Source organism: Notolepis coatsorum, assembly GCF_963971535.1.
Source record: "Notolepis coatsorum genome assembly, chromosome: 6".
NCBI classification, from domain to species: domain Eukaryota; kingdom Metazoa; phylum Chordata; class Actinopteri; order Aulopiformes; family Paralepididae; genus Notolepis; species Notolepis coatsorum.
In genome coordinates this window covers 21,824,883-21,896,971 of record NC_140170.1, presented here as the reverse complement: position 1 = coordinate 21,896,971, position 72,089 = coordinate 21,824,883, and positions in this window count along the sequence as shown.

The window sequence follows — 72,089 nt, the reverse complement described above, 5'->3', positions numbered from 1 at the left end:
GTCTAAAGAAACATATATATTACTATTGCTATTGATAAATCTAGGTAACGTTAATGCCACAAAACGAATGCCTTTGTTAATCAGAACGTTATTTGCGTTATCAATTGTTTTTAAGCTCAATAAACTCTTGACCGGAATTTCTCCCATTTGTCCGGGAGATTGAAATCTTCAAGGACACGGAGACCGGCACACATTTTTTTCTAACGGAAACCTAGGCTACTGGGGGCTGTCTGTAGTGGTGAGTTGTTAACTTGTTCCGCGTGCCGCAACTATTTAAAAAAGAAAAACAGAAACAACACATTTGTCATTGTCGTGTTACTTCACAGTACCCCCTCCTAATGTACAGTATCTTCCCCATCATATGTATAATCTCTGTTAGGATCTCTGGGTAACAGTACTGTATATTTACATATCGTATATGTCACAAATGAAACAGTACTATATACCTGTAGTATGTCATGTATGTCACTATGAATTGAAAATGGGGGACCCTGATCATGTAAACAAGACAAACGTGTTTCTCTGGTCTGCATCCCCTTAACAATTGTGTGTATTGAGCTGTACTGTATTGTACCCATTCTGCAATCTGTTAAATATTGATTGATTGATTGTTATTAACAGATTGCAGAATGGGTACAATGTAGGGCTGGGCGATAAAACATAACGATAACTATCGCGATAAATTATTTCCTCGAAATAAACATGAAACGTGGTCGCAAAGTTTCGATATATCGATTTTCCAAGCTTGGATATGAGCACACGCACTAACAACCAATCAGTGAAGGAGATGGCCGACAGCGGAAGGAGACCCGGAATCTAGGACTCCAGTAGTCAACAGGCTGGCTAGGATAATTAGCTTGCACGGCGCTATTTTACAGTTTACCTGCCGAGTTGGTGTGTGTTTTGAATTCTGAGGGTAACTGTTATAGTAGTGTGGGGTATACGGTGGACGTCGTTGCAATGTATTGGGGCGGAACAGAGTATTTTATGATCATATTTAGTACATTGTCATGGAATACACCGCTTGGGGAAACGAGGCTGGCTAGGATATTTAGCTTGCAAGGCGCTATTTTACAGTTTACCTGCCGAGTTGGTGTGTGTTTTGAATTCTGAGGGTAACTGTTATAGTAGTGTGGGGTATACGGTGGACGTCGTTGCAATGTATTGGGGCGGAACAGAGTATTTTATGGTCATATTTAGTACATTGTCATGAGATACTCCGCTTGCTATGGCTAACTGCTAACGTGCACGGACTGATGACGACATCAACTAGACTCTCGAGACATTCGCAGCAGCAAAACAAGTCTATTAATAGCCCGTCCATCGGCGCCGGGCATAAAAAGTTTATTAAACTTGACAGACATTATATCGATGATAATTATCAGGGTCCCCCATTTTCAATTCATCATAACATATATGACACACATGACATACAGATAGACAATACTGCTACATCTATACATTTATGACATACCAGATTTACAAATACAGTATTGTTTGTGATAAAAAAATAGTCTAAAAAAGAGAGTATATACATTTGACGTAGAAATTGTACATTGGTGGAGGTTGGGTAGGTGGGGTGGGGGGACTGTACATTGGAGGTGGTTGGGTGGGTGTGATGGGGGGGGGTTGTAAGTAACTGTACATTGGATTATTGACGAAACCTTACTTGGTCCCAAGAAGAGGGTCTCGTGTATTAAATAAAGTTTTCATTCATTCATTCACTCTGGATCTGGTAAATCCAGTAGCAATACACACAATTGTTAATCCTTTCTCCACCGATGACGTGTTAACACGTCATTCTCTGCCATGCGTAATCTGCCAATGGCGCCGTAAGGCGTCTTTGAGATCAATATTTCATATTTTCGTCATGGTATTCATATGTCACTCACGGAGTCTTGGGTGATGCTGTCTGGGCCATCACAACTCTGCAACGCTTCAATACCGCCACCTCATGGCCGATCGACGAGTTGCCAAACCGGAAGTGGCCGGAAGTGCTTGGTCCGTCCCCTATTTTCGTCCGGCCACTCGCTTAGCATCCCAGGACTCAATACAGACACCGTCGATATGAATCTTTGCCATAACTCAATCAACATATTTTGGACGTGTATTAGTAATATACAAACTGGAAATGGATCGCATCGATCAACATCCCATAATAGCGATCTTTTTGCTCCAGTGTGATCGCCCAACGGTAAGAGGAGACTGACGTGAGTTTCAGCGTTTTTCTTTACCATTTTCGATACAAACTGTTCTGATCAATATATCACCCATACTACATGAATCATTTAAAGTCGGTCATTGAATTATAAATGACCCCCCCCCCCTCCGGTCACCCGCAGATGACCAGTCATGACGTTTAGGACCATGTACAGTTGACATTTTTAATATAACGTTGATCGGTATCAAACTGCATTTGATCATCTGATATATGCTGTCATGTACAAAGGTCTAAGGACCCCACAGAATAATAACTGGAGCCGGCTGCACATGAGCAAAAACAGCCTCTCTCAGTAAATGCTTTCAAAATAGTCCCGGGCAGGTAGGTAATAACAAAGACGTTTTCAAATGGTAAATAATATTTATTGTGGTGGGGCTTGAAACCCACGGCTTTCCCCAAAGGGAGAATGATGTTTATTTTAGAGGATTTAAAAACCCAGAACACACACAAAGGGAAAAGGTAAGGGGAGAACAAACAAGGTGAGAATAATAATAAACAAGTCAAACACTAACCACACAACCACATGCCACGTGGTTGGCAATCTGGGAACAAAGAAACACCACTCTAACCATGTAGCTCACAGTGTAGGATTAATCTAAAATGGCCAACAATATACATACCCCACACAGGGTTTGGTCCACGCAGGCAGCACATAATCAATAGTCCAGACACAGTGGCAATTGGCATAAACAAGCACAATAATAATCCCACACAATAGTGGCAAACAGAGGCAACCTCACTCCACTTGGTCACTGGCAAATGACACAGTGAGGCGCCCCGATGTGTGTGTGCTGTCAGCTACTTGTCCACCCGTCCCTCTCGAGGTGATTGCCATCAACTGTCACTCATTAGGCAATCAGCACTCTTCAGTGTAGGGACGGGCAGCACCTGACAGGAAGAGAAGAAGAGACAGCATTAGCTCTCATGTTCACACCCACACACACATACAAAACATAACATAACACATACTAATTATACTAACCTGATGTTCACATGGTCTTCCAAATACAGTAATAATGATAATGACCAACCCACGTACGTCACATATGCATTTATGGCTATATCTCACGTTCTATGAAATACAGCAGAAAACGATAAAAACATATTATACTCTAGACGGTATTTTAGTATGAATGTGTGAATGAAAAAGTAAAACGTTCCTACATCATGAACGATAGATAATTGATGTTGAATGGGCCATAGTAATGTCAATTTAGCAATACAATTTAAAAGGTTATAGGCCTGCAAAGAAGGTGAACATCTCCATAGACAAATAGCACTGGCAGAGAGGCTACAAGGATGGATATAAGCTCCGGCAGAGAATGGGTTAAGGGTATGCAGACCAGAGAAAGGCGTTTGTCTTGTTTACATCATCAGGGTCCCCCATTTTCAATTCATAGTGACATTTATGACATACACAACATACATGACATCATGACATTTATGACATAGGGACATACATGACTTACAGGTATATAGTACTGTTACATTTGTCACATATACGATATGCAAATATACAGTACTGTTACCCAGAGATCCTAACAGTAAATATTAGTGCTGTCAGGCGATTCAAAAAATGTATCTAATTAATTACAGGATTTGTAATTAATTAATCTAATTAATCGCATTTTACTCGCATAACCATTTTATGCCTGATATTCTATAATCATATTTCAAATTGCATGTGTCCGGATAGCAGAATTCAGTACTGTATCTACAAAACCTTCTGTTTAATCATCTTCCATCTATTAATTTGCTTAGATTTTTCAGGTCTGGTCAATTTGAGCATGGTGTTATTCACAGTCAAAGATAAAAAAAAAAATTATTGATATTCTCATGTGGTTCATTACAATTGACTCAAAATACAATTTTCAATCAATCACCGCTAGGGCTGACCTTCGAAGCTTTTTTTGGCAATCGAAGCTTCGGGGCCGAGCTTCGATTTTAATTCGAAGCTTCAAAAAATTAAAAGATTTTTTATTTTATTTTTTATCTTATGTTGTGGGACTTGTACAGCACTTTCATAAACTTTGTTGTTTTTAAATGTGCTCTATAAATAAAGTGGGTTGGATTAATTAATTAAGTAGCCCCTTTCGTGACTGAGCCAACAAGGTTTCACTCGGCTGTGTGATTTAATTCAAGGTGGATCGCTGTTGTCGTTTGAACAACTTCAGATTTCATGGGAACTACCAATCCCCCAAATCAAGAATGTTTAAGATGAATAAAGTAAGATTTTGATTATTTGAAATATGGCCTGTGTAGACTAAACTATGCACAGAATTATGTCAGTCTACAAGGTCCGGATTCTACATGGTCCGGCAATGTAGACCTTGTAGACTCCACTACAGACCAATTATCAGTGAATGTTCATGCATTTTTAAGAAGGGCAACTTCCACAAATAAACAAAGAACTCACCAAAACATCTCAGTAGCACCTTATCTAAATTTTATTTCCTATTTTGTTTATTCATCCCAGTATCTTTCTTTCTTATGTGTGGAATTCTACAAGGCATGTAGGTGTATATGTATTTGAGGATGATATCCTTCAAACAGGCAATAGTGATGATATAATTTGGGCAGTGCTGAGCTGGGTTACTTTCCTCCAGTGTATTTGTCCCCCGGCCCCACCCAATGGCCCCATGCGTGCACACACACACACACACACACACACACACACACACACACACACACACACACACACACACACACACACACACACACACACACACACACACACACACACACACACACACACACACACACACACACACACACACACACACATTTACATTTAGTCATTTAGCTGACGCTTTTATCCAAAGCGACTTACAAGTTCTGTACGACAAGACAGCAAGAAGGGTACAACAGTGTAGGTTAGTTTATTAGGAAAAGTGCATGACAGTAAGGTTAGTCACGGTTAGATTTAAAATTTTAAATTTTAAATTTTTTTAATCATTTCAGATAATGGTTGAAGAAGTGAGTCTTTAGTCGACGGCGAAAGATTGGACGGGATTCGGCTGTCCTAACTGGGATGGGTAGTTCTCACACACACACACACACACACACACACACACACACACACACACACACACACACACACACACACACACACACACACACACACACACACACACACACACACACACACACACACACACACACAAATCGAAGTAAAAAAAAAATTTGAAAAAAAAAATGTTTTTTTTAATGTTCGAAGCTTGTGCCATCGAACGAAGCTTCGAAGCTTCGAAGTATTTAAGACAGCCCTAATCACCGCGCAGATTGATTAATTGAATGAAAATGTTATTAACAGATTGCCGAATGGGTACAATACAGTACGGCTCAATACACACAATTGTTAAGGGGATGCAGACCAGAGAAAGACTTTCGTCTTGTTTACATCAGGGTCCCCCATTTTCAATTCATAATGAATTGTAAGTAAGGGTGCAACTTGCACCGTGCAATCCATTCTTTGTGGATCTAGCTCACAGTATTTCTGACACTGGGATTACATTCCCTGAGATTCATAGATGTCCCTAGAATCAGATACCAAGAACATGCAAATGGACCATATTAAAAAAAAAATCTGTAAATGTGTATTCTACATTCTTATTCAATTCTTAAATATTTAAAAAAAAATTAATTAATTTTGAGTTAATTTTTATAATTCGATAATTTGCTGTGTAATTAATTAATAAACTGACAGCCCTAGTAAATATATACATATGATGAGGAGGAGACTGTACATTAGGAGGGGGTGGGTGGTAAAAAATATATACAAATGGTGGGGAGGAGACTGTCCATTGTTGTTGTGGCATAATTGCGAAACGTGTTTAGTCCCTTGTTTGTATGATAACAAGCCGTTTAATTCATGGTTCAAAGTAATGGGAAAACGGTGCTAGCTCGCCATCAATCAGAAGCTAGCCACAAGACTTGCATTCACGCTCTCCAGCACACATCCTCCCTGCCTGGCACAACAACCACAACAGTAGGGTCTATAGTCACAGTCAGGACAGTAGGCTCTACAAGTAGGCTCCCTTAAAACGCTAACGCTATTAAAAAAGAAAAATACAGTGGAGGTTAAAATAAGAATATGACTTGGCCAGAAAAAAAGTTCAGTCAGGAGAATTTCTTTTGCTTTAATCCCTGTTTATATTATTATTAGCTGCCTCAGATATTGGCCCTTCATTAGCAAAATCCAGAACCAATGTTAGCTTAGCAGTGTTTCTCATTTGTTTATCTGACATACATTATCCTAGTTTAGCTTGGCTTAGGAGTCCATGGTAAAGTTGTATTATTTGCAGTTTACCAAACAATTATTGTCCAATCTTCATGATATTGCATTTAGTTGTATTCTCATTTAATGTAGTGTACTTTCTGACATGGACGTGGTCATAGTTCTCGATAAGCCTCTAGGCTTCTAACTTCTCCTTCACAATATGGTTATAACTTATTGTGTATTTTGTTAACCCTTTATCTGCCAAGGATTATTCTGATTTTATACAGTCCTCTGCCAGCTCTATTTGTCTATGGAGATGTTCCCTTTCTTTGCAGGGCTATAACTTTTTTAATTGTATTGCTAAATTGACATTACTATGGCCCATTCAACATCAAGTATCAATAGTTTAGGATCTAGGAACGTTATACTTTTTCATTCACATATTCATACTAAAATACGGTCTAAAGTATAAATATGTTTTTATCGTTTTCTGCAGCATTCTGCAGAACGTGATTTATAGCCACAAATACATAAATTATGTCATCAGATGTAGTTTTATACCGATTGACGTCATATAAAAATGTTCAATTCTAGATGGTCCTACACGTCATGCCTCATCATCTGCTGGTGACCGGAGGGGGGGGGGGGTTATAAGTCCGTGGCCGACGTTAAATCATATATGTAGTATGGTTGATATGTTGATCGGAGCAGTTTATAGGTTTAATAATAATCAAATACGCTGAATATTACCGTAGCTTCCTCGGACCGTTGGGTGGTCATCCTGGAGCAGAAAGATCGCGATTATGGGATGTTGATATATGCAATCCATTTCCAGGTTGTATAAGAATCTATACATCCAAATCATGTTGTTTATCGAGTTATTGGCAACGGATCGCTTTCCAGTCTGTCGCGCCCGAGTCCCGGGACCGATAGCGAGTGCCCGGACCGACTATGGATGAGCACCACTTCCGCAGCGTCATTTCCTGTTAGGCGATCCTCCGATCGGCCACCAGATGGCGCTCTTGAACCGTTGGAGAGTTGAGAGGGGATCAACAGGAGATCTCATGTCTCCGTGGGTGAAATATGATTGACACGCCAGATTTTTGAAATATTGATCTCAAAGACGCCGTACAGCGTCATTGGCAGATTGCACATGGGCGAGAATGACGTGGTAAGGCGTCCTTGGCAGATAAAGGGTTAATAAATAATAAAAAAAAATACAAAATACTCTGTATTACTGCTGAATGATGTTTTTGAGTATGCAGTATCTATACAGCTAAAGAGATTGGTTTTATCTGGTATCACAGTGGCTAAAAAGCTGATAGCATCACGATGGTTTCAACCGGAAAAAATTTGCCGGAAGGTCTGGATCCTTACATATCTCGATGTGATTTATCTAGAAATATCTACAGCAAGAATTTTGGGTCTCAATGAATCCAAAATGACAATGTGGTTAGAAGTGGTGGAGAGAAGGCGGTTAGGTGGTCGAGCGGAGATTGCGTTCGTCACCAGCCCCGGAGCTGTGAGCTTGGTTCGCCTGTTCGAATCCAGCTCACAGCTCCGGGGTTGTCACCAGCTTGGCTGGCCGTCTGCACTGATACAATTGGCTGTATCAGAGGGTGGGAGAAGCTGGCGGGGTGGGTCCGGGTCGTTGTAAACAGCGACTCCTACAGTTCGGTCGGGGCGCCTGCTAAGCGCGGATTGGACGTGAGGGGGATAGTGTGGTCCTCCCACACGCTACGCCCTCTCAATGAGAATCCGCGCTGCCAGGTGAAAAGAAGCGGTGATTGGCTGGACGTGTGTCGGAGGAAGCACGTGGTAGCCTCCACTCTCCCAAATGATCTGACTGTGGGGGGTAAAGCGCAGCGACCAGGAAGGGACTGGGAATTGGCATACGACTAACATTGGGATGGGAGAAAATCGGAGGAAAAATGGAGGGGGAAAAAGACCAATAAAAAAAAAAAAAGTGGTGGAGAGAATAAAAGCTAGCATATAATGGTAGTATCTGGTTATGAGCAAATGATAATGGATGGATTATCCAATGGGGGGTCCAGGGGGGAGGGGGGGGGGGTGCGAGCAAGAGCATATGCGTGTAGGGTATTAGATAGCAGGTATTAGGGGTATATCTTGAATAAGACATTTATCTAAATGGTGATTTCATTGGATGTGCACTGTTAATTAATGCTTGTATATCTAATCTTGTGTTGTCATGTTTGTTTATGTGTTTGTTTAAAAGAAAATACAAAAAAAATACAAAAAAAAATACTTAGTTAGTTGGCCATCAAATGAAATGCAATATCATAGGCTTATATTCATAGATCAGAACTATAGCAGTGCATCTGTCTATATATACACCCATGTGTTTTCAGTTCTTATCTACATCTTCCTGTCAGAATTTTCCTTCCTAATTTGTTAGCCTAGGAAAAGAGCGCTGCCTGTATAGCTGGTTAAGGACTGGTGGTTATTGCTTGGTTTTCTGTGTTCCTGATGAATTTCAACTGAAAAGTTAGACCTTTGTTTGTTAGGATGAATGTAAAATGTACTAATATTTCTTTCTTTATTTCCCCCCCAAGATTGGTCTGAATATGACTACCCCTCATAGCCGCTCACACCTTGGTTTGAGAGAACTGTCTGTCTGTTTGGTGGACTGCATGAAACCGTCGCAGCTGGACCAGGGTAAGAGACTGCATGGAAACAAGTATGGAAATGTTGACTTTAACCTATTAAGCCACCCTCTCTAAATTCGCCTAAAAGTACATACCCAAGTAAAAGGAACATTGCTCCACTTCTTCCAGGGCCCTATTCCCCGTACCTGGTTCAACTAAGTCGATCAAGAGTCCCATTATAAGTGTTGACTTTAACCTATTAAGCCACCCTCTCTAAATTCGCCTAAAAGTACATACCCAAGTAAAAGGAACATTGCTCCACTTCTTCCAGGGCCCTATTCCCCGTACCTGGTTCAACTAAGTCGATCAAGAGTCCCATTATCCAGATTCAATTAACCCGATGTTTGAATCCGGGATTTTCCTGTTCTTCAAACGCTGATTCAGTCTCGTTCATTCGAACCAGACTTGAGACTCAGGATAATTGCGTGCGGCCGCCTCAGCTGAAAAGACAGCAGGTGTCGATCGCAGAAATCCTGATTTTCTAACGGCATTGATTGATTGATTGATTTAAAACTTTATTAACAGATTGCAGAATGGGTACAATGCAGTACGGCTCAATAGCCTCGCCGACAAGTTAAATGCATAATCTATAGGCTAATTTTAAGTCCCTCATTACCCCAATCAATCAGATTATATTTCTTTAAACGTGCCTGCTGGCAGTAGGCTTATGGAATGAATAATCAAATGAGATCTTGCTAGCGAAAATAATTAGTTCAACTCTTTCAGAATAAGGATACGGCTCTCTTGTCCATTAATAGATATATAATGGATGTTTTATTTATCTGGCACCGTGGTGTAATGGTTAGTCCTTATACCTCTCATGCGGACGACCCGCGTTCGAATCCCCCCTTTTTCTAAATTTCTTTTTTTCTTTTTGCGATGTAAATGCTTCAATTTGGTGCACTTTGAGAGCTATATAAAGAATGACATCCTCAATGCATGTAGATTTATAATATTTTAACTTAAAACTAGGCTACTTTTGCGTATAGTCATTAATATTATATTCGTGCATTATTTTATTTAGGACAAAGTAAATCTATAGGCTGAATATGATTTATTATCAGCATTTAGTTCTATTATTATACATTTCAAAAGCCCCCTCTAGGAAAACGAAGCACAAAAACATAATTCAGAATGGTATAATGGGATCTAGACTGTGAGAAATATTTCAGGAAGCGAGCTGTCATTTCTTTGCGAGGGCGTGGCCATGGTTCATCCAGCTAACTGAACTTAACCCTGCTCCGGACCAGGTTCAAACTTTCTGATCTGTTACCATGGTGATTTAGAAAATCCGACTTCGGGGAACGGAAAGGTCTGGCTTACGTCAAGCTATGCTGACAATTATCCGGCTAACTCAGTTAGCCAGGTACGGGGAACGGGGCCCAGGTCCACTTGCATGTTCTTGGTATCTAGGGACATCTATGCACCTCAGGGAATGTAGTCCCAGTGTCAGAAATATTGTGTCCATTACTATTCTTGAGTAAATTGTAATGAACCAAAGGAGAATATAATTTATTATTATTCGTTTTTTTTTTCATCTTGAATAACGCCATGCTAACATTGACCAGATGTGAAATAGTCTACCCATATACAGGGCTGTACACTGCAACGAGATGGTCGCAAATTGCCCCCTAATTTGGCCGGTGCGAGTGAAAAATTATATCTACTCGCAAGCTTGCGAGTAGTGATTTCACCCCTTCATTCGCATTTTACTACACTAACATTAGCCTACAACCAGGGCTGTACAGGCGACATAATGTTGCAGTTGTAATTTCATTAGACAGACCAGCGCGGACCTTTAATAACATGCAATTTAATTGACACGAGCTATAGGCTAACGTTAGCTGGTGGTCCCGAGTGAAGCTATAGGCTAACTAACGTTAGCTGGTGGTCCCGAGTGGAGCTATAGGCTAATGTTAGCTGGTGGTCCCGAGTGAAGCTATAGGCTAACTAACGTTAGCTGGTGGTCCCGAGTGGAGCTATAGGCTAACGTTAGCTGGTGGTCCCGAGTGAAGCTATAGGCTAACTAACGTTAGCTGGTGGTCCCGAGTGAAGCTATAGGCTAACTAACGTTAGCTGGTGGTCCCGAGTGAAGCTATAGGCTAACTAACGTTAGCTGGTGGTCCCGAGTGGAGCTATAGGCTAACTAACGTTAGCTGGTGGTCCCGAGTGGAGCTATAGGCTAACTAACGTTAGCTGGTGGTCCCGAGTGGAGCTATAGGCTAACGTTAGCTGGTGGTCCAGAGTGGAGCAGGGACGGTGGAAACGTGAGGAAAGGGGGTGGGTTATATTGACAACGCTTGACAACAGAAGTTTAAACATAACTTCATATTTATTGGTTATTCGTTTCTGTATATCATCCACTTTCCATCTCCGTGTTAGATTCTTCCTGTTTACATTAGAGTGTGACGTCATCACCTACGGCAGCTTAGACGATCAAAACGCGAACCTAGAACAAAACCCGGGGGGGGGGGGGCTGGCTCTCTTGTGCGTTCTCGCCCCCTCTCTCTCTCTCGCTCTCTCTCTACATTCAATGATTTAAAGTAGCCAAACGTTACAGACAGTATAAATACTAACTGGATAGTTGATGATATAAACAATTAATTTCATTATCTGAAATATTCTAAAATCATTAAATCTGCTATAAGCCATTATCCCTTTGTGTGTAATTATTATTTTCTCACAGTAGTGTGTGTGTGTGTGTATATATATGTGTGTGTGTGTGTTTGGCTAAAGTGGATAGAAAACACAGTACTGTGCAAAAAAAAGGCACCCAAGAGTTTTTATATAAATGGTCTTAGATGTAAATAAAAAATTGTATTAGTGTCAGTAGACTACTCTTAGTACATTTTCATTAAATTATTTTTTAAAGCATCTTCATGGTTTAATAATGCAAATGTATGTTGCAGGGACTTATTATAATCATCATATTGGCGTGACTGTATGCATCAAAGGGTTAAATCAAGCATTTTTAAGTGCTTTAGAGGAAATGTCAAAATATTGCGATATATATTGTGTATCGTGATATGGCCAAAAAATATCGCGATATCATTTAGAGGCCATATAATGGTAAAATAGTTATTAAAAAATTTGCCCCTAAAAAATATTCTTTGCCCCTAAACTTCTCATTTAGGGGCAAGTGTGCCCCTAGTGAAAAAGCTTAGCGTACAGCCCTGCCCATATAACTAGGGATGATTTTTTTCTTCTACTGACTTAACACATTGCCCACCGGGGGTTATGCCCATCTAATGCCCCTCTCTGCCAGCGTTGTAAGCCTATGGAGATGTTTACCTTCTTTGCCGGGCTATAACTTTTTTAATTGTATTGCTATATTGACATTACTATGGCCCATTCAACATCGATTATCTATCGTTCAGGATGTGGGAACGTTATACTTTTTCATTCATACAAAAATACAAAAATACCTTCTAGAATATAAGTATGTTTTTATCGTTTTCTGCAGTAATTCCTAGAACGTGAGTTATGGGCCTAAATGCATATATATATTATCGATTGGCGTTTCTTCCCTATACACGCTATATTAAAAAATTCAAATGTAGATGATCGGTATATGTTATGCTTCATCATGCGTGAAGGAAAGGGGGGGGGGTCGTTTATAATTCCCCGATCATCAGTAAATGCTTTATGTAGGTTTGCTCACAAGGAAACTCACAATCGGGTTGAAAATAACGTTATATTCCTCTTACCGTGGGTCAATGAGACTGGCGGTGAAATATCCCAAGTACACGACGCCGATCGCCTAGGTCCATTTCCGGTTTGTATGTTGCAATAAACGCCGAAATCATATCTATTATTAAGTTTAGAAAGCGATCCATTATGTACATAATGTCTGTCGAGAGTCCCGCAACTATATGTGATGGCCGGATGATTTTCATCTACGCACATCGGCCACATCCTGTAGGCAGGGCTGTACGTTAACTTTTTTTGCACATAGCACTGGTGCTACAGAGGTTGATCGTTTTGTAGCACAGGCCAAAATCTTGTAGCACAAGTATAAAATGTGTTATATTTGTAACAGTCACAAATGTGCCTATTGTATTTGTGTTATTTAGTTGCAGTGCCATGTTTGCCTGTCATTTTATGCTGACAAGTTGACGTCACACAGCCAGACACGTTACGTGTAAGGAATTATGGGATTTGGTGTTGGGTGTATGGACTCTACTAGGGGTGGGAATCACCAGTTTCATCACGATACGATACGATATAGATTATTTGGACAATACGGTATTTGCTGATATATGCCACGATATGATACGATGCAGGTGCCTGCAATCGATATGAGACGATATCATAACATAAGCCCATTTAACACAATCAGTAACATTTAGATCAACTCAAAAAAGGCAACGGAAATATCATTTGACATTTTTATTTTTGACCTCTTCCAGACTTTTAAAGGAAAAACAATCTATTGTTTTTAATACACATAGACCTCCTGTTCACTGTAAAGTGCCACGTTTTGATATATTGAGCTTTAAACTTTAAGTTAAATGTTTTGGAACTCACAACACGCAACCGTTTTATGTTGCATGATCATGAATACATTTATTTTGTATTGTATTTTTTATGTTTAAATATCAACATTATCTGTCCACCCTCAGTACATTTACTATCAATATAATATACTCGTCTGACTTCATGTGATCTTTCCAAACGCACACACACACACACACACACACACACACACACACAGAGAAGGGAGAATGTCTGCCCCCTCCTCCTCACTCTGCCCGTCTGCTGTTCTCTCTATATGGCTCTGAACAGCTTGTTGTAAGCTCATGCTAACGTAACGTTCATTTCGGACTTCATGACGCGAGGATTGCAAAGCATGTTATATGCATTTGACCCGTTGCCGAATAAAACAGCAGGGATTTGTTTTGGGTCGCGACAACACTATCCACTAGCTCTGTTTCAATGTCCGCGTTCCAAACGCTACTGTCTGCTGCGTGCTGAGACGAGTCCTGCTGTGTTGTGAGCTGAGCCGAGCGGATATGAGTCACTGCTCGCAACTCGTGGGGATATTGTTCGCTAGGGATTATGGGATTTGGTGTTTGATATATGGAGTTTTACGCAGAAGTGACATTGTATTTAATCACACAAGACTACAAGTACCAAGTGGATAGCGTGGCGCCGTGGCCCATTCAATTTACCGCATCACTTTTTTTTTCTTTTTTCCGCCAGGCACGGGCCATCGCACCAGTGCTATTGAAGTCAATCCATATATGTCGCACTGTACAGCCCTGCTGTAGGCGAGTGTAACTCGCCCGACCATCCACCAGGCGGCGGTATTGAACCGTCGTTGCCGTCACCTATAGGGTCCAGCTGCAGCGTCGCGGGTGTATATATGAATTATGAATGCCATGGCGAAAAAATTAAATATTGATCTCAATAACGCAGTACAGCGAGGTCTGGCGCTCAGCGCATGGCGGCCAATAACGCTGGAAAGCGTTTCCGGCACTGGATGTGTTAAGTATGATTTTTATGAACAATCTGCAGTGTAAGGTTCACATAATTAAAACAAAATTATCAACAATCCATCAGGATAAGTGGAAGGTGGAGATTTGGAAAAAACCTAAACTTAGAAAATATGTTGTAATAAAAAAATTTGTATTTTACTGAACCTTATGTAATGTTAAACTTAGAGAAAGAGAAGACGGAGGTCTCTGTGTGCCCAGTTGAGGTCTGGCACCCTGCCATTTCCTGTGGAAGTGGGTAGATTCCGAGGTAAACCTGAGGAGGAGCGGTTGTGTGTTCTATGTGATCTGGGAGTGGTGGAGGATGAATATTATTTTGTTTTTTATTGCCCTTTGTACACCACTTTGAGGAGGGCTTTATTTGAGAAAATTCAAATTGTAAATCCGGATTTGTTTTGGCAGTCTGAGAGTTGTATGGTGAGTTGTTTTTTGTGGAGGACATCTTCAGTCTTGCAGGATTTTTGGAGAAAGCATGGCACTTGAGACAAAACACACTATATCCTATATAATTGTATTTGAATTCCTCTTGTTTCTTTGTTTATATACATTGCGTACAGCTTGTATATAAGTTGTGTTATATTAAGTTTTATTGTATTTTCTTGTTCTTGTGGCCATCTTGGTCTATATGTAATTTGTCAAGTAATTATACTTATTGTTATGTGTCTTGTAAGTCCATACAGGCTGGGCATACACCTGTATGTAAAACACGAAAATAAAAAACATCAAATCAAATCAAAATATATATATATCCATATCTGTCTGAATATACCTGCATATAATGCTTCCATATACAAGAGCACCCTTAACAATTAACACTTTGATCGCCGGGGTTAAATTCATAATTTACCATCCCTCGCCAGCCCTATTTAACATGGAGAAGTTCCCCTTCTTTGCAGGGCTATAACTTTTAAAATTTTATTGCTAAATTGACATTACTATGGCCCATTCAACGTCCTATATCTATTGTTCAGGGTGTAGCAACGTTATACTTTTTCATTCACATATTCATACTAAAATAAGGTCTTATCGTTTTCTGCAGCTTTCTCCAGAACTTGATTTATAGCCCTAAATGCATTATATTGATGATCAAATACAGTTTGGTAGGAATCTGTGCGAGATAAAAAATTTCAAATGGACGTACTTCTAGAAGTTACTACGTATGATCTGATGATGACCGGATGGGGGGGGGGGGGGTCGTTTATAATTCCGTGGGCAACGTTATATCATTCATCTAGTGTGGGTGATATGATCATTAGAGCAGTTAGTATAGAAGACATTAAAAAATAACGCTAAAACTCACCGTAGCTTCCTCTCGCCGTTGGGAGATGAGCGTGGAACAGAATTTTTTCTATTATGGGATGTCGAAATATCCGATCCATTTCCAGGTTGTATAATAGTATATACGTCCAAATCATGTTGTTTATCGAGTTATTGGTAACGGATCACTATCCGTTGTGATCAGCTCGAATCCTGGGACTATTAGCGAGTGATCGGACCGAATTGAAATGAGCACCAGCTTCCACTTCCTGTTTCTTCCCTGGGCGATCCGCCGATCGGCCACCAGATGACGCTCTTGAACCGTTAGATAGTTGAGAGGGGCTCACCAGTACATCTCATGTCTCCGGGGGAGAAATATGATTTCGATCACAGATTTTTGAAATATTGATATCAAAGACGCTGTCCAGCGTCTTCGGCAGAATAAGCATGGCGGGGAAAGACGTGTTTCAGCGTCAACGGCGATTAAAGTGTTAAGCACAAATAACAGGGTTGCGGATATTTCATTTCAACCTTTATTTAAAAATCGTAAGCTTCTGAGGTTTCCCTCATTTACAGAAACGACGATTGTACAAATGTAAACGGTATATAGTGGAAAGCAATATTCACAGAAAATGAAACACAAAAGAGTAATACAAATAATAGTAAAAATAATGTTCTAAAATAATTTAAAAAAATCTGCTAAAACAGTTACAGGTAACACAATGGTCTGAAATCATATGTTTAAACACACTAAGAGAAGGGAGAACCACCAAATTCAGAGAGAGATGGAGGACATTCCAAGAGTTAAGAGTCATCAAAGGAAAAAGCTGATTTCCCTAGATCAGAACAAACTTGAGGGACCCTAAGAACCATCCTGTCATTAGATTGAATAGGTTCCAATATTCCATTCTAGCCGTGAATATATATAAACAGGGTGCTTACCAATAAGGGCTTTCAAAATAAATAAATACCAGTGTTTTGTAGGGATGCACCGAAAATTCGGCTACCGAAAATTATCGGCCGAAAAAAATGGTTAAAAAGGCTCTTTCGGTTTTTGGCCGAAAGGGTTTTAGCACCGAAAATATATGACCGAAAGTCAAATAACGTGTTGTTGTGATGACGTCATCAAAACGCGACTACAGACATACCGGTAGCATGCGCAACATGTAACGTGAGCAGCTTGGCAGCTCTTCCTGCATTCTACAGCCTGTGATAACTAACTCCTCTTGGGAGTAGGGATGCCCCCGGAAAACCCGGTTCTAAACTAAATTAGAAAAAACCGGAGTATTGATCAGCTCCGACGTTAACTGTACTGCTATCAGTAGTCTAGGAGCGGATTAGCTACGGAGCTAACAGTGTACCATCCATCTGCGACGCAACGGTGGCAGCAACAGTGGACACTGAGTAATGTTAACGTTATGACGAGTTCATACTACACTACACGTATGAACTCGACATAACGTTAACGTTACTCCGTTTAAATGAAGTGTTTAATTAGCAGCAATCTGTTGTTGAAAATGTATCGTTCAACCGGAAATGGAAATGCGAGGACAGGAAGTCGTCATCAATCGTTGTAGGCTTTTAGTCTTAACAGTCTGGAATTAATGTATGCATTCAAAAGTGCTGGCCCATAATAGTGATTATTAATATTATTTAAGTTAAGTTTAGCCATAATCATGTCTTTTGCCATAATCAGGTAGCTAAAAAAAACATATATATATATTTATATTAATCATTTTCGGCCTTTCGGCATTCGGTTTTCGGCCAACTGTTTCCTATTTTCGGTATCGGTTTCGGCCAAGAATTTCCCATTCGGTGCATCCCTAGTGTTTTGTGTGCCTTTCTACAAGAGAAGGCCAACCCACCCTATCATAGGGGTGGGCGATATATCGAGTATACTCGATGTATCGCGGATTGTTCTACCCGAGATGTAGTACTGTACTATATCGCGAACATCGAGTATTAGTTTATATGGCGCCGCCCGCGGCCGAGAGACACTCGCAGTGCTTTCCTCGAGAAGGGACGGCGGAGCTAATAGGCTAACGTTAGTGTACTGGTCCCGACTGTAGCAGGGACGGCGGAGCTAATAGGCTAGCGTTAGTGTACTGGTCCCGACTGTAGCAGGGACGGCAGAGCTAATAGGCTACACTAACTACACTAACGTTAGCCTATTAGCTCCACCGTCCCTGCTACAGTAGTGGTCCCGACTGTAGAAGGGACGGCGGAGCTAATAGGCTAACGTTAGTGTAGTGGTCCCGACTAGCCGGAAGGACAGCGTAGCTAATAGGCTAACGTTAGTGTAGTGGTCCCGACTGTAGCCGGGAGGACGGCGTAGCTAATAGGCTAACGTTAGTGTACTGGTCCCGACTGTAGAAGGGAGGGCGGAGCTAATAGGCTAACTTTAGTGTACTGGTCCCGACTGTAGCCGGGAGGACGGCGTAGCTAATAGGCTAACGTTAGTGTACTGGTCCCGACTATAGCAGGGACGGCGGAGCTAATAGGCTAACGTTAGTGTACTGGTCCCGACTGTAGCAGGGACGGCGGAGCTAATAGGCTAACATTAGTGTACTGGTCCCGACTGTAGCAGGGACGGCGGAGCTAATAGGCTAACGTTAGTGTACTGGTCCCGACTGTAGCAGGGACGGCGGAGCTAATAGGCTAACGTTAGTGTACTGGTCCCGACTGTAGCAGGGACGGCGGAGCTAATAGGCTAACATTAGTGTACTGGTCCCGACTGTAGCAGGGACGGCGGAGCTAATAGGCTAACGTTAGTGTACTGGTCCCGACTGTAGCAGGGACGGCGGAGCTAATAGGCTAACGTTAGTGTACTGGTCCCGACTGTACCAGGGACGGCGGAGCTAATAGGCTAACGTTAGTGTAGTGGTCCCGACTGTAGCAGGGACGGCGGAGCTAATAGGCTAACGTTAGTGTACTGGTCCCAACTGTAGCAGGGACAGCGGAGCTATAGGCTAACGTTAGTGTACTGGTCCTGAGTGTAGCAGGGACGGCGGAAAAGCGGTCAAAGCGGACTAAAGGGTTAAATCAAGCATTTTTAAGTGCTTTAGAGGAAATGTCAAAATATTGCGATATATATCGTGTATCGCGATATGGCCAAAAAATATCACGATATCATTTAGAGGCCATATCGCCCAGCCCTACCCTATCATACAACAGGACACAATGGTGAGTATCATATCTGTCACCACCATTAATAAACCTAAGACCTGAGTGATATGCAGAATCCAGAGGTTTAAGAGCTGATGCCGCAGAATGCCTATAAATGACATCACCATATTCCAAAACTGATAAGAACAACAATTATTTTATCAAGATTATCCACATGAAACTTAAATGTACATTTCTCGTCGAGCCACAGGCCAAGATATTTATACTCTGTGACTCTCTCTATACAAGAGCCACTGACTGTAGATACCTGCACATTATCAAAGTCAATATTTCTGGCTCTTGAAAACAACATACATATTGTGTTACTAGCATTAAGAACTAATTCAAGATTAACAAGGGCCTCCTGAAGAGCATTAAAAGAAAGCTGAAATGTCTCAATGGCCAACTGAACAGAATCAGCAATACAGTACACAATGTATCATCAGAATACAAATGGAAATTACATCCGTACAAAGAAGAAACAATATGATTGATGTAGATCGTAAAAAGGATAGGACCCAAAACGGAACCTTGCGGCTAGAGTTGTTCCGATACCGATACCAGTATCGGAAATGCCGCCGATACTGCCTAAAATGCTGGTATCGGCGAGTACCCTCTAATTCTGCGCTCTGATACCATATGACGTAATTTATCAACAACACTGCGGTCTGCTGAGTGAGCATTATAAAACAAACGTGTTTTTAACCGACCGTGAATTAAAGTGTCAATGCTGTTTGTCATTTTAACCGGCAGATACTTTCTTAAATGCCATCCTCCCGACAGAGCGCTGTTGACGGGGAGCTCTGATGGGCTCGCATGCTGGTGTTATTAGCATTAGCTGAACAGCTAACCGAAAGCTAGTTTTAGCTTTAACGTTACCTTGGCTAAAGTTGGGGCTATTCATAATCCAGCAATAATGGCTGCAGACCTGCAAGCAAAGTACAGCAAGTTGGCAAAGGAGTATTCCAACGTAAAAGTTAGTCTTTCCATCTACCGCCGGTAGCTCATGCTAGCTAACCTAGCTCACGTTAACGTGATCACTGATCGACCACCTCGCGTACACAATTAATGACATGTTGCGGACAGCCATATCGGTGACAATGTTTAGCTTTTAGTGCCAAATGATAGGAGTCTGAGGCGGAGTCTCAAAAGAGAATGTTGAATATTTATTGTGCAAAAATCACAACAGCTGCTACTTCAACGGAGCCTTGTGGAAGCAAGTGCAGCAACGAATAATGTCCATGTGGAACTAATGTGCCAACAACCTTTCCGTGGGTGAACTCATTGAGATAGTTTTCAATTACTGATACTAATCCTAATCTATACAATCACCTGTTGTTGAATAAATACCATTACTTTATAGTTATTACTAAAAAACAGTATATATAAAACAGTAGCTGTAAAAAAAAAAAATTATAATTTATATTTTTTTTATTTATTTATTTTTTAATGTACTGTATGCACTGGTATCGGATCGGTATCGGCCGATACCCAAAGCTTAGGTATCGGAATCGGATCGGGAAGGAAAAAATGGTATCGGAACATCTCTACTTGCGGCATACCTTTTATATGGACTAAAGTTCAGATTGGGTTTGACCCAACTTCACACACTGACACCTAGAAGATGGATAATCCCGAAACCAGACACAGGCATTACCATCCAAGCCAATGTTAGATTTTAGAAACAGGTAGTGATCAACTGTATCAAAGGCTTTTGACAAATCTACAAAGAGGGCAGCACAGTGTTTCTTCTCATCTACATTTAGTCATTTAGCTGACGCTTTTATCCAAAGCGACTTACAAGTTATGTACGACAAGTCATCAGGAAGGGCACAACTCAGCTGAGCAACAATGTTCATCAAAGTGTTGAATGCTACAGTGTAGGTTAGTTTATTAGGACAAGTGCATGACAGTACGGTTAGTTAGGGTTCGATATTTTTTTAAATTTTGATTTTTTTTTAAATTCAGATAATGGTTGAAGAAGTGCGTCTTTAGTCGACGGCGAAAGATTGGACGTGATTTGGCTGTCCTAACTGGGGTGGGTAGTTCATTCCACCATTGTGGGGCAAGGACTGAGAATTAGGGCTGGGCGATATGGCCAAAAACGTTATCGCGATAAAATTATAAAATTATTTTCATATAACTCGATATCGATAATTATCGTCGATATAATGTCTGTCAAGTTTAATTAACTTATTATGCTCGGCGCCGATGTACAGGCTATTAATAGACTTGTTTTTCTGCTGCGAATGTCTCTAGTTGATGTCGTCATCAGTCCGCACACATTAGCAGTTAGCCAGAGCGAGCAGTGTATCCCATGACAATGTACTAGTAAATATCCCTAAAATACTCTGTTCCGCCCCAATACATTGCAACGACGTCCACCGTATACCACACACTACTATAACCGTGGCATCAGAATTCACGCCACATACATACTCGGCACGTAAATATATAAAATAGCGCCGTGCAAGCTAATTATCCTAGCTAGCCAAACTATACCATTGCGCCGTGCAAGCTAATTATCCTAGCTACCCATGTATCCAAATGTCCTAAATATCCCTAAAATACTCTGTTCCGCCCCAATACATTGCAACGACCTCCACCGTATACCACACACTACTATAACCGTGGCATCAGAATTCACGCCACACACATACTCGGCGCGTAAATATATAAAATAGCGCCATGCAAGCTAACTATCCTAGCCAGCCTTGAGTCCTAAACCAAAACAAGATTCAAGATTCAAGATTCAAGAGTTTTAATTGTCACGGCATACAGGTATACAATGAAATGCGGCTGGTCTTGCCCGCGACGATGTGCAATACAGTGGTACAACATATAATAGAATCCAATAAAATACAGTGGTACAACATATTAATAGAATCCAATAAAACAGTGCAATAAACAGGTACATGGTGTGCCATCTCGGTATCTGTACATTAGTATTTACAGAGCATATAGGACATGCTAGTTAGCTTTAGTAGTGCAATACACTGTTCCTGATGTTATACTATTTTAAGTGGCCTTTCCTCTGGCCATAAGTGTGCGTGTGTGCGGCATGAGTGTTAAAGTGGCTGCTAGTGTGTGAGCGTGCTCAGCGTGCGTGTCGTGTATGTACTTGTGTGTGGATAGTTCAGTTTCTGTGTCTCTCAATGTTCATTGTTCAAGGCTCTGATGGCCTGGGGGAAGAAGCTTAGCCTAAGCCTCTCCGTCTTAGTCTCTAGAATTCGCAGGCGTCTGCCTGACCTCAGCAGCTGGAACAGGCTGTTATTGGGGTGGTGGGGGTCTTTCATTATCCTGCAGGCTCTGGATTTGCACCTCTTGTTGTATAGAGCCTGCAGGGGAGGTAGCGCAATACCCGTGGTACGCTCGGCTGAGCGCACCACACTCTGTAGGGCCTTCTTGTCCTGTGCCGTGCTGTTCCCATACCAGGCAGTGATGTTTCCGGTCAAGATGCTCTCTACAGCTCCTGAGTAGAAGGACTGAAGTATCTTCCCCGATACTCTGAACTTCCTTAACTGTCTCAGGTGGTAGAGGCGCTGCTTCGCTTTCTTTACTACTGTGCCTATGTGTGTTGACCATGTCAGGTCCTCTGAGATGTGGACCCCCAGGTACTTGAAGCTGCTCACCCTGTCCACGGTAGCCCCGTTAATCCTCAGTGGTGTGTGTGTCTCCCGCTGTCCTCTCCTATAATCCACGATCAGCTCCTTGGTTTTACCAATGTTCAGGAGCAGGCTGTTGTCCTGGCACCAACGTTCCAGTACCTCAACCTCCTCCCGGTAGGCCTTCTCGTCGTTGTCCGAGATCAGCCCCACCACCACCGTGTCGTCGGCGAACTTCACAATGGAGTTGGAGCTGAACTTGGCCACACAGTCGTGTGTGTAGAGTGAGTACAGCAGGGGGCTTAGAACACAGCCCTGGGGGGACCCGATGCTCAGGGTGATGGTGTTGGAGGTCTGACCCCCCACCCTGACCGCCTGGGGTCTTTCACTCAGAAAGTCCAGTACCCAGGCGCTCAGGGCGGAGCTCAGGCCTAGCTCGATCAGCTTGTCCACCAGTCTGGTGGGGACTATGGTGTTGAACGCTGAGCTGTAGTCAATGAACAACAGTCTCACATAGCCCCCCTTCTGACGGTCAAGGTGGGAGAGAGTGCTGTGCAGTACCTGGGAGACCGCGTCATCAGTGGACCTGTTTGTCCTGTATGCAAATTGCATAGGGTCCATATCACTGGGGAGAGAGGCACAAATGTGGTCCTTGACCAGCCTCTCGAAACATTTCATGACCACAGAGGTGAGTGCCACCGGTCTGTAATCATTTGGACATGTTGGGGAGGGTTTCTTCGGTACAGGGATGATGGTAGACATCTTGAAGCAGGCAGGGACTACTGACTCCGCCAGGGATTGATTAAATATGGCGGTGAACACCGGGGCAAGCTGGTTTGCACAGGACTTAAGTATGCGTCCTGTTATACCATCTGGGCCTGCAGCCTTCCTGGTGTTCACCTGCATAAATGCTCTTCTCACACTGTGTTCCGACAACGAGAGAGCGCCCCCGCCCCCCCGCGGTTGCCCCCCCCCCTCCACAACAGCCGGTGCGCCAGTGACGTCACTAGCCAGAGGGCTAGCGGCGACACTGTCTACACCGAACCGAGCGTAGAAGGAGTTGAGTTTGTCCGCTAGAGAGGCGTCGTCGCTCCCCATTGCGGGGGCGCTGACTTTGTAGTCAGTTATTGTCTTCAGTCCCCTCCACAAGCCTCTTGTGTCGTTTTGTGCCATTTGTGTCTCCAGTTTCTCAGCATATGTCCTCTTAGCAAGTTTAACAGCCTTGCGCAGAGTGTAGACTGAAGCCTTGTATTCTTCCATATTTCCTGACTCTCTGCCCAGGTTATAAGCCGTGGTGCGTGAGTTTAGGGCTGTTCTTATAGTGCTGTACACCCAAGGTTTCTGGTTTGGGAAAACCCGCGCCGTCTTTGTGGGGACAATGCCGTCTGCCACTGTAGTTATGTAGCTTACAACGGTATCAGCATACTCGCTGACGTCACTGGCGCTTCCTTCAAACATGTCCCAGTCTGTATCCTTGAACGCGTCACGGAGCTCGGCCTCTGATTCGTCAGCCCACTTTTTTGTCTCACGTGACACGACGGCTTCGCGTGATCGCTGTTTGTATGCTGGGATTAAAAAGATGGAGTCGTGATCGCTCGCGCTTACAGAGCCCATCAGTGGCGGAGCCGCTACAGCCTTGTAGGCAGCTCTGAACGGGGTGTAGCAGTGGTCGAGTGTGTTTCCCCCTCTTGTGGAGCAGGCGATGTGCTGAAAAAAAGTCGGCATCACTTTTTTCAGGTTTGCCTGGTTGAAATCACCAGTCACTATCGTCGCGGCTTCCGGGTGCTTGATCTGCTGTTTGTTGATGTGGTCGTGTAATTCCCCCAGCGCTTTGCCGGTATTTGCCTGTGGATGAATATACACGACGGATAAAATGACCGCGGTAAACTCACGGGGTAGGTGATACGGGCGACACAGGATCTGGAGATGTTCCATATCTGGGGAGCATGAACTTGAGAGGACATGTACTTCCTTGGGATTAACCCAGAGATTGTTCGTGAGGATGCAGACCCCACCTCCGACGCTCTTCCCAGAGGCTGCCGTGCGATCTGCTCTCAGGACGGTGAAATTGTCCGATGGAGAGACGCTGTTGTCCGGCGTTGCTGGCTTGAGCCATGTCTCAGTGAAACACATGATATTAACGTCTCTCATCTCCCGTTGGAATCGGACCCTCGCTCTCAAGTCGTCCATCCTTCCCTCCAACGAACGTGCATTCGCCAGAAAGATGGATGGAATTGCTGGACGGTAAGCAGATCTTTTTAATCTAAGTCTGATACCGCCTCGTCTACCTCTATGTTTCTTTCTGCCGTTTCCTTTGTTGCCGTTCTCCCGCTTGATTTCTGTTAGCCCTTCTGGGCATAAAGTGTCTCCCAACTCCAATTTGAGTCCGGAGTTTAGGTCCATAAGTGTCTGGCGGTCGTATGACATACCCGCCAGTGATGATTTAATAAAAAAAGTCGAAAAAACAAACATAATAGCTAAAAATGTGCACAATCGTTGCGGAGCTAAACCAAAGGCGACTGACCGGGGTCGCGCCATCATCAGATAACGGTAGCGCATCTGGAGCTGTGGTGCATAAGCACGTCATCACGTAACGTTGGTTGTTGTTAGTGAGTGTGTTGAGCCGAGGCTGAGCGGAGCCAAACTTGGAAAATCGATATATCGAATTTTCTCGACTGTGATTGAAAGGTCGGTTAGGGGGGAGGATTTGGCCGGCAGGTGGAGCAATTCTGTTTTGCTTAGGTTCAGTTGAGGTGGTTGGTCGTCATCCAGGCGGAGATGTCGGACATACAGGCTGAGATCCGCTCAGAGACGTGGATATCTGAGGGAGGGAAGGAGAGGAAGAGTTGAGTATCGTCGGCATAACAATGGTAGGAGAAGCCATGAGACGTGATAATGTTACCCAGTGATTTAGTGTAGAGGGAGAAGAGAAGGGGTCCTAAAACCGAGCCCTGGGGGACACCCGTCCGCAGGGGGCGGGTGGCCGACAGGATCCCTCTCCATGACACTTGGTAGGAGCGGTCATTGAGGTATGATGACAGCCATGTCAGCGCAGAGCCAGCCACTCCCATTCCTGCGAGGGCCGCAAGGAGGATCTGGTGGTTGACTGTGTCGAAGGCTGCAGATAGATCTAGGAGAATCAGGACAGAGGAGAGGCCTTTCGCTTTTGCTAAGTGAAGTGCCTCTGTGACCTCAATGAGGACTGTCTCTGTGTAGTGACCAGTCCTGAAGCCTGACTGATTAGGGTCTAGGAGGTCATTCTGTAAGAGATAAGCAGTAAGTTGGTTGGATACAGCACGTTCAAGTGTTTTAGAAAGGAAGGAGAGAAGAGAGTAGAGCTGCCGCGGTATCGGTATTACCGCGGTATCGCTGTTACATCATGCCCACCGCAGAGTTGGGCTGAATACCGCATCACTGCTGTTTTTTATAATAATAATAAAGTACCCTGCTCTCGTTGGGCTTGCGGCTCTGCAGATATACCCTACTTCTCTGTCGAGGTTCCAAGCGACCCTATTGGGTACCAGAAAAGTCACATGAAACACTGCAGACCACTGATTGGTCAGAAGAGATACGCGTCACACGTTGGAGCGTCTTGCAGTGCTTTTACTTCCTGAATGTCAGGCATTGATCAGAGCTCACAGTCACAACACGGCTAATACGTTAGCTCCCACCAGAGACCGGAGTGGATTACCGTCGCTCCTCAGGGAACGAGGCATAATGATTTTACTGCAACGAAATGTTATAATAAAAGCCCTTCGTTCTATACACTTGTCTGATTGAAAACTTTATTAACAGACCGCAGAATGGGTACAACTCGGCACGCTCTGAGCAAAGAAAGGAACTGAGATATGAATTGAGTAACGCTTGCCTTGCTATGGTCCAGTAAATACGCTGATGTTATTGAACGTGTAACTATATAACGCTAATGCCACAAAACGAATGCCTTTGTAATCATAAGTAGTAACGTAATAATAATAAGAAGAAGAAAGGGTCGGGGGGGTAACCGGCGGGCGCGCCGCTACCACCCCTGCCCGCGACACAGAGGGTAGACTTCGAATCCGTGTTTCACTTTTAATAACGAATGCGTGCTTGCCGAATCCCAAACAATATTCATGCTGCAAAGTCATCCTCTAAAGATAGACATTTAGACTAGAGACAGGCTATGCTATAAAGAGTAGACTACAAAAAAAAATCAAACTTTTTATTTTTTATTTTTTTTTGTGCGGTAATAACCGCAGCGGTAGGAAATATTTCGCAAATTTGTGCGGTAAGGAAAACATCAATACTGCGGCAGCTCTAGAAGAGAGACAGGACGGTAGTTGCCTATGACGGTAGGGTTCAGGGTTTTTTTTTTTATGAGCGGCGTGACTCTGGCTTGTTTTAGGGAGGTGAGGACCACCCCAGAGTTGAGTGAGGAGTTGATGGTTGCGGTTAGGAATGGGAGGATGTCTGGTGCTATGGTCTGGAGGAGTGGGGAGGGTAGCTGGACCAGCTGGCAAGTAGTCGGACGGTTCGACGTTACCAGTGTTAGGGTTAGGCTTGGGCGGTATGACTTTTTTCATACCGTTATACACTGATTACCTAATACCCCGGTATACGGTATATGACGGTATGACTTTCATTATCAACAGCGGGGGGGGGGGGTGGCAACCCGTGTTACCAAGTAAACAAATCACGGAGATGGCCAGTTCACCCGCAGCATCTAGTGCTAACGTTAAGCTCTCAGAATGGTAGCAGTTAGCCCGCAGCTCTAGTGCTAACGTTAAGCTCTCAGAATGGTAGCAGTCCTCCCACAGCATCTAGTGCTAACGTTATGCTCTCAGAATGGTAGCAGTCCTCCCGCAGCATCTAGTGCTAACGTTAAGCTCTCAGAATGGTAGCAGTTAGCCTGCAGCATCTAGTGCTAACGTTAAGCTCTCAGAATGGTAGCAGTTAGACCGCAGTATCTAGTGCTAACGTTAAGCTCTCATAATGGTAGTGTCGTGGAATATATTATCATGTCATTATGGATCTGTGTTGTTTTATCATTTTACAGACTGTTACACTAGGATCGGCGTAATGTGTGTGTGTCTCTTTAAAGGACACACAGAGTATTCTATTATAAAGGCCCAGACTATAGGTCACGGGATTGTGTTTCTTCAGAGCCATAACCCAAGGTTAGAGAATTCCCATTACACTGGTTAATGTGTGCATGTCTCTTTAACATCTTAGTCATAACAGAGTTGTTGTCTGTTTCTAGTTTCTGAGAAAACCATTCTGCTTACCTTAAGTCATCATATCTGATATATTGTTATGTCTGGCAACTGTGTATTTGACATGCACGTGGACTTGTCTCTGGGTCAGACCTTTCGGATATGCAACGAAAAGATGCACCCGTCTTCAAGGCCTTCAGTAGGTTTTGTGATCTGCATGGCCTCAGCCAGCTAATCACCCAACCCACACGTGTATGTGAATCAACTCAGACTACCATTGACCTCATTCTGACCTCCGACAAGTCCAAGATCTCAAATAAAGGGGTTATAGCATGTGGGTTAAGTGATCATTATATGATATTCTGTACCCGAAAAAAACTAAAACAAAAGGCTGGCTGCCACAAAACAGTCACATCTAGAGACCTCAAAACCTACTCTAGCGAGGCCTTCAACCTTGAACTGGAGAGTCTGGACTGGTCAGATGAACTCAATGGTACACTGGTTGACGAAACATGGCTTGGTTTCAAAACCAAATTCTCAGCAATACTAAACGACATGGCCCCCCTAAGAACCACCAGGGTAAAAAATCGCGCTGAGCCGTGGATGCACTCCGAAATACTGGCCGCTATGAAAACCAGAGACAAAAAATGCTCTGAGTTTCGTAAAAGTCAGTCAAAGCTTACTAAAAGCACGAGCAGTGAACTCCAAGCCCACGTGACTGAACTCAAACTAGAAAGAAACAGACTAAGAAACGACGTAAACTCCATGATCAAAACTGCAAAAAAGAATTTCATCAATGACAAAACTGAGGAAAACAAAAACAAACCACGTGAACTTTGGAAATTACTCAATAATCAACTAGGATGCAGTAAAAAACTTAAAACCAGATTCTCAAACATAAACATAAAAACGGACAACACGCTCATCACAGACAAGCTGGATGTAGCCAATTACTTAAACATTTTCTTCACAAACATAGCCACAACACTGGTAAACAAACTACCCTCCCACTCAGGGCTTTATGGGGTAGAACACATAGTAGCTTACTACAAAAACCTAGGGGTCCGCAAGGACGACTTCAAGCTGGAAATGGTAACAACAGATGAGGTACTCAATAAACTGAGCGCCCTCCAACCTAACAAGGCCACTGGCCATGACAACATCCCCTCCAAATTCCTCAGAGACTCAGCAGCCGCCATCACACCAATCATCACACACATAATAAACCTCTCCATAAAACAGGGACACGTCCCCAAGGACTTCAAAATTGCGAGGGTGACCCCTCTGCACAAAAAGGGCAGCAAATTAGACCCAGGCAACTACCGCCCTGTTTCTATTCTCACCTCCATCTCGAAAGTCATGGAAAAAATAGTCTACGAACAGGTCGAAAAGTACCTAGCGGAAAAAAATCTAATCTACGAATTCCAATCTGGCTTCAGAACATCCCACTCCACTGACACATGCCTTCTCTATTTGAATGACCACATCAAACAAGAGGTGGACGCAGGCAAATACTGCGGCATGGTCATGCTGGACCTACAAAAGGCCTTTGACACGGTCAATCACTCCATTCTGATTGACAAGCTAAAAGCAATTGGTTTTGATAGTCTATCAGTGAGCTGGATGCAATCCTACCTTGAGGGGAGGGAACAGATGGTGGAGGTAAACGGTACCCTATCCCCCCCCCTCACAGTGAGCTGTGGTGTTCCACAAGGAAGCATACTAGGACCGCTACTGTTCCTAATTTATGCAAATGACATGTCGTCAGCTTGTGACTGCAACTTGTTCCTGTTTGCGGACGACTCAGCCCTGCTGGTCTCTGACAAGAACAAGTTACAGGTTGAAAAAACCCTCAGCTCGGAACTAGGCAGAATCTGCATATGGCTCGCTGATAACAAACTATCATTACACATGGGCAAAACAGAGTCCATTCTCTTCGGTTCAAATAACAAACTCAGCAAGACCGACGGCTTCTCAGTTACAGTGGGTGACAATATTGTCACAAGGAAAGATGAAATTACCTACCTGGGTTCCATCCTAGAGGCTAATCTCTCCTGTGACAAAATGGCATCCAATGTAATAAAAAAAGTCAACCAACGAACTCGATTCTTGTACCGGATCTCCTCTCTGGTAAACAAGAACACCCTGAAGACTCTGGCAGGAGCACTCATTCAGGGGTACTACGACTATGCTTGCACCTCATGGTACCAAAGCACCTCAAAGGCGCTAAAAACAAAATTACAAACATCTCAAAACAAACTGGTCAGACTACTGCTTGACCTTACTCCTAGAACCCACCTCACCCCTGCCCACTTTGACAACCTAGGATGGCTTAGAGTAGACGACAGAGTACAACAACTTGCAATGGGCCTGGTCTACAAGATACACTACACGACCAAGGTACCCATGTACATGTCAAAATACTTCCCAAAGGTCAGTGAATACCACGATCACAACACCAGAGGGAGCTCCACAAATCATGTTAAACCCAGATTCGGCTCAAATAAGGGACTAAACACGTTTCGCAATTATGCCACATCAATGTGGAACGCCCTACCCAAAGCTGTAAAGGAATGTGGATCACTACCCACTTTCAAAACCTCTCTCAAGGGACACCTACGGGAGACTGCAATTCAACACTGGCCCCTGTAAATATCCTAACCCAACCCCCTCCAATGTACAGTCATTTACCTAGTATGGTTTTGTCAATAGTTCAATGTACAATTGTGTTTGTTTGTACAGTGTCTCCTCCCCCCCCCCCTCAATGTACAGTGTTACTTGTTTATACAGTGTGCCCCCCGCCCCCCCCCCCCACCTCCAATGTAAATTACCCAGTATGGTTGTCAATATCCCAATGTACCCAACCCCCCCCACCCAACCTCCTCCAATGTACAGTTTCTACGTCAAATGTATATACTCCCTTTTCTTGACTCCTTCTGTATCACAAACAGTACTATATTTGCAAATCTGGTATGTCATAAATGTATAGATGTAGCAGTACTGACTATCTGTATGTCATGTATGTCATATATGTCTATATGAATTGAAAATGGGGGACCCTGATGGAAACAAGACAAACGTCTTTCTCAGGTCTGCATCCCCTTAACAATTGTATGTATTGAGCCGTACTGTATTGTACCCATTCTGCAATCTGTTAAATAAAGTTTTCATTCATTCATTCATTCATTCATTCATTCACCTGGGCCAGACCAAGTGTTAACGGACTTGTTTTCTGACTCACGGCCTGCCCTTTCGACGTGGCCACGTGGAAATTACCTTTCTATATTATTTGTAAATCACCTTTCTATTATTATCTGTTAATCACTTTTCTATATTATTTGTAAATCACCTTTCTATTATTATCTGTTAATCACTTTTCTATTATTATCTGTTAATCACTTTTCTATTATTATTTGTTAAATAAACCTTATTATTATCAAATGTGACTCAGAATGATTTGTAAACGGCTCATCGTTTAAATCCTTGAGAATTCCCATTACAGTTGGCGACGAGAAGAATTATGGGATATATTTTTTTTAATTAGGTTAATATATATTTTAGAGCGATGGGGGTCGAGTTGGCCGCGAGCCGAGGCGCTATGCGGGCAGGTTGAAATCTTGGGTTTCAGGGAAAGCGCTTTCTTATCTGAATACTCCTCTGCACATGGGAAGGAGTGAGAACCACCTGCTAGCGTCCGTTTGGCTGCCAACTACGGCTAGGATCCATGGGAGCGCGTGGGGGAGATATTCGGTGAGCTGGGCATTCTGTTTAGAAGCGGTTATCTATAAAGTAGCCATTCTGTTTAGAAGCGGTTATCTATAAAGTAGCAATTCTGTTTAAAAGCGGTTATCTATAAAGTAGCCATTCTGTTTAAAAGCGGTTTTTGTTTCTATCTATAAAGTAATTATGCGAGTGGGGTATTGAAGTTATTTTTGGGGTTCTGGGAAGTGGGTGTCTAAACATTAGAATATAGGTTAATGTGTGTAACCCCCCTGTGTTTCCTTGAGTACTGGGATTTAAGGGGTATGTTCTGGCTGAGAGAGAATTGCATGTGTAAGGTGTACTGTGGAATATGATGGGAATTACAGGAGTTCATGCGATGGTTCACTATTTAGCATGGGTTATCTTTTAAGCACTGTTTTTGGGTTATCACAAAGAGGCGGGAAGAGGGTCCGTGCGTGAGGATACCAAGAGGGAACAGGTGCTGGGTTGTGCGTGATTAATTTCTATCACCTATCTGGTTTTTCTGAAAGGAAATAGGATAGGGCGTGAAATACGCTGTTTCACAGAGCTTTTTATCTCCGAGTGCTCAGGAGGAACCAAATTTTTGGGGGGCCACATAATTTAGTTTTGTTTTGTTTTTGTTTGTTTTGTGTTTACCTAGAAAATGGAGAATGTGGACAGTTTAGAGGGGCCAGAAAGGGGGGCCTGTGGGGTCATGACGGGAGAAGCTAAGAATCTGTTTTCTGTCTTTTCTCCCACGGTGTGCCCGGGGCTGGATTTTGGGCTCGGTGTCTTTCCGTGTGCGTCACCGCCACCGGCCGTCCCGTCTCCTATCCGCTGGTCTCGCCGGCGACCATCAACTCCGGTGCGAGGAGAGAGGGCTTATATGCCACCCGCCGCAGCGGCCACACATGAGGCTGGATCGATAACAGCAGATGAATTGGCCAGGCAATTGGAGATGATGAGGTTGTACGCTGAAGAGTTGATGCAGCGTTCACACCTGTCATTGATATCAGCGGTCGGACAGTCGCAGTTAGCCCTGGTGAAAACGGTCTCACAGCTTGGGCAGGGCAGGAAGGTGACAGTCCCAGGAAAGAGGCAGCGCAAAGCTGCTGGGATTTGTTTTATATGCGGCGGTGCCGGGCATTGGTATAAAGACTGTGCCTATAAGGAGGTGTTTGAGAGGAAAAAAGCACAATGGCGTGTGGAGGTGCAGGACGGGACGGGCCCACAGCGCATTGGCTGGACGCACGGCGGGGAGACATCGACCTGAGCTCAGGCAAAGTATAGCGCACACTCACATGCACACACACAGCAAGGGGCTGATCGATAGAGATACAGGTACAGAAATATATTAAGGCCATGTGAACAAATCACTGACAATGGGCCTTCTGAAATTTGTATTAGTAGCTCCAAAGTGATCATAAAGTGTATAGGGTTAGGTATACCTTTGAGACTGGGATTTAAATACATTTCAATATATACCCTGCTTTGAATCAACATAAAAAAAGAGAGCAGCCATAAAGGCACAAATATGGGTAATTATTTTTATTAAATGCAGCATAGAATAGAAACAAGTGCATACTGTAGCACAGGCAGGTGCACGCACACATGTTTACATGCACGCACACGCTGTGGTAGGGGATAAACAATTCGCTATTTTATCTGCATCGTTTGTGTGTGTTGACATTGCCATGGGTGAATTTACGTCAGTTAGTATCTTGTTATTGACAGTAGAGCTGGACTGTTTTTTGCTCATCATCACATTGTACCAGCCACCAAAATACTCATCAATATTTACATAGATTGACACTTGTGTCTGTGATCAATACATAGAACTTATCCATACTTAAGTGTCGAATGTGTTGTCGTTATACAGCACAAATACAGTACAGTGGGAATACATGTGGCAAACATAGTGAGTCTATAGAGAGCGGTCTATAGTGAGAGTTTATAGAGAGACGTCACTGGGTTTAAAAGGACTTATGTGCGCTATCATACAATAAATAAATCGATTAATTGCCGCAAGGTTTGAAATAAATGCAATGATTTTGAGCTTGCCTAAAGCAACGCCAGCCACGTATAGTTTAACTACATTTCTCAATAGTGGTGTTCACTTTTAACCGAGTAGCGTTATGGGTAGTGTAACGTATGTTGTTTTACTTGTTACTGCCGGAGAAATTGGGCTGCTAAATGAGGATTAGAGATCAGTAACGTTTGGTGGTGTTCGTTCAGTGATAACAACATTGGCTAAATAGCTAACAAAATGAATACAACATATAGCGTGGCTACGAGACAGAATAACGTTAAAACAATTGCATGCATCATTGTTTACAATAAACGGGTGGGCACTGATCAAAGGACTGACACGGGGACAAGTTAAACATGAATCAATTTATTATAACGGGTAGATTGCCTACACACCACAGGGCTACTGTTCTGGGATATACGGGGTGCCGCTTCCTTGGTGTTTTCATCGTTGATTGCCTGTAGTAGTTGCATCTAACGTTAGGAGCTAACGTTAAATCGAACCTAAAGTTAGTTGTTTACCAACAATGGCAACATTTGTTTTATCATTAGCGTATCATTGGTTCAAAAACACAGAACCGGACAAGACTAGTGGTTCGCGCAAAATAAAAGTCTAAAAACACGGCGTTGTCCTCCACGAGTACTCTAGTACAGCGGAGATCTGCCAGGGGTTCCGCGAGAGGGCTGATGGGAATGTTTCTTTAAAATATAGAATGACAACTATTTAACTAAACAAATAGTCTGTCTAGTGCTTCATGTGTATACAATAATTGCCTAAATCTAATAACATGAACTAAAAATGAAAACGATCAAAATGTCTTCACACGTTTCGTAAAGTTATTATAGGAACTTTACCAACTTAACGTCCGCGGCAGGCGTCATTGCTTTTACCAACAGGTTTTCCAACGCATTTCCACTGAGCAGTCGCATTCGTGTGACGTCACTCCGGGGTCCTATCTCCGTTACAGAGCTGGCTCGCGGCTCTGGTTCGTTATCGTTTACAAGGGAATACAAAGCGGCTGTCGTGATAATCACTAAAGGCATTCAGTGCTAGATCTACTCAAATGGATATATTGAGACACGTTATGGGAAGTTCATGAGGGGAGCAGACCAAGTGTGTGTATTAGCTGCTGTGTTATTCTCGAAGTCAACTTCCTGTTTTTTTAACTTTCTGTCAGCTTGGGGGGGGGGGGGGACATGCACTTAGAATCACCAGTAGGGCTTTCGAAATAGGGATATGCCATGTTGGCCTCAATATTTTCAAAACAAATTATATGAAAGGGTCCACTCAACAAAGAGGGTTATGAAATTAACAGGAATGTGATAAAATAGGTAATAAAGACGGAGCTCGACGCATACATTTGGTGGTAGAAATCCGTTTTTCTTTCCCCAATACCAAGATGGCGGCGGTCGTGTGACATCATAGTGTCTTCGAGAATGACAAGGAGCCAGACAGAGGGCATGTGTCCAGTTTCATTTTGCTCAAACTCATTCAATCATGGATAGAAGGTCCGTTTGCTATACAGTGGTCATTTGAGACAGCTGATGGGAGCAAGAGGAGGGGGCCTATTAAGAAACCAAATATGATTTATGATTCTGGGGTTGTTAGAATCATAGGGGGGGGGGGGAAAGAGTTTATTTCGATGTATATTTGGTTTATAAATAACGTGAGATTATTACAATCACAATGATAATCTAAAAACGGTAAAACATTGTAGACATCATTATCAATATCAGAATATTGTGCACACATATTTAAGTAGTGCATTCTCAGGTGGTATTTGAAAGACACACTTTACTATTCAATTTACTTATGTTCAGTGGGCAGTTATTCCAATGATTGATGGCACGATAAACGACAGTCCTTTTTAAAGCATTTGATTTTGGACGTGGGGACAGAATCTGTCCATCATCAGCTGACCTAGTAAAATAGGAATGAACCTGATTGAAATGTTAGCCAAGTAAATCGATTAATTACATATAGAAAGACAATTATTTAGTTCAAAGTTCCAAAGTTCACAATGACCTCAGCCCTTACCTAACATAATATGTACTGTGTTTTGCATTTACACGGGTCAAAGGTTTTTGGCATGGCATTCCCTAGACACGTCAGACCAATGGAGAGCTAGTTTGCATTAAGGCCAAGAGTTCCCAGAAGTTGCTTTTCTCTTTGTATAGTGAAGACATGCTCTCTTACTCACAGGAATACGGCGCCGCCTTCTTTAATCCATGTATAGGCTAGATGTCTTAATCCTTCAATACTTTTTGCTGTCATTTATGACATCAGCCAGCTGCCTAAAATAAAGTCCCCTCAACAGAAATGGGATGTGCACACAAAGGAGGTGCACACTGTCAGTGCACCCACAGAGGACGTGCGCCCAGACAAACATACAACCAGGTTATCGTTTTGTTTGTAGTGTATAGTGTTTGTTTGTTCTTTTGAAGGTATCGTTGGCATTTGCTTTGTATCACATGCAATTGGTGCATAATTATGTGGTAAATAAACCCATTTGGGGTATTAGTGGAACGGACCTTGTGGACATTCATTCCTTTCACCAGACGGTATACAACAGTGGCCACAGACGCGTCAACTATAGTTTTTAGCCGGTAACAGCCTCCTCAAGGGCTTATAGTTTTATTATTTTTGTCAAGACAAGTTGGCCCTTATACAAGTCAACAAAGAGGGCAGCACAATGTTTCTTCTTATCTAATGCTGAAATAATGTCATTTGTAACCAAAGTGATGGCAGATGTTGTACTAAGTTTGGCTCTAAAACCAGATTTTTGACAGAGTTGTTTACTTACTAGTGTTTCCAGGAATTTAGCTAAGCAAGGTAGCCTGGGGATAGGACGATAATTATCTAAGTTATCCTTATCACCTCCCTTATGTAAAGGAATCACCCGTGCAGATTTCCATACTAGAGGAAATCTACCTGATGAGATGGAGAGGTTCAAAATATAAGTAATCTGTTCAGCGATAACGTGACTTGTAGTCTTAGTGGGATGGGGTACTCAGCCACACTGACTGTGCGGGTTACAAAGGTCACCTGTTTTATTTCTCATTTCTTACATCCATCATACTTTTGTCACTCATGACATGCAGGAGGGCAATAGCTGGCCTCAGACTAGGGCCTGTGTTTTCCCCTTAGTGATCATGATGTGTTTTCTCAATTTCAAGCGCGACCACAGCCATCATCATATATCGACGTAATGTGTGCGTTTATCTTTAAGAGAAGCACACATTAGCCAGTCAAAACAATATGGTTATGAACTATGTTGATCCTTGCTATAAGGCCATAAGTCACAAGGTTATGGGATCCGCTCTGTTTTCCTTGTAAGGCAGCCATAATAGTCATTTCAGCAGAATGTTTAGCACACTGCCAGCGAGAGTGGGTATTTTTTGTCTTTTATTTTTTGTTTGGTTTTGTTTGTTTAGTTTGTCCAGTTCTATTCATATCTGATTTAGCGTAGTATGGAATTTTGCCATAACAATGACTGAATGGAGTGTATTTATGGAGTGATAAAAAGAGATATCCAAAATCCCCTCTGTAATATGTCGACAAAATGGAGCTATAATTTTGAAAAAGGGCTTTATCCAAGGTTCAGATTTCTGTCCTGGAATTATATGCAAATTAGTGCATATTTAAGTAGATTAGGCCTCATGTGCATATTTGAACATACAATTGTGATAAAAAAAAAGGTATTGTCTTAATGTGAGTAGTCAACTGGGGAAGCACCTGCAGTGTCTCCTCTTTAAGTTCAGTTCAGTCTTACAGTGTGATTGAATGATCTTCGGCCAGTTTCAGAATACATTTTTTTTAATTTCAATTTTCTTTCTCTCTCTTTAGTCTTGGAGAATTTACCTGTTCAGTACTTGCATGTTTAGTAGCTGCTAGCGACGGCGATCATCTAATTTTATGTGACCTGCAGAGATCATTATGACCTGTTTGCAGACGAGACTCTTTGAGACGTTGTTTTTTGTTGTCATGACTTAGGGAATCTGCCTGCTCGTTGGAGATGATCGAGGTACTATAGAATGTCCTAACTTCAAGCCTGGAGTGGACCCTTTCTACCGTTTTAGTGTGTAACTGTCTATAATGTGTGGTAACGGGCAAATATTTTTTAAGCGTGGCTGAGAAAGGGAAGGAGGAAAGAGGGGGAGATTACAGCCAGCCACTCATATCTCTCTTTTGTCTCTCTTTTGTCTCTTCTCTCCCACGTACACCTTTGTAGTTTCTCAGGGTGGGGTCCTCCGTCTCTGTGCCAAACAAGTGACCGCCGGGCCCTACTTACCACTGCCTCAGTGAGAGGACGCTGTTCCCGGAGAAGCATATACTTACCAGACTGCTCTAGCCTGCAGCGGGCCTACTACTCTAGCCTGCAGCTGGCCTACTGCTCTAGCCTGCAGCTGGACACGACGACGCAGCTATGAGCTACATCAGACACTGCCCCAACAGCTGACCACAGCTGGGCCAGCACTGGCCGAATCATTGGTCGAAGATAAAGAACTAAGAGACAGTTCAATCCTAACTGCGATTCATCAACAAGCACTGGCCGAATCATTGGTCGAAGATAAAGAACTAAGAGACAGTTCAATCCTAACTGCGATTCATCAACAAGCACTGGCCGAATCATTGGCCGAAGATAAAGAACTAAGAGACAGTTCAATCCTAACTGCGATTCATCAACAGGCTTTTAACGTCGGAGGATAAGGCAGTTAGCCTGTTTTCAGTTGTGAAAACGAACCAGGGACAGTGCGAGAGAACGACGAGGGTACCATCGGACTGGATCGGCCCGGAGGTGTTTGGTGCGAGGAGAGGGGGGACCTGCCTGAGATTCAACAACTGATTAAGAGGCAAGTCTGACCCACATCACATTACATTATCTCGGAAATATTAAGTAACAATGTACTGAACTTTGTTAAAGAATGGAGATGTTTGTTTGCAAATTGTAGTTTTGTTTTGTTTTGGCTATCTCCCGGCCTCTGTGAGATTGCAGTCACGTGTTCTTGCTGTAATCTGTTTTCGCTCTACTGAAAGGGTTTTGTGAGAATGTTTTTGTTTTGAATAAGGGGAATTATTGTTCTGCAAGATACTCTCCTGGTTTTCTTTTGTGATTAAAATTTTTCAGCTTGGTGGTGGGAGAAGTATGGCCTTGACAAAACCAGAGCCTGGACACTGTGTTGTGAAATCCCGATCATCCAGACAGGGGTTTTGTTGGAGACCACCTGTTTACCTGTCATCCGTCATCATTCATTGATGTGTGGATTTCGTTCTCCCTCTAGTGACTGTTTTTATATAATAAAAATAGTTTTTTGCTGAGTTTAATGATGATAATATTTTTTGTTGTCTTTATGAAGTGATAATGATTGTGATTAATAATTATCAAGAGAAGGGAACTGTCGTGGAATATATTATCATGTCATTATGGATCTGTGTTGTTTTATCATTTTACAGACTGTTACACTAGGATCGGCGTAATGTGTGTGTGTCTCTTTAAAGGACACACAGAGTATTCTATTATAAAGGCCCAGACTATAGGTCACGGGATTGTGTTTCTTCAGAGCCATAACCCAAGGTTAGAGAATTCCCATTACACTGGTTAATGTGTGCATGTCTCTTTAACATCTTAGTCATAACAGAGTTGTTGTCTGTTTCTAGTTTCTGAGAAAACCATTCTGCTTACCTTAAGTCATCATATCTGATATATTGTTATGTCTGGCAACTGTGTATTTGACATGCACGTGGACTTGTCTCTGGGTCAGACCTGGGCCAGACCAAGTGTTAACGGACTTGTTTTCTGACTCACGGCCTGCCCTTTCGACGTGGCCACATGGAAATTACCTTTATTTTTTATTTTTTTTGTCCTTTTCCCCCTCCATTTTCCTCCGATTTTCTCCCATCCCAATGTTAGTCGTATGCCAATTCCCAGTCCCTTCCTGATCGCTGCGCACTTACCCCCCACAGTCAGATCATCTGGGAGAGTGGAGGCTACCACGTGCTTCCTCCGACACACGTCCAGCCAATCACCGCTTCCTTTCACCTGGCAGCGCGGATTCTCATTGAGAGGGCGTAGCGTGTGGGAGGACCACACTATCCCCCTCACGTCCAATCCGCGCTTAGCAGGCGCCCCGACCGAACTGTAGGAGTCGCTGTTTACAACGACCCGGACCCACCCCGCCAGCTTCTCCCACCCTCTGATACAGCCAATCGTATCAGTGCAGACGGCCAGCCAAGCTGGTGACAACCCCGGAGCTGTGAGCTGGATTCGAACAGGCAAATCCAGCTCAGCTCCGGGGCTGGTGACGAACGCAATCTCCGCTCGGCCACCTAACCGCCTTGGAAATTACCTTTCTATATTATTTGTAAATCACCTTTCTATTATTATCTGTTAATCACTTTTCTATATTATTTGTAAATCACCTTTCTATTATTATCTGTTAATCACTTTTCTATTATTATCTGTTAATCACTTTTCTATTATTATTTGTTAAATAAACCTTATTATTATCAAACGTGACTCAGAATGATTTGTAAACGGCTCATCGTTTAAATCCTTGAGAATTCCCATTACAGTAGCAGTTAGCCCGCAGCATCTAGTGCTAACGTTAAGCTCTCAGAATGGTAGCAGTTAGCCCGCAGCATCTAGTGCTAACGTTAAGCTCTCAGAATGGTAGCAGTTAGCCCGCAGCATCTAGTGCTAACGTTAAGCTCTCAGAATGGTAGCAGTTCGCTCGCAGCATCCTACACACAACAACAACACACACTCTCGTTACCACAACGCTTTACGGTATTTTCACAGCACTGTCGCAACATTACCGTAAAGCGTGAACACCGTTGTGATCATACACAACACTACAGTTAGCTCTCAGAATAGCCAGTTAGCCTGCAGCACCAGCAACGGTAAGCGTGTCTCATTTAATTTCACTCACTGAAGCGGGGTTCCCCTCTTCCTCCTCCTCCTCCTCCTCCTGTGTGTAGACAACCAGCTCTGCATGGCTCGCCCCACTAGTGAGGACTAGTCTCGCCCTCTGCTGGCGCGTGTGTGCACTACAACAAAACTCCGTTTAGACGGTATTGATTTTCAATACCATCGGTATTTCGAAATACCCCGGTATACCGTAATACCGTCATACCGCCCAAGCCTAGTCAGGGTCTCTGCTTCTGTAATGGGAGAGAAAGATGACAGAGTGAAGGATGAGGTTCTCGATTCAGCATTTGGAATGGGTGGGGGTTGGGAGAAGGAGCTGCGGATGTTCTCCACTTTTTCCTCAAAGAAGATCGCAAAGTCTTCGGCAGAGAAAGATGAGGGAGGGGGGGGTGGGGGGGGAGTGAGGAGGGAGGACATGGTAACATGCAGTTTGCGAAGATTCTTGGCAGAGGCCTCGATCCTATGGTGGAAGAAAGAAGCTTTGGCATTAGTGATGGTTTTGGAGAATGTTAACAAGAGGTTGTGATATGTGTCGATGTCGGCAGTGAGGCGTGACTTTCTATACTTCCTTTCAGCTGCTCTCAGGACCTGTCTTTGTTCATCTAATGCTGAGATCATATAATTTGTAACCAGAGTGATGGCTGATGTAGTACTGTGTTTGGCTCTAAAACCATTACATTTACAATAAAATAAAAAACAAATGACAGAATAAAAAAATATTTATCAATATTCATCACAAGTCATCGACTTCAGGGTCCATACAGGGGCAATATAAATCAGTCAAAACATCTGCAGCCAGATGTCCCTCCCTCAAAGTCATTAAGAATAACTAAGGCGGCTGGGTGGCACAGCGGACAAGGCACTCGTCACTAGGGCTGACCTTCGAATTTTTTTTGGCAATCGAAGCTTCGGGGCCGAGCTTCGATTTTAATTCGAAGCTTCGAATTAAAAAAAATTAAAAGAAATTATTTATATAATTTTTTTTTTTTTTTTTTTTTCTTATGTTGTGGGACTTGTACAGCACTTTGGTAAACTTTGTTGTTTTTAAATGTGCTCTATAAATAAAGTGGATTGGATTAATGAATTAAGTAGCCCCTTTGGCTTTCATGACTGTGACACAGCCAACACGGCTGTGTGATTTAATTCAAGGTGGATCGCTGTTGTCGTTTGAACAACTTCAGATTTCATGGGAACTACCAATCCCCCAAATCAAGAATGTTTAAGATGAATGAAGTAAGATTTAGATTATTTGAAATATGGCCCTGTGTAGACTAAACTATGCACAGAATTATGTCAGTCTACAAGGTCCGGCAATGTAGACCTTGTAGACTCCACTACAGACCAATTATCAGTGAATGTTCATGCATTTTTAAGAAGGGCTACTTCCACAAAAAAACAAAGAACTCACCAAAACATCTCAGTAGCACCTTATCTAAATGTTCTATTTCATATATGGAGATTCATATTTATTTATGTATTGCATGCATTTCTACATTTTATTTCCTATTTTGTTCATTCATCCCAGTATCTTTCTTTCTTATGTGTGGAATTCTACAAGGCATTTACATTCACATTTACATTTAGTCATTTAGCTGACGCTTTTATCCAAAGCGACTTATAAGTTCTGTACGACAGGTCATCAGGAAGGATACAACTCTATCAGCTGAGTAACAATATTCATCAAAGTGTTGCGTGTTACAGTGTAGGTTAGTTTATTAGGACAAGTGCATGACAGTAAGGTTAGTTAGGGTTAGATTTATTTTATTTTATTTCAGATAATGGTTGAAGAAGTGCGCCATCGAACGAAGCTTCGAAGTATTTAAGACAGCCCTACTCGTCACCAACACAAGAGACACTGGTATCGAATCCAGCTGTAAGCGTTGCTTCCGGCTTGGCCGCCGTCATACTGGCTCGATTGGCAGAGTCAGCGGGAGGGAAGCCGGTGGGTGGGTCTGGGTCGTTGTGGACAGCGATTCCTACAGTTCGGTCGGGGCGCCTGCACAGTGAGGGAAGGAACTAAGAGAGGTAGTGTGACCTTCCACACGTTACACTCTCCCAGTGAGAGTCCGCGCTGCCAGGTGAAAAGAAGTGGTGGGCTGGGTACACATGTGTCGGAGGAAGCATGTGATAGTCTCTGCCCTCCCAGACCGACGGTAGGGGGTAGAGTGCGCAAACGACCAGGAAGGGGATTGGGAATTGGCATAACCACTAACATTGGGAGGGGAGAAAAACAGAAAAAGGAGGAAAACGATATATATAAAACATTTAAATAACTTTAAATGCATCCAATGAGACCACCTACCAACGATTTGGATAATTAGTAGAAGGAGCAACATACTTAAACCCCCATTTTCCCAATCCAGTATGGGCTTTAGGGAAAGATAGTAGGAATAAGTCCTGGGAGCGAAGACAATAACTTCCCATACCTTTTTAAAGAATGTAGATCCATAGGTATGATGGAAGCAAACCAAGAATAGCCTTATAAATAAAAATATGCCAATGGTTAAGTCTATGGGTGGACAAGGCAGACCATCCGACCCAAACATGCAAAGAGCCATGGTGAATAAGGCGGAGCTACAATATGATAGATTCTTGCACATTTGTAAAATGCCCATCCCATGTTTGAGCTCACTAACCTGGCGTATTCCCTTTAAGAGGGTACAGTACATAATACAAAAATAATATAGAAACAGAAAAGTTAATAATTTAAACAATTTGGTTGGCTATTATAGATTTAAACTGACCAATGGATACTCAAGTATTGAGTTTAACGTGCTTTGCAAAAGATTCCATGTGTCGGGGGCACAGAAACTAAAAGCTGATTTTCCTAATTCTGTGCAAACTCCTGGGACCTTAAGTGGCTTTATAGTAGAAGCAGCAGCATGTCTATAAACTATAAATGTCTATAAATGTCTATAAACATGTCTATAAACATGTCTATAAACACATGGGTTAATCGCAGATACGAATTGCATGCATGCATCGCATGTGTGCCGATTGATGACCTCTGAGCAGGTCCTACATTTTCTTTTTTTTTATTATTAACTGTGTCCATAATCCAAAACAGAAATAGCTTCAACAAGCCTCCTTCTGCTAAGCATAGGAAAATAGGAGAGAAGAGCATGAACTTTGTTTGGTTTGAGTACCAGTTTAAGATTAACAAGCAAGAAAGTATTAAATGACAGTTGTACATTTTTAATGGCTAGTTGTACAGTCAACAACACAATAGACGTGTCATCCGCATAGAGATGATCCTGACAATATCAGAGACAATATCATTCATATTAATAGTAGGGGTCTAAGGAGGTTTAAAGTGAGTCAGAAGATCTTAAAGAACTTCTACTCATGCACAATAGAGAGCATCCTGACTGGTAACATCACCTCCTGGTTTGGGAATAGCACCGCACACGACCGCAGCAGACTGCAGAGAGTGGCTCGATCAGCCAAACGTACAATTGGACATGGGCTTCCCACTCTCCAGGGCCCTCATTCATCAATGTGGACGTAGAATATGTTCTATTTCCACACGTAAGCACGGAATGTAGAACTAGTGTACGCACAGGGAAGTCGGGATTCATCACACGGTGCGTACGCAGGCTCTACGCTCCTCCGTAGAACTTTGTTCTACCGTCAATGCTCGTGCATGATTATCCATATATGGTCATGAAAGTGAGGAAACACCCCCCATGGGATGTGAAATAATGGACTGACCCGAGCGGAACTCTGAGAAACTCCACGGAGAATTCACTGCTGTCGAACCAAGAAGACACTATCGCGTATTATGGGATAAATAAAAGGCGGATTTGTAAACGGTGATGTCAGATATCAACGGCTCCCTAAGACCATTGCTGCAATTCTGCCTGGACAGCTCAAAATACTAATAAAGACCGTTCGTTGACCACTGTTTGGCGTTGGTTGTGTGTCATTATAACCGTGCTGTAATATGAATGCCTTTATTAGTTGTGTTCGATTGGCTATATGATTTTTAGAGGCATCTATTTTGTTGTCGGCTAATAAAGACCGCGCTGGAATATGACTGCCTTTTCCCGTGTTGTTTGATTAATACCCAGGGATTAAAGTTCTCCTCAATTTGATTCCAAATCGCGATGGATCTCCCGTCAATTTTCTACCTGCTGCATATGATTTCTAGAGGCATACTACAATCCATTTTGATGTCAGTATTGGGTAGCCTACATAAACAATAATACGAGAGCTATACAAGAACAATGAATCTTACTGCCATGTATGATGTAGCAGATACGCCATGTGTAGCCTGCCTATATGTGATCAATACAAACATGAACTTGAATTCCATCATGTCTGTGTGCGGGTCACTGCGGGAACTCACAAGGCTGTTGTCACAATGTAAATAAGAACGTGCACTGAAAAGTTACAGTATGTAGTTGGTTGATCATTTGTATGACAGTCAGTAAACCCTTGCAAAAAGTATCCGTTTTATTTAATGAATTGAAAACATTCAGCATCGCCTTCCTCCCGGCATCCAGCAATAACATGTATCAGGCAAATGCGCATCGCAACATTGACTGAGTGGAATCCCTTTCTATTCACATAACTGCATTTGTGATGGAGCTTTGACAGCTACAGTAACAGTCTATTGGTCGATCCATCTCCAATATCACGATGGACCGTGCCGCGGTGGCAAAGACCCGAGGGTGGAGAGGATCTTGAATGAATTCCATCATCATATATATATGTTGTGTGTCTGTCCACTATGTTTGTTACTTTGTTATTCCCCCCCCCCCCCTATCTATGTAAAGCGACCTTGGGTCTCTTGAAAGGCGCTATATAAAATGAAGCTATTATTATTATTGTTATTATTATTATTATCATCACATCTGTGCGGGAGCTCACAAATAGACTGTTAGTCTCAGTGAAGTTTCAACGGAGGTCATCTATTCTAACCAACAAATTGAAGTAGAAAGCATTTCGTGACCAATCTTATTTGGAAACATGACACACAAAATAATTAGCTTTTTATTTGAAACAATATCTAATCGTGTTTGGAGGTTGGTGTTTTGCGTCTGCCCCCCCGTGCCAAACAAGCAGGCCAACCTCTTGTTCGCGTGTGAGCCCGTTATAATTACACTACTGTCGCTATTTTACAATGAACTATAATGAATTACGGGTCATACAGAAGTTGAACACTAATGCACGGAAGCTTATTTCCGCCTTGAAACTAATGCAGGACTGAGGAGTGCTTATGCGTAGTAACGATATTCTACCACTGGGCGCCAGGTACGCCTGGTCTGACCTGTGCGTAGATGTAAGCACGGAGTCAAGTTCAAATCGAAATTGATGAATCCCACTCTTTGCTTAGAAATGATCGTACGCACAGGGTAAGCACAGATCTGTGCGTAGAACACGTTGATGAATGAGGGCCCAGGTGTGTCTCCATGACCTCATCATGTACCTACGGGAAACTGAAAGAGAACTCGGGGAGGCGCCTGAGAGGTCGGTTGTCACTAGGGATGTCCCGATCCGATTTTCCGAAGATCGGGATCGGCAACAAAAATAAATAAATAATCTGGATTTTTTTTATTCAACAAACATGACCATGTCCACGTCTTAAACTCATACTGAGGCCTTAGTTTTGGTTTTAAATTGCATATCATCATTCATTTATTTATTGTCACACAGAGCAGAAGAATTTTGCCAAAACAAACCAATAGTATCCAGCTGCAGAACGGCAGACCAGCCATAAATTACATAAATCATTTAATGTATAATAATATAATAAGGAAATGCGTTTGGGTCTGAAAGTGTGGCTGGTCTGCCGTTCTGCAGCTGGATACTATTGGTTTGTTTTGGCAAAATTCTTCTGCTCTGTGTGACAATAAATAAATGAATGATGATATGCAATTTAAAACCAAAACCTCAGTATGAGTTTAAGACGTGAAAATGGTCATGTTTGTTAAAAAAAAAAAAAAAAAAAGTAAGGATCGGGAAAGATCGGTATCGGTAGATACTCAAAATCACATGATCGGGATCGGATCGGGAGCAAAAAAACATGATCGGGACATCCCTAGTTGTCACCCAATCCTCAGGTCCGCTTCTGACACCAATCGTTTGTACACAGCGCCAGTCCACGGCACCCAATCACATATCAATTAGTCAATAATGTCCAAATGTTCTGGGCACAGCTGTGGGAGAGACATCATACAACACATAGTTCAAGAGGTTCATAGTTGCGTCTCAGTTACGCAGTAATCCGGTGAGGGGACACCTCGCGTGGCAGCAGCCCGTCGGTGGAATGGGGCGATACCCTGACCTACCAGCACTGAGCGAGAGAATAGGGGTGCCAAGATGGCAGCACGTACAAACAGTTGCCTCGCCGAAATGGCCGGAATCTACACACAAAATTATTTAACGCCAAAGGGAAATCAGTCATAAAGCAAAAATAGGTCAAGATCAACTGTTCACTGTTGGCAGGTTGTTACTCATCCTAATCATTAGTAGATATTAGGGCTGACCCCTATTAGTCGAATAGTAAATTAATCGATCGAAAGGAGCCGTAGTCGACTGCCAACCTCTTAGTCGAATGCAAAAAAAATTATTTTATTATTTTATTAATTAATTAATTATTATTATATTTTTTTATTCTTTCCGAAAGAAAAGAGGCCTAGAAGTGTGGCTAACGCTACTGGCACGCATACCAGAGGCTAACTGCCTAAGAAAACAGGCACAGAAAGAGGAATTCACCCATCTAATGAACACACTAGACTAGACAAATATCAAGATGTATCCATCAGTGGACCAATTGCATGCTTTTGCAGAAGTCAGGAAGCCTTCTGTCGACTCCTTCAGACATTAAGCATCCCCCACAGCCCAAATGGAATGATAAAAAAAATTACACTTTTTTTCTTTCATGGTCGACCAACAGTCGACTATCGGCTAACTTAGTCAACTGCAAGTCGACTATACAAATCCTTAGTCGGCGACAGCCCTAGTAGATATTGTCAAAATGAAATCTAAGGGCTTTTTAAACTTGTTAGCCACGTTCCCTGGTCATATTCAATCAATTACTTCAACTTTAATACAGACTCATTCAGAGTTTTACCAGGGTCCAGATGAAACAAATAAAACATACACAACCTATATAAAATAAATATAAATATTGTGCAACTACTTAAACAGATTTGTACTTATTTTTTGAGTTTGACACCTGTATCAATCAATAAAATGTATTTATATAGCACGTTTAAACATGACGCTTGTCAACCAAAGTGCTTCACATAGCTAAGCTAAGAACAAAGAAAAGTATAAAATAAACAGAAAAAATATATATATAAAAAACAATCAACGGATAGACAAAGGAAAAACAAAACACCACGTCAACAAGTAAGGCAAGAGTCAAAGTGAGTCAGGGAAGGCCAGGCGATATAGGTGGGTTTTGAGTTTTGATTTAAAAGACTCGATGGAGGGGGCAGATTTAATGGACATGGGGATGTTCAGAGGTCAGGGACTGCGACTGCAAAAGCACGTCCCCCCCTAGACTTGAAGTTAGACCTACGGGTGGTTAGGAGACCCTTATCAGCCGATCTGAGGGCCCTGGCATTGGTATAGGGGGTGAGGAGGTCTGCTAGGTAAGCAGGGGCCTTACCATTTAGGGCTTTGTAAACCAATCAAAGGACCTTGAAGTCTACGGGAGACACCGGGCGACCTTCCCAAGGCCTCAGGATTCTGCCGATAGCACTCCTCCAGGAGAGCCGGATCGGCCAGGTACGAGGAGGGGACCCAACTGCGATCCTCCGGACTGTACCCCTCCCAGTCCACGAGGTACTGGAAACCCAGACGGCGGACGTCCATCAGCTTCCTCACCGTCCAGACCGGGTCACCATCCTGTAGGACCCGCGGAGGCGGGGGCGCAGCAACCGGGGCAGACAATCCGCTCTCCGACACGGGCTTGAGTAGGGAGACGTGAAACACGGGATGGACCTTGAGAGAGGGGGGTAACAGAAGACGTACCGCGGAGGGGTTGATGATCCGATCCACTTCGAACGGTCCCACGTAACGAGGCGCCAGCTTCCGGCACGGGGCTTGAAGCGGCAGGTCCTTCGCCAACAACCAGACGCACTCGCCCGGGTGGTAAACGGGAGCTGGGATGCGTCGGCGGTTAGCGCTCCGCTGGGCCTGCTCCGTAGCCTTGACCAGAGCACTGCGGGCAGTCTCCCACACCCGGAGACAACGCTGGAGATGGGCATGAGGGGACGGCACGGCAATCTCCAACTCCTGGGAGGAAAACATATGGAGGCTGGTAGCCCAACGAGCACTCAAAAGGGGACATACCCGTAGCTCCGCTGGTCATGGAGTTGAAGGAGTACTCCACCCAGGAAAGATGCTTGCTCCAGGACGCTGGATTGTTCGCGGTGACGCAGCGAAGAGCAGTCTCCAGACTCTGGTTGGCCCGCTCGGCTTGTCCATTCGTCTGAGGATGGTAACCGAAGGATAAACTGACGGTGGCCCCCATCCCTCGACAGAAAGCTTGCCACACCCGGGAGGTAAACTGCGGACCCCGGTCGGACACAATAATAATGGATTGGATTTATATAGCGCTCTTCATGACACCCCAGTGACCCCAGAGCGCTTACAGAGTCCATTATTCGTTCATACACAGTCACTCACGGAAGCGTGGCGAATAATCATCGCCTACGGCCCCTCCGACCACCAAAAACATTCATTCACATGCATACACATTCATACGAGGCAAGTAGGTTAAGTGTCTTGCCCAAGGACACAACGGCAGTGGGATGGACATGGGCTTGAGCGGGATTCGAACCACCAACCCTTCGATCATTGGACGACCCGCTCTACCCCTGAGCCACGCCGCCCCACAATGTCTTGGGGTATACCGTGTAGGCGCACCACATGGTCGGAATAAGTCTCGGGACGGCCCCTTTGGATCGCGTCTTTAATGGTCTCGCTAAGACCCTGTCTGTACGGGCTCAGTAGAGCCACGCCGCCCCAGCCACAACCTGCCGCCAATGTACGAAACTCGACCGTATACTCGGCCACCGAGCGAGCCCCCTGCTGTAGGCTATGAAGGCGAGCCGCTGCGTGTGGACCGTCCCTAGGGTGATCGAACATAAAGCGAAACTCATCACAAAACACACCATAATCTGAGGCTAACACGTCACCTGGTGCTACCGCGGCAGTGGCCCATCTGAGGGCTCTACCAGTTAACAGTGCCACAACGAACCACACTTTCGAACTACCTACCTGAAACCTGTTATTCTGGTTTTCAAACAAGAGGTCACATTGATGGAGGAAACCTTTACATTCCTCAAAGTTACCGTCGTAACGCGAAGGTAGGGGAAAATGAGAATCATGACGGGCTACGGATGCGGTGCCCTCGATGCCACTTACCGAGGGACCAGCACCCGAGGGAGGCCTTGCTAAATACAGCCCTGCCAGCCTCCCGTCGATTGAAGAAAACGTGCTGTGTAACTGAGTGACCAGTTCGGTAACTGTGGCGCTTAATTCCTCAACAGAGGTGGTTACACTAGCTGGATCTGTTTCAATCTCAGGGTCCGACATTGGCGAGTTCGTACTGTTATGGGAACAGAGGAACGGGACCCAAATAAGAGATTGAAACTGTCCAACAGTTTAAACGCTAAAACAAGCGTGTATTTATTTTTACAAACAGAGACAAATTCAACAATACGGAAAAATGTACAAGGCATACAAACAATGAACGGTGGGAATGTAGTGTCAGCAGGTCGGGACCTGGGTTATGAGGTGTGTGTTAAAACCCGAAGTATGTGTGATGTAGCAGACTATGTGTGTGTACTTAATATGTAAATAAAATCTTACCGTGTTGAAAAGATGTAGTGGAACATGTGGCGCCGCCTCGGCCACGCTGGGGCGAAACAATAACCGATTCCCGAGAGGGAAAATAACACGAGGGACTTGGCGAGGCAGGGGGGAGAAAATAACAAGGGAATTAACAGGCGGATGAACGAGACGAGTATCCGAGACGGCGTCTTCCAAACTAGATGGAAGAGAGAAAAAGAGACACGATATTAGTTGACCAGTAAACATCTAGCCACGCTGGAGGGGGAGAAGAAAACGAGGTCAGGGTTACAAGCATTTGAACACGCGCATAAAAAAAACCACAAGGTTAGGTAGCAGACAAATAAATGACAACAATCAACGATAACTAAGTTAGACAGAAATGTCAAACGGAAATAATTAAGGCGCAACAAACCTACTGTTCCTACAGAACGAACTCGCATCGACTGCTGGGGCTGGTCAGGTGTTTATAGTGCGGGAAGAGGCAGCATTCTCTAATTGTTCATTAGCACCAGCCGTGAGACGTGAACGTCTCGAGAGACGTACGCCTCGGGGTTGTGTCAACGCACCACACGTCCTCAGGGGGGAGCCAACAGGCTGCGGTACCTGCTCAAAAGCAGCCCTCACAACCAGGCATGCGTTGTTCATGGCACGGGGTACCACGGTGTGGGACCTCACTCGCTATTTGCATATCAATAGCTCCGGTCGTCAGGTGTGTTAAATACGTTCTCAGACACATTCACACCTAACCTTGTTGTGAAGACGTGTTACATTCCATTCGTAGAGGCAATTAGGCACTGTCTTTAGTCTGTGCCCAAGCGAGGGGACATTAAATGCGTATTCGCGGGAGCGCGCGCACGCGCAGGGAGCGCGCGTGCACGTGGTGCGTGTCACCCCAGATGATTTCAATAACGCACCACTGCTCACAACACAACAGACATTATGAGCTCTAATGTCTGCTGTGATTGACGTCTGGATTACAGACCCCCTCCTGTTTACCTCTGTGAGTGAGTGAGTGAATGAGTGAATGGATGGATGGGTGAATAAATGGATGGATGGATGGATAGATGGATGGGTGAACAAATGGATGGATGGATGGATAGATGGATGTATGGATGTATGGATGGGTGAACAAATGGATGGATGAATAAATGGATGGATGTATGGATGGGTGAATAAATGGATGGATGGGTGAATGGATGGATGGATGGGTGAATAAATGGATGTATGGATGGGTGAATAAATTGATGGATGGATGTATGGATGGGTGAATAAATGGATGGATGGGTGAATAAATGGATGGATGGATGTGTGAATAAATGGATGGATGGATGGATGGGTGAATAAATGGATGTATGGATGGGTGAATAAATGGATGGATGGATGGGTGAATAAATGGATGGATGTATGGATGGGTGAATAAATGGATGGATGGATGGGTGAACAAATGGATGGATGGATGGATCGATGGATCGATGGATGTATGGATTGGTGAATGGAGGGATGGATAAATAAATATTTTATTCCCTTTGGGAACTTTTCTCACAATACAATATTAAAAAACAAAGAAATGTGAATCACTAATATCAATACATAACAATGAGGCATGACATATTTAATATAAAAAAGATCTGCATTCACAATCAATCCATATATATATATATATATGTAACGGTTGTGACAACGTCACCTTAAACTTCGATGCCCAGAGTGGGAGTCGAACCCCGGTCTCCCACGTCGCAGGCAACAACACAGACCGCTATACCAAGAGGTGAATTCACTACTTCGCAACGTGTCTATCTGTCTTTGAGGATGTGAGAGTGAGTTTAACCCATAGTACAGCTACTCACCCCAGCCCTTCTTGACTGCGCTTCACGATACCATCCGTTACACTCACCCTCTCAAACTCACTCCACTCCACCCAAGGCATCCGGGTCAATCGGCACCATTGTAGCGGTTGTGACAACATCACCTCTAACATCGATGCCCTGAGGTTGATTCGAACCCCAGTCTCCCACACCGCGGGCAGCAACACAGACCGCTATACCAAGAGGTGAATTCACTACTTCGCAAACGTGTCTATCTGTCTTTGAGGATGTGAGAGTGAGTTTAACCCATAGTACAGCTACTCACCCCAGCCCTTCTTGACTGCGCTTCACGATACCATCCGTTACATATATATATATATATATTAGCACTGACAACTGTCGCGAAGAATCCATTTGAATATGAATAGGCTTCAATGAGCCACATTCTAATGATATTCCAATATTAATAACATTGACATATTATTACCACATAAAATCAGGCGTAAAATGCTTTCAATGAACAAGTTAATTGTGTGTTGTATTTGCTATTATGGGTGGTGCCAATGTAACCAGGTCAATTGGACATTGATTATTATTATTATTATTGGGGTTTGAAATGTCACCAAATCCTGTTTATTATTTTATTAAGGATTGAAATGTTATTAAATCCTGTTTACAAATGTTTAATGCTTACAATTGTTTATTATTTCTTTATACCAAAGGCACTTTTATTTGAATGTAACTTGGGAAGTTCACGTTCGAGAGTGTAGCACTTCCGGGGTCAATTATTAGCGCGATGATAGAAGCAACCTCTTCCGGTTTGGGGATTCAGTTGCAACAACTATTCAACGTGGGAGGTACGTTTGATTATTGTAGCGCGCAGCACTTTTATGTATTACACTGTTGTATATATATTTTGTATGTGAATTGAATGTTAACAGATGATAATGACTCGATAGTGTTGTAATGAATGGTGTGGTTATGTTATATGCACAATTGGTATTTCACCGTGGTAATATCGTCAATTTATTGTTCTCTGTCACCAGACTTGACGAGATATATTTGTGACGCTGTTCTTGTGGTATTTCGACCACCCATTTGATACAGGTATGTGTGCCTTAAGAGTTCGGTCTATTGTGTAATTTGTCATTCACGTTTCATGCATTGCTAATAAGATTAGTATGTTAAATTACTATGTGAGATGTGGTTAAGCCATGCGGTACATGTAATGGTTTTGATATGTTAAATTACTATGTGAGATGTGGTTAAGCCATGCGGTACATGTAATGGTTTTGATATTCTCGAGTTGCAACAACTATTCAACGTGGGAGACTTGACGAGATATATTTGTGACGCTGTTCTTGTGGTATTTCGACCACCCATTTGATACAGGTCGGTGGGCTCCATTGCAGGCCATCGAATAAAGGATTGAACTGTCGTCCATGTGTGCTGATTCGTCATTTACACCACGCCCAGAACACAACGCAGGAGCCACGTGTGTTAGGCAGGCCTACACACAGAGAACATCCGTTACAGTGGTACCGTTCGACCCGGATCCGGATAAAGAACCTTCGCCAGGATCGTTCGCCAGGGAAGCTGCAGTTCCAAAGTCAACCCGCCCTCATCATTGGTGAGACGCTGCCCTCTAGTGGCGGGTGATAAACTCTTCACACAGGTGTCCTCACAATCAACACAGCCCTCATCATTGGTGAGACGCTGCCATCTAGTGGCCGGTGGAAAGAACTTCACCCTACGTGGCTTCAAATACAGTGAAGGTATGTCACAGCCACAGGCCACTGTTTTGTAAATTGTGAATAAAGACAATTAAAGAGGACAATGAACTTGTGAAGAAGAAAAAAAGACATGAAGATGAGGATGCCAGTGAATGTGTAAAAGACATTTAGGTATTCATTTAATTGGTTAATCTCTTATGCAATTTCATTCCTATTAATTTTTTTATTTTTTTTTTATTTTTTTTTCTACTACAGTAATAAATTTTTTTTCTGTTAAGCCAAAGCACCTAAGGGTGAAAGTAGGACAATGGCAGAAGGTGGGAATACAGATGTGGTAGTAGAGATGGACTTGGATGGGGGGGGGGAATTTTACAACCGGCTCTCAGAGACAGAGGCAACAGGACCAGATCCCGTAACATTTGAAACTCCACAGCTTACCTCCACGAGGTACGTGAATCGTGTTAGAGTGTTAGAGTGTGTGGACCGTGCCGGGCCAAGTCAATCACCAGTTAGTGAGCGACTAGCAGGTGAACAGCCAGAGTTAAGTGCGCTCATCACACAGCTGGCAGAAAAGATTGGCGAGTCCATCACAGCTAAGCTGCAGTTTAGCAGGAGCACAGACACCATTAGGTCTATTGAGCGCCCCTCAGAGGTGACAGTGCCACACCAAATAGTCGTGCACTCAGACGCCAGAGAGCCCCCTATATTCAGGGGTGATAATTCAGACAAATTCACTGTTTATGAGTGGGAGAATTTGGTTACCTCATACATGAGGAAACGAGCCACTCCAGTTAGTGAGCAATCACAGGAGATTCTATCTAAGCTCATGGGTAAAGCAGGGGATGTGGTAAGGATAAAGTTGCGTAACAACAAGTCTATTGACCACACAAGGAACCCTCACATGATTTTTGACATACTAAAACAACATTTTAGTGAACTCTCATACTCGAGCATGCCCCTGGCGGACTTTTATAGTACACTACCAAAGCCTGGTGAAGATGCTATGGAGTTTTGGATCAGGTTAAATAGGACAGTAGAAGTAGCTGATGAGTGTTTGAGGAGGCAAGGCCGTAGTATCGAGGACCCGAGTCACGAGGTCAGCATGATGTTTATCAAACACTGCCCTGATCAGTCATTGGCTAATGTTTTTAAATTCAAGTCTGCTGGGCAATGGTCTGCTTGCGAGATCCAGGAGAGACTCGATGAGCACATGCAGGACAGGAAGTCTCGAACTGCTGCAGGTGGACAGTTTGAATTAGGTACGGTAGAGCGCAGGGTTCGTTCCCAGTGTCATGTGCCTATAGTCAGTGACGCACCAGTATTGAGTGCAACAGCCTCGGTGTTTCCGGCACCGTCCCCAGCACCCACAGATGGTTCCGGAGGTGGCCATGACTACATGAGGAGTCTAGTGGGTTTGTTAGACCGCCTAGTTACAGTGCAGACTCAGGTGCCAGCCAGCGCCACAGCTCGGGTGCCTGACACACAGCGCCGGTTGTGCAGAGTTTGTAACTCTCCTGACCATTCCACTCTTTCCCACTGCAGAGGGGAGAACAGGTGTCTAGCATGTTTGTCTCCTGGTCATTGGAAGAGGGATTGTCCTCAGCAGCACAACCAGCGGCAGACTCCGCCCGGTGACAGCACTGGTGGTCAGTCTCGTCCTTTAAACGACTAAACTCACACCTAGAGAGGGGTGGTGTGGGTGGTATGGATGAATCCCTCACTGATGTCTCTGATCTTGCTCACTTGTATGAAGACAAGTGTGCCAAAGCACCTAAGGGTTCTCGTACGATCATTCAAGCAACTCAAAAGATTCAAGCTTTCAGTGACCTGTTTTATGCTTCAGTCCTTGTCAACCAGAGTGTTCAGCTTAGAGGCATGTTGGATACTGGCTCTATGTCGTGCAGTATCAGTGAATATGCAGTGGAGAAGCTCCGCTCTGGGGGTGTTTTACCTGGGAAGCAGCAGCCTGAAGAAAATATTGTTTTGATTGGCTGTGGTGGTCTGGAGACGAGGCCTGATGGGTTTTATGATTTAGGCATGCAGCTTTATGGGGTCTCCTTTACTGTACCCACGTTGGTCGTGCCCGGTCAACATGATGACCTGATAGTTGGCACGAATGTCCTTAAACATGTTACCCACGTCCTGAAGGGTGGTAGTGAGTACTGGGATCTCACATCGAGACCAGAGCCTCAGTCAAGTCCGGAAGTGGAGCAGTTTCTGTCCATGTTTACTAATGTGGAGCGCTGGAGGGGCGGTACGGTTCCCGAGAAAATTGGTACTGTGAAGCTCACCCAGGCCGTGACGCTCCTACCGAGACACGAGCACTTAGTCTGGGGCAGACTCCCCGCTAAGGTGCCTATGTCACCTGGGAGCACTGTAATCGTGGAGCCAACAGACTCCAAGGCTATGCCACGAGGCGTTCTTGTGGGTCGGCTTGTTACACCACTCTGGGGAGATAGGTGGGTGCCCATGACTGTTGTCAATCCGTCTGACAAACCTATCACACTGAAAAGGAATTGCAAGTTGGCTGATGTTTCAGTGTGTTTGGCGATTGAGGACTTAGATGCTTTTCAGGGACTGCAGGCAGTTTCGGAAAGGCGAGAGCCTGACGCCCCTGGTTGTGCCGGTCCTTTGGCCCCGCCGGCTAGGAGTTTGTCAGAGCTCGGGCTCGGTGACATTGACATCAGTTCTTGCCAGGTCAGTGGAGCCTGCAGGTCTCAGCTTGAGCAGTTGATAATTGAATATAGCGACATCTTTTCCAAGGACTCGTTAGACTGTGGTGAGGTCAAGGGATACACTCATCGCATCCGTCTTGTGGATGAGCGCCCCTTTCGATTGCCCTACAGGAGGGTCCCCCCGGCTCACTATCAGAAGCTGAGACAGGTTCTCACTGATATGGAGGAAAAGGGGATTATCAGGAAGTCCTCGAGTGAGTACGCTTCACCTCTTGTAATGGTCTGGAAAAAGGACGGGGGGGTTCGGATCTGCACTGATTTCAGATGGCTGAATGCGCGCACCCTGAAGGACGCTCACCCCCTGCCACACCAGTCTGATTGTCTTGCCGCGCTTGGGGGCAATTGCCTCTTTAGTACGATGGATCTCACCTCTGGCTTCTTTAACATCCCAATGCATGAGGATGACAAGAAGTGCACGGCTTTCACAACCCCCCTCGGGTTGCATGAGTACAATCGCATGCCACAGGGTCTATGTAATAGCCCTGCAGCCTTTATGAGAATGATGACTGGAATCTTTGGGGACATGAACTTCACAAAACTGTTGTGTTACCTTGATGATCTCCTGGTCTTCGCGCCGTCAGAAGATGAGGCCCTGTCTAGGCTCCACACCGTGTTTCAGAGGTTGAGGGAGAACAACTTGAAACTGGCTCCCAAGAAGTGTCACCTTCTGCAGCAGGAGGTTAGGTTCTTGGGCCATGTGGTCGGTGGTGGGGGCGTGTCTGTTGATCCCTCCAAGGTGGAGGTTATCTCCAACATGACAGTACAAGATCTCATGGAAGTTGATGGGTGCACACCCTCTGTCCGTAGGATCAGGTCGTTTCTTGGGATGGTATTCTATTACCAGCATTTCCTCCCAAACTGCTCTGCTGTTGCGAAGCCATTGTTCGCCCTTACGGCTGGACAAAAGAGGAAGGGGAGGTCCCCTAAGGACAAGAAACCACCTGGCAGCTTTCGTAGGCTCACCCCTGCCGACTGGACATCGGTTTGTGGGGAAGCTTTCGACAGGCTGAAAACAATGCTACTGGAGTGTGTCGTGCTCGCCCACCCAGATTTTGAGGAGCCTTTTGTCCTCTCAGTTGATGCGTCGTTGGACGGACTTGGCGCTGTGCTGTCGCAAGTACCTCGAGGTGAGTCTAAGGCCAGGCCTGTCGCTTTTGCAAGCAAGACCCTCAGTGCTTCACAGCGTAAGTATCCAGCGTATAGACTGGAGTTCATGGCCTTGAAATGGAGCATATGCGAGAAATTCAGCCATTGGCTGAAGGGTCAGAGATTCACAGTTTGGACGGACAATAACCCGTTGACTTATCTGCTTACGAAGCCAAAGCTTGACGCATGTGAGATTCGCTGGGTGTCTAAACTTGCGGCTTTTGACTTTGATCTCAGACACCTGCCAGGGAAGAAGAATGTGGTGGCGGACGCTTTGAGTCGTGACCCGTTCGCTAAGCATGTTAGTCAGAGGTTATTGAGGGAGCCGTACCCGGCTCTTGTGCAGGAAGCGGGGGCAGTTGAGGGGGACTCTGTGCAAGATGTTTTTAGGTACAGTTGTCTGTCCCAGACGGTGAGTAGCTCACTACTCGGGATGGATTGTGGGACAGAGGAGATCAGAGCCCTCTGTCAGTCTAAGTGTGATTGGATTGGTGCTGCTGAGTCCAGAGCGCTGGGTTTGGTTCAGAACATCCAACATCTGTCTGAGGGTCAAGATGTTTTACCGATGTTTTCAGTTGAGGAGCTCCGGTTGAGTCAGGAACGGGACACATGCATCTCTAGGGTGCTACCCTTTGTCGCTGTTCGAAAGCGACCATCTAGACGGGAGAGGCACGGCGCTAACCAGAGGGTTCTCAGACTGTTGAAACAGTGGGACAAGCTGGAGGTCCGTGATGGTGTCCTGTACCGTGTGACGAGGGACCAAGTGTCCAAGCAGAGGAGAACTCAGTACGTGTTGCCGCTGAGTCTGAGGGACAAGGCATTGTCGGGCATCCATGATCTGGCGGGTCATCAGGGCCAGGATCGCACTCTTTCTCTTGCCAGGCAACGTTTTTATTGGCCAGATATGGAGAGGGATGTCAGAGCATATGTCAAGTGTTGTCAAAGATGTGTGTATGGGAAGTCCCCGGAGCCTGCTGCTCGTGCGCCCCTTGAAAGCATCAAGAGCTCCGCGCCGATGCAGTTAGTGTGTATGGATTTCTGGTCCGCTGAGGACAGCAATCAGCGGTCAGTGGACGTGTTGGTGGTGACTGACCATTTCACCAAGTTGGCGCACGCGTTCCCATGCGATAATCAGACGGCGAAACAAGTTGCCAGGAAGCTCTGGGACAACGTGTTTTGTGTGTACGGGTTCCCTGAGAGAATACACGCAGATCAAGGTGCCAATTTTGAGAGCAAATTGATTGCTGAGCTCCTCAGGTTGGCGGGAGTGGCCAAATCCCACACAACGGCCTATCACCCCATGGGTAACGGTGGGACAGAGCGCTTTAACCGCACTCTGGGGAACATGCTCCGCTCTCTCCCGCTTCGGAAGAAGCACCAGTGGCCGCAGCAGGTCCAGACACTCACGTTTGCGTACAATGCCACTGTTCATGAGACTACGGGTTACGCGCCTTTCTTTTTGATGTTTGGCCGCGTCCCTAGACTACCAGTGGATGTCATGTTCAGGCAGGTCCTGAATGACCCTGGAGTTGTAGATTACGATTCCTATGCTGGCTCCCTGCTTTCGTGTCTGAAGAGTGCCATGGAGATCGCTCAGAAGCACTCCACCGTTGAGCAACAGCACCAAACCTGACAGTACAACAAGCGTGTCAAGGGTACACACCTGTCTGTGGGGGATCGGGTTCTGGTAGCAAATCAGGGAGAGCGGGGAAAACGGAAGTTGGCTGACAAATGGGAGGATGGAGTGTATACAGTTGTTGGTGTCAATCCCAGTATCCATGTCTATAGGATTCAGGATGTAGGGGGGCGCACAAGGGTAGTGCACAGGAACCGTTTGCTGGAGGTCAACTTCTTGCCATTTCCTGAGCTAGAGCAGGGGGAGGACACCAGTGAGATTGGTCAGGCGTTTGATGACGGAGAGTCCGATGAGGGGGACTGTGATAGTAGTGACGGTATGGATCCTGCATCTGGAGTTTGGTCTGAGGGCGGTGTTGCACATGACCTGACCGACTCTGTGGAGGTAGAGGGGCCTGTGGTCTCGTCACTTACAGACTCTTTTGATTCTGTGTTGGCTGTGACAGATGGGATAGAGCAGGTTAGCCCAGTGGCCAGTCCTGCAGGGGCCATTGCTCAATGTACACCTGACACACAGGCACAGCACACAGAGGTTCCTCACTCACCTGACATAGTTGTCATAGCTCACACCGATTCAGAGGCAGAGGTTTCTCACTCACCTGACATAGTTGTCATAGCTCACACCGATTCAGAGGCAGAGGTTTCTCACTCACCTGACATAGTTGTCATAGCTCACACCGATTCAGAGGCAGAGGCTTCTCACTCACCTGACGTAGTTGTCACAGCTCACACTGATTTAGGTACAGGGGTTTCGCACTCACCTGACATGGGTGTTGCGGTTCCCACTGATTTACACCCTCACGTAGGGAATGATGGTCGGGTTAGGACACGTACAGGGAGAGTAGTGAGATCAGTGAACAGGTTGATAGAATCTATGGTTCAGATGCCATTTCTGAGAGGGGTGACTGGTTGAGTTGAGGTGGAGGTTAGGGTTCACCAAAGCCAGTTTTTTTCTTTTGTATTGCTGGGTTGAGTAGGTGTCTATCAGACAGCTTTGAGGGCCATGAGTTGTGTGGCGTATCAGGCGTCATATTGATCTAAGGGAATTTTGAGATCTGATCAATTTTTTTATTCTCTGAACCTCTTTTGGGGGTGACTTTTGAGTCGAATGGGGGACTAGGTCCTTTTTCTCTGGTGCCAGGTCTAGGTTAGTGGTAGACTACCGATATTTTTTTTCTCTTTGTATGTCCCCCTTGCTCTGCTGACACGGGATGTTGGTGAAATTTCAGGAGGGGTGAATGTAACCAGGTCAATTGGACATTGATTATTATTATTATTATTGGGGTTTGAAATGTCACCAAATCCTGTTTATTATTTTATTAAGGATTGAAATGTTATTAAATCCTGTTTACAAATGTTTAATGCTTACAATTGTTTATTATTTCTTTATACCAAAGGCACTTTTATTTGAATGTAACTTGGGAAGTTCACGTTCGAGAGTGTAGCACTTCCGGGGTCAATTATTAGCGCGATGATAGAAGCAACCTCTTCCGGTTTGGGGATTCAGTTGCAACAACTATTCAACGTGGGAGGTACGTTTGATTATTGTAGCGCGCAGCACTTTTATGTATTACACTGTTGTATATATATTTTGTATGTGAATTGAATGTTAACAGATGATAATGACTCGATAGTGTTGTAATGAATGGTGTGGTTATGTTATATGCACAATTGGTATTTCACCGTGGTAATATCGTCAATTTATTGTTCTCTGTCACCAGACTTGACGAGATATATTTGTGACGCTGTTCTTGTGGTATTTCGACCACCCATTTGATACAGGTATGTGTGCCTTAAGAGTTCGGTCTATTGTGTAATTTGTCATTCATGTTTCATGCATTGCTAATAAGATTAGTATGTTAAATTACTATGTGAGATGTGGTTAAGCCATGCGGTACATGTAATGGTTTTGATATGTTAAATTACTATGTGAGATGTGGTTAAGCCATGCGGTACATGTAATGGTTTTGATATTCTCGAGTTGCAACAACTATTCAACGTGGGAGACTTGACGAGATATATTTGTGACGCTGTTCTTGTGGTATTTCGACCACCCATTTGATACAGGTCGGTGGGCTCCATTGCAGGCCATCGAATAAAGGATTGAACTGTCGTCCATGTGTGCTGATTCGTCATTTACACCACGCCCAGAACACAACGCAGGAGCCACGTGTGTTAGGCAGGCCTACACACAGAGAACATCCGTTACACCAACAGGAAAACATCATTAGGCGTTGGGCTGTGTTTTTTTTTTACCCATTTATTGGTTTGTATTCCGGGCACATTTTTCCAAAAAGGGACACGAACCAGTGATGCGCTTTCACTTCTCATATCAATAATAATACATTTTAGTTAATTTACATTCGACTGGCAGTTTGGTATTAAAATGCATGTCTATTTTTCAAATTCCTAATCAATTGTGACCCTAATCTACTGTATATCATAAAACACATGGTGTTAGCGCCTGGTAACAGCTCAAGTCAGTGTTGTTCAACAGCCACCTGCTCAGAGGAGAGAGAGAGAGAGAGAGAGAGAGAGAGAGAGAGAGAGAGAGAGAGAGAGAGAGAGAGAGAGAGAGAGAGAGAGAGAGAGAGAGAGAGAGAGAGAGAGAGAGAGCGTGTGTGAGAGAGAGCGTGTGTGAGAGAGAGTAAGTGAGTGAGATAAAGAGTTAGTGAGAGAGGGAGAGAGAGAGAGAGAGAGAGAGAGAGAGAGAGAGAGAGAGAGAGAGAGAGAGAGAGAGAGAGAGAGAGAGAGAGAGAGAGAGAGAGTTGAAAACAGTCCGCCTCACAGGATGTGATGAAAACAGTCTGCCTCACAGGATGTGATGAAAACAGTCCGCCTCACAGGATGTGATGAAAACAGTCTGCCTCACAGGATGTGATGAAAACAGTCTGCCTCACAGGATGATTTATTAACATGTCTATTTTTATCATGTCTATTCTACTTATTAGAATTATTACTTAGAATTATTTATTATTATTACTATTTACTATTATTACTATTGTATTTTTGCACAATCATAGCGGGCGTGGCCAACCGCATTTCACTGTACGCCCTGTTATGTGATGAATAAACTCCACCCTCTCCTCTGACATACTATCCGCTCTACCTTTGAGTGACACCTTCTCTGCTCTCTCCACAGAGATGGCAACCTCCACCCTCCTCTCAGCCCTTGCAACCTCCTTCGACAAGCTCTGTCCCCTCGTTGAGAAACCTGCCCGCCGTTCCCCACCCAGTCCATGGCTGACAGATCCAGTGAGAGAACAAAGACAGGTCCTGAGAGCAGCTGAAAGGAAGTATAGAAAGTCACGGCTCACTGCTGACATCGACACATATCACAACCTCTTGTTAACATTCTCCAAAACCATTACTGTAACTGAGGGGTTACAAAACCCTGACTGTATTAAAGATTGTGATAGATTAAACCACTGCTAGTTATGTACTTAGTATTACTGGCCAGACAGTACATCTAAATATGGCAGACACTCATAATAACACGGCACGGGACAAAGAAATATCATTGAGGGTATTTATTATTATGCAGTAAATGTACAGATATGAGAATTAGGGTCGCGCTTGTATGGCGAAGAATATGCATAAGTCAGTCAGTAGCAGAAGTCAGTGGGAATAGAATAATTCCTACGATGGGGTACTAGGCTAACGCCGCCTGGCGTAGGATGGCAATTATAGGGGGAAACGCTGGTACCGCTGGAGACAATGGGTTCCTCCGAGAGTTGTAAGCTCTGGAGGAGAGAGGAATGTTCGGATACTCAGTCTGATCAATTGAAGAAGAAGGGTGTTCACGTACAGAATCCAGTCCTTGTAATCCAAAGCTCAGCATCAAAGCAATAACTGTAATCCAATTGCACGATAGCAATGATGATAGCCAGCTAGCCTCGGTCCATGAGGCCAGCCCGAATGTAGATCCTCAAGGTGATTAAATCCAAACGACAGTGGAGATTAACGATGCTCTTCTCCAAGGGTAGTACGTTCCACAATCACTATAATCCAACCAATACTGGTTCTGCAATCGCCGCCGTCGGTTCCAATATGCACATGTCCAGTAGGTTCTCCGACTAGGCCTCCTCGTGTACTGGCACCAATGTATTTAGTCCACGCGCACTGGCTAAGGTCCACTAGCTAAACGAACGAACTGCTGGGTAATGCTGCACACGAACAAACTGCTGTTGGCACGATACACAATAATTAACGACTCTTTACTTCACATTAAGCTAAGTCGAACTTGACGTTACTGCATTAAATCTGACACTTTTACTATTCACTTCGCACGTGGTTCTCAACGCTCTGTTAGACGAACTGCTTCTCACTACATGACTGGATGAACGAACAGCTACTGTTCGCACCTGCCGCCATATATATACTCAAGTGGCTATCTAGTGCCAAACCCAACCACTTGCCCGGAATCAATGCGCTGCCAAGGGCATGTCCTGACTTGCCCAGACTCGCCCTTGAACCTGTCTGAGTGCGAGACTGCCTGGCGCCGCCGTCAGGGGGCATTATCCATAAGGAAAGTGAATATTACTAGGATTCAAACGCAGGCTTAAAGGGATATAACGTGTATATATAAATAATATACAAGGTATATAAAACAATAAATGTAGATTCTCAGCTTTAATCTGGCCCTTCACAACAGCCGCCTCCTAATTAGTCTGCACCTAATTAGTTAAGGGAGACAGATTAATAGTCCAGTCAACTGCTCAATATTTGTTGTGGGGAGTAGGTCAATCTACAAAGTCAGTGGGTCATGGTCGTCATCAGGGGGGTCAGGGAGCTCTTGCAACTCTATCAGCTTCGCCAAGGGTCGGGTGTAAGTCCGCCCTTGGACTATGACTTCTGCCGCTCTGACCTTCCCATCGGCACCAGTAATTACTTTGCTTACGCGGCCGGCCGGCCACGTAGCTCGGGGTAGTGACTGGTCTATGATCATAACGACTGCGTCCACCTTCAGGTTGTCCCTGTCCTTTACCCACTTCTGACGGGCTGGACGGGATGGTAGGTAACTTGGGAGGAAGCGGGCCCAAGACTGCTCGATCTGTGCTTGGTTGTGTCTCCACCTCCTCCGTCCGTTCCTCTTGTTCTTTCGGTACACCGTCTGAGGAGGGGCCGGTTCCGGCCGCCCCATCAAGAGGCAGCTTGGGGTGCTGGGTTCGAGGTCAGCTACGTCGCTTGGCGTGCAGCTGAGGGGGGTGGAGTTCGGAACTCCTTCTTCTTGAGCCCACTGTTCTATCACAGGCCTCTCGTCTAATGTCAATAGCCTCTCAACGGGCTGTACGAGAGAGTGGCCTGTGTCGCTCACCTTTGTGTACAGGCAGCGTGTAGACGTGGGTTGGCTGGCAAGTCCGTAGAGGGGGCCCTGGAGCGTCCACCCCAGTCGGGTCTGAACCGCGACTGGGCATCCTTTGGGTCCAATGTGGGCCGCCTCGATTGGGACAATGAGGTCCGCGTGGTCGGAGCCTATGAGCAGGGTCGGTGTGGCGCCGTCGATGAGCGGTATAGGTAGTCTGCGTAGGTGCGCGTACTTCGCCATCAGCTGGGGGATGGGGTAGTCGTAGCTCGACAGACCTATGTCCTGGCTTGTAAATGCCTTAGTGATGCTGTACCGCTTCTCGGGCTGCCCGACCGCTGCTATTGTGAATGAGACGTTTTTGCCCTTTATGGTTTTTAGGTCTCGCTGAATAGTACGGATTGTCATTGTTTCTCTGGTACCCCGCAGGCCCAACTGGACTGCGGCGGAAGCGAGGAGGAGAGTCTTTTCAGACCCATCGTCGAGGACGGCGTAGGTGTCCAGGACCTTGTCCTCGTAGCTCAGGAGCACTCTGACCACTTTGATGAGCACTCGGGGGCTCCCGCTATACTTGGGGTCTATGTGTAGCACTCCTGTTGGTCGGTTGCCTTGTCGGGCTAATCTTCGCTTTTGGGCCCCGCACAGTGATGCGCGGTGAGCGGCGCCCGCCGTGTACGCCTCACGCCACTGATCAATTTCGGCGGGGTTCAGTGTCTTGTATTCGTCGCACTGTGCCAGCCAGTGTCCGCCGTTGCAGTAAGTACATGCGATCTCCCATTCCTCTTTGGCGGGGGAGTGGTAACTCGTCGGTGGTGGCGCCGACTCGTGGTAGTACGGGTGGCACCGTGAGTCCCAGTGTCTGCTGCAACAGTCAGGACACCAGGGGGTGGTTTCAGGACTGGTTTGTGGTGACACCGCCTCGGCCTGGTACATCACCGTGACGGGCCTACTTTGGTTTCCTGGTGGACGCTTATTGCTATCATGCAGGACTTCTAGATGGGCACCGTCACACTTGCCGCATCTTTTCTTCAGGCGGCACTCGGCTGCCATGTGGCCGCGCGCGCAGTGGCGTTTGTCCTTAAGCCACTGACCTATTTTGGCTGTGGTTAGGTCTTTGAAGGCGTCGCACTGTGACAGCTGGTGTTCACTGTCACAGTACTGACAGACAGCCTTCCACTTCTCCTTGGTGTGGGGGTTGTGGCTCGTCTGCCGTGACACAGCCTCGGCTTGGTGCATCACGGTCACGGACCGGCGGTTGTCGTTGAACCTTCTCGGTCCATCTTTAGGGTCAGAGCCACCCCACACGAACGTGTCTAATCGTAGACTGCTGACCTCCCTGGCGAGGAAATCAGCCAGGTCTAGGAGGGATGGTTCTGGGCCGTGGGGGTCACGGTGGTCTCTCTGCCGCCAAAAACGCTCTTGACGGGCTGGAGGGAGCTTCTCCAGTATCCGCTCCACGTTGGAATTTGCATATAGTTCATATCTCCCTTTCTCCTTTTGTGACCCCAGCATCCCCACAAGGGATTGTACCTTGATAGAGAGGTCATCTAGTGCTCTATTGTCTTTGGCTGGGGGGAGGCGGTCGATATCTCGTATTTCTTGGATCACGTAATCCCATATGCGTCCATAGCGCGCGTCGAGGGCCACCAGAGCATCTGAGTAGGGGGTTCTTGAGTTCGAATATGCCAGCGCTATGTTATGCGCTCTGGGCACTTTAAGATGTTTGAGGAGGATGGCATATTTATAAGACTCGTCGTGTACGTCGGACATTATAGTCTCTAAACACATGCGTAGTTCCGTATACTGTGCTCTGTCCTCACGCGTAAAGTCTGGGAACGTGGGTGTTCCAAGGTAAGATGCCATGGATGGCTGGGACACCGATGCGCGTAGGGGGAGAGGCCTCATTGGCGAGTCTCCCCGTACGTGGGGTCGTGGGTTAGTGCTGGGTGGGTACCAGAGGCCGGGCCCCCAGGTGCTGCTCCTTGGTGCTGACTGTGCATCAAACTCACCCATGGGTTGGGTCGGGGGTTTGTAACACAGTGACTCGGGGCTGGGGTCGGGCTGTACTGGGCCTCCTGGTCCAAAGTAGGTTCGTGCTGGTGGGCTTGCTGTCCTTCCTCGTCCTCCGCTAGGTCCTGGGGTCCTAGTTAGTCTCTCGGCGACGTAGGCAGGTTCTCCCCGTTGGCTGGGTCCCGTATAGACCGGTCGGGGAGGGGGCTCGGCGACGTAGGCAGGTTCTTCCTGTTGGCTGGGTCCCGTGTAGATTTGTCGGGTAGGGGAAGGTGCCCTCGACCCGTGTCGTGATGATCTCCGGGAGCTCTGTGTGGAGGAGTGGGGGGTCGACCTCTGGATCAATTGTTCTATCATCTGCGCCTGCAGACGGTCTCGCTCCGCTTCGCGCTGTGCATTGGCGGCGTCGCACTGTGCATCGCGTTGCGCGTTGGTGCGGTCTCGCTGAATGTTCTCTTCAGCCTGGAGGCGCCTCTCTTCCAGTCTGATGGTCTCGCGCTCGTTCTGTTGTTGTGCTTGGAGACTTTCTCTTTCTAGTGCAGAATGTTCGCGCTCACTCTGTTGTTGCGCTTGGAGGCGTTCTCGTTCCACTGTAGAGTGTTCGCGCTCACTAAGTGTCTGTGCTTGGAGACGTTCGCGCTCCACTGCAAACTGTTCGCGCGCACTCTGTTGTTGCGCTTGGAGGCGGTCGCGCTCCACTGCAGACTGTTCGCGCGCACTCTGTTGTTGCGCTTGGAGGCGGTCGCGCTCACCCTGGATACGGTCTCTTTCCGTTGATGCTGTTAGCGTGGCGATCAAGGCTTGTGCTAGTCGCTGGTCAGCCTCGCTGGGGGATGACACTGATGGAGGTGATCGGGCGCTGACAGGACTTGGTGGGGACCTGTTCTCTTGGCGCGCTCCGAGGTCCATCTCTTGAGCGCTGCTTCTTGATTTCTCCCGCGCCCTGAGGTCCATCTCTTGAGCGCGGTACTCTTCTCTTGGGTGCGCACCGAGGTGTATCTCGGGTGCGCGCTCTTGGGTCTCTTGCATTCCGGGGTCTATCCCGGTGGCGCTTTCTTTATCCTTGGGCGCTCCGGGGTCTATCCCGGTGGCGCTGTCTTGGGGTATAGTCACGTCATGTCCCGCTTGTTCCCCCCCGTGAGCTAAGTCAGTTTCGTTTGAACCAACTGGGGTCTCTACTGGTGGGGCCGACAAGTCGATAGGATTGGGCATGCTTAAGCTATCAGTTTTATCCGTGCTTAACGTCTTTTTAGATAAGCTAGGAGGTAAAACGAAAGCGTAGTCCTCCAGGTGTGGAGGGGGCTGATGTTTGTGCCTAGGGCGCTCTAGTTTGGGAGAGCCGTCTGGAGAGTGTCCGCCGCTGGCCATATCAATATTAATATGATATTAAGATTACTGATACCCTCCGGCTCGAAGGACCAATTGTAACTGAGGGGTTACAAAACCCTGACTGTATTAAAGATTGTGATAGATTAAACCACTGCTAGTTATGTACTTAGTATTACTGGCCAGACAGTACATCTAAATATGGCAGACACTCATAATAACACGGCACGGGACAAAGAAATATCATTGAGGGTATTTATTATTATGCAGTAAATGTACAGATATGAGAATTAGGTTCGCGCTTGTATGGCGAAGAATATGCATAAGTCAGTCAGTAGCAGAAGTCAGTGGGAATAGAATAATTCCTACGATGGGGTACTAGGCTAATGCCGCCTGGCGTAGGATGGCAATTATAGGGGGAAACGCTGGTACCGCTGGAGACAATGGGTTCCTCCCAGAGTTGTAAGCTCTGGAGGAGAGAGGAATGTTCGGATACTCAGTCTGATCAATTGAAGAAGAAGGGGGTTCACGTACAGAATCCAGTCCTTGTAATCCAAAGCTCAGCATCAAAGCAATAACTGTAATCCAATTGCACGATAGCAATGATGATAGCCAGCTAGCCTCGGTCCATGAGGCCAGCCCGAATGTAGATCCTCAAGGTGGTTAAATCCAAACGACAGTGGAGATTAACGATGCTCTTCTCCAAGGGTAGTACGTTCCACAATCACTATAATCCAACCAATACTGGTTCTGCAATCGCCGCCGTCGGTTCCAATATGCACATGTCCAGTAGGTTCTCCGACTAGGCCTCCTCGTGTACTGGCACCAATGTATTTAGTCCACGCGCACTGGCTAAGGTCCACTAGCTAAACGAACAAACTGCTGGGTAATGCTGCACACGAACGAACTGCTGTTGGCACGATACACAATAATTAACAACTCTTTACTTCACATTAAGCTAAGTCGAACTTGACGTTACTGCATTAAATCTGACACTTTTACTATTCACTTCGCACATGGTTCTCAACGCTCTGTTAGACGAACTGCTTCTCACTACATGACTGGATGAACGAACAGCTACTGTTCGCACCTGCCGCCATATATATACTCTACTATACTATCTAGTGCCAAACCCAACCACTTGCCCGGAATCAATGCGCTGCCAAGGGCATGTCCTGACTTGCCCAGACTCGCCCTTGAACCTGTCTGAGTGCGAGACTGCCTGGCGCCGCCGTCAGGGGGCATTATCCATAAGGAAAGTGAATATTACTAGGATTCAAACGCAGGCTTAAAGGGATATAACGTGTATATATAAATAATATACAAGGTATATAAAACAATAAATGTAGATTCTCAGCTTTAATCTGGCCCTTCACAACAATTACTAATGCCAAAGCTTCTTTCTTTCACCATAGGATCGAGGCCTCTGCCAAGAATCTTCGCAAACTGCATGCTACCATGTCCTCCCTCCTCACTCCCCCCCCACCCCCCCCCCTCCCTCATCTTTCTCTGCCGAAGACTTTGCGATCTTCTTTGAGGAAAAAGTGGAGAACATCCGCAGCTCCTTCTCCCAACCCCCACCCATTCCAAATGCTGAATTGAGAACCTCATCCTTCACTCTGTCATCTTTCTCTCCCATTACAGAAGCCGAGACCCTGAACCGTCCTACTACATGCCAGCTGGACCGGCTACCTTCCCCACTCCTCCAGACCATAGCACCAGACATCCTCCCATTCCTAACTGCAACCATCAACTCCTCACTCAACTCGGGGGTGGTCCCCACCTCCCTAAAACAAGCCAGAGTCACGCCCCTCATAAAAAAACCATTCCTGAACCCTACCGTCATAGGCAACTACCGTCCTGTCTCTCTTCTCTCCTTCCTTTCTAAAACACTTGAACGTGCTGTATCCAACCAACTTACTGCTTATCTCTTACAGAATGACCTCCTAGACCCTAATCAGTCAGGTCACTCCACAGAGACAGCACTCATTGCGGTCACAGAGGCACTTCACTTAGCAATAGCGAAAGGCCTCTCCTCTGTCCTGATTCTCCTAGATCTATCTGCAGCCTTCGACACAGTCAACCACCAGATCCTCCTCACGGCCCTCGCAGGAATGGGAGTGGCTGGCTCTGCGCTGACATGGTTGTCATCATACCTCAATGACCGTTCCTACCAAGTGTCATGGAGAGGGACCCTGTCGGCCACCCGCCCCCTGCGGATGGGTGTCCCCCAGGGCTCGGTTTTAGGACCCCTTCTCTTCTCCCTCTACACTAAATCACTGGGTAACATTATCACGTCTCATGGCTTCTCCTACCACTGTTATGCCGACGATACTCAACTCTTCCTCTCCTTCCCTCCCTCAGATATCCACGTCTCTGAGCGGATCTCGGCCTGTCTGTCCGACATCTCCGCCTGGATGACGACCAACCACCTCAAACTGAACCTAAGCAAAACAGAATTGCTCCACCTGCCGGCCAAATCCTCCCCCCTGACCGACCTTTCCATCACAGTCGAGAATGCAGCTGTGACCGCGTCCCCGACCGCCAAGAACCTTGGTGTTGTCCTCGACGACCAGTTGAACTTCTCTGCTCACATCGCAGCGACAACCAGAACCTGCCGATTCCTCCTGAGTAATGTCAGAAGGATCCGCTCCTTCCTGACGTCATCTCCCGCCTCGATTACTGCAACGCACTGCTCGCTGGCCTCCCGGCCACTGCCACTAAGCCTCTTCAACTCATTCAGAACGCAGCGGCCCGCCTGATCTCAAACCTACCGAAGTCGGCCCATGTCACCCCACTTCTTAGGGACCTGCACTGGCTCCCCATTGCTGCACGAATCCGCTTCAAGGCCCTCGACCTAGCATACCGTGCGGCAAAGGGAACTGCTCCCGCCTACCTCCGGTCAATGGTCTCTAACTACACACCCTCAAGACCCCTACGCTCTGCATCTTCTGGCCGCCTCAGACCTACTCCTATCCAAGCTCCGGGAGGGTCATCAAAGAGAAGTCGCCTATTCTCAGTCCTTGCCCCACAATGGTGGAATGAACTACCCACCCCAGTTAGGACAGCCGAAACACGTCCAATCTTTCGCCGTCGACTAAAGACGCACTTCTTCAACCATTATCTGAATAAAAAAAAATAAAAAAAAACCTAAAAAATTAAATCTAACCTTAACTAACCATACTGTCATGCACTTGTCCTAATAAACTAACCTACACTGTAGCACTCTTTGATGAACATTGTTACTCAGCTGATAGAGTTGTGCCCTTCCTGATGGCTTGTCGTACAGAACTTGTAAGTCGCTTTGGATAAAAGCGTCAGCTAAATGACTAAATGTAAATGTAAATGTAAATGTAAACTCTTGAATCTTGAATCTTGAGGATGTGAGTGACTTTCAGGACTCGTGACTCAGACTTGGACTCGAGCATCGACTGCATTCAGACTCGGACTTGTTAGTTGATGAATACAGTTATTATTTATTTATATATATAAAAAGTAATATGCCTTAATCATTTGCCATAAGATATTGATGGCTAGTGCATTTGTTTGGCTATCGTGTCATAAAGTAAAGAAACTCCCTTTGAAACGGTGACCGCTGTGTTTAATGTAGACCTTTTTTTATCTGTACGTCAGCTCTTTGACGGCCAGAGTGGAGTGGACTCAACCTGGATGACTTGGACTTGAACTCGGACTCGAGATGTAGTGACTCGACTACAACACTGCTGCACAGGATGTCGATGGCGTCTATAATGGCCGCCTATTTCAGTCAGGATTCTCCTTCCCTTCTGCTCACTCCACCCAGAGGTCCAACGAGGGGGCGGGTGTTGACGTTAGCCAGTATCTTGTGAAGTGAGCATGACGACGACTGCGTGGACACTTGTCCAACATCGACCCGCAAGGAACTCTTGGTGCGGCGCGGTAAAGAGTCCCCCCGCAAGGAACTCTTGGTGCGGCGCGGTAAAGAGTCCCCCCGCAAGGAACTCTTGGTGTCGCGCGGTAACGAGTCCCCCCGCAAGGAACTCTTGGTGCCGCGCGGTAAAGAGTCCCCCCGCAAGGAACTCTTGGTGCCGCGCGGTAAAGA